We start from the raw sequence: 72,089 nt of genomic DNA, 5'->3' as shown, positions 1-72,089 counted from the left end.
TCATAACTCGTCTGCTGGACTTGCCATAAAAATCTTTAACTCACCGGCGAGACTTCCCGTATTCTCAGCAGGAGTCAATCTTTAATCTCTGCAGGGGCCAGAGGAGTAACTTATCTAACTCGCCATTTTCTTTCGATCTAACTCGCCCATTTTAACTTGCCATTAATTAGCTGTCCCTTACCCTGGTAAGCTACATGACTTTTGTATGTGCCAATTTTACAGACTGAATTATAATAATAAATAAATAATTAATAACCTAGTAGAGAGGGATGTGTTGTAGGTTATACATGTACATGTACATGTACCTGTATGTATTAAACAGTGGACAATAATTAGACAATGTTAATTTTTAGTGATCCTAGCATCCTCTTTTTATATCATTTTTAAGTAGATATCCACAAAAGCGGTTATTCCCAAAATTTCAGTTGATTCCAATTTTGCATTTGTGAGGTATGCATGATTTTATGTATTGCACTGATGCTTACTGCTTAGGCTATCTTAATTAAATTGTATTATTGAAGTTGTGAATTGTGAAATGAATGTTTCTTGAATTGAATTGAATATATTCGTGTTCAAATTTTGCGAAAAAATAAAAAACTTGAATACGAATTTTGAGTTTTATTTTCGCCTTTTTGTTAAAAAAAATAAAAAGAGATAAAAAAAATTAATTTCTTGATTTTCAAAGAGGACTACGCACACGATTTTACTAACGCGCGCGGTAACTTTGATACACCAGATTTAATTAAGATGGCCTTAGACATTATTTTGTTCTACAGCCTGTCTCAAAAAATCTCCTGTATCAATAAATTCAATTTATAGATGTATTTACTAGCATCTTTCAAAAATAAGGTAACTGAGTAATCTGAATACCAGTTATTTCATGTTAAAAGCAGTGTTTTTTTCTCTAATTTTTTATTGATTTTTATTTAAAATGCAAATTTTCTTAGTGTATTTTTCCAATTAAATTTTAAAATAAATTGATGCTTGTTTGAATCATATTGACCATATCAAGTTGTAATCCTTTTTTGTGTGTGCACCATGTCAGTCATGTGATAGAAAAATAAAATGAAAAGAAGTATCATGTACCAGTATCTGTGTGCTTGTTTTCTTTTTTTGGCGAGTCCTTTAGGACTTACTGGTATCAATATTGGGTGTATTTGTGGGTGATAATTTTTTCAGTTTAAGGGGGTACTACACCCTCTGCCCAATTTTGTGCCTATATTTTGCATTTTTCTCAACTAGCGCATTGGTGACAAGTAAGATATGTATATTATAGGGGCAAGGGCTACAACTACTGCACTGAAAATTTTATTTCAACACAGACAACAGTTGTGGAGTAACCGTCAAAAATGAGGGAAAACCAATATTTGATCAATAAGTCAATAACTACTTTCGTTGAGTACCTGAATTTTTAGTGCAGTAATTGTAGTCCTTGCCTCTATAATATACATATCTTGTCACCAATATGCGCAATAATTTGAAAAATGCAAAAATAGGCACAAAATTGGCCAGGGTGTAGACAGTATCCCTGAAGAGGGAATCAAACATGATTTAAAAAAACCCTATAAACTTGTAAATATAAGATTTTGTATAATTAAACGCGATTTTTCATCAAATGAATGTAAATATTTTGAGCCAAGCAACTGAATAAACGGTTTCCATCAAAATCAGGCATCTAGTCAAAATATTAATTCGTTTCTTTTGTGATGCGTTCACATTCACTGCTTGTACAAAAAAAAGGGCATACCAGCAATTAAACATTTGTTTGCTTGCTGGTGTGCCTTTTTTTTTTTTGTACAAAAATAATAATTTTCATATAAACAGTTTGGTTTTGGTTAAAAAACTGTTAAAAGGGAGGGTTCATAAATACTTTGGTGGGTGGGGGTGTTGGAAAAGTTGGAACCTCGGACATCAAAAAATGTTGATACCCCCTAAAAAAAGCGTGGATTTATTTATTTATTTTTTATATCCCTTTTTATGGTCTAAAATTTTTTTATGCCCCCATCCCCACCTTCATGTCCTAAAAAAGAACTCATTAGCCAAGAATTACCGTTAGTGTTTTACACCCAAAGTGTAAAGTGCGCAAACTTTCTTGATATTTTGATCCCTCTATTAAGAACTGAATTTTTGTTCCCCCTTTTTCGGACCCAAAATGTATTTGATCCCCTATATATTTTCCACCCCAAGGTATAGCTTCTATATTGATTATTGATTTTTGCTAGTGAGTGACTATAGTTGAAATACGCACTTCCTGTACACTGTGCACTAAATCAATATGGATGACTCATTGAACTTCTCTATGAACATGAACACCAACTTGGATGATATTTGGGAAATTTTCCAAAGGCAAGAATCTCACACCATCCAAGTGTATAATTTTAATGCATATCAGTTGATGGAATCGGAAATTAGACAAATGTATGGCCTAGCCCAAGATTTAGGAGGAAATGGAAGGATCTACAGAGGAACCATCAAACTTATGAGTGTAGTGATCACCTTCTTCTCAGAAGCCTCACTTTTAGTCAGAGTACAAGGCTCTGGTCATTGCAATTGGATGGATAATGTTCTCCCTGGTATAACTAGGACAGTGCTAGATGAAATAGCCATTCCACAAGCTCCCCACAGCTCCTCCTACAGTAGGCCTATGTCAACTCCTGCTTCTGTGAACAGATCTACATGTACTACCACTCCTATGTCAACTTCCCACGGACAATGTCGTCTTCAACATGAACTTATTACACAACTCATGATTGCCTCCAAGCTTAATGGAAAACATGAAGCAGAGATTCTCACACTTCAAACAAGACTTTTAGAAATGCAACACAAGAAGAATGAAATGGAGACCCAATTTTCTGCAGAAAGACAGGCGCTGCTCCAGCAAATTCAGGAACTTTCGTCAAAGTCGCATCAACAGGATACTAGTACTAGTACAGCAACTCCAATGGCCAAAACCCCCGCAAAGGCAACTAGTGTTAGAGACAGTTTGTTGAGTAATCATGAATGGCCACCCCTAACCCCTACCCCTCAACCCTGTCAGCAGAAACGTCAGCCTCAACTTGGGACAACTCGGACACCAAGACCCTCATCATACCAAGCCCAGACCAAAGCCCAAATCCCATTGTCAAATAGATTTACCATGCTATCTGATGATGCTGAGACTTTGCCCAGTGACATTGAATCTACTTCTTCTCCAATCCCCTTTGAAGCTCAGACCCCTATTTCTGTGTCGTCTGCAACTAGTAACAGGACAAGACAGCCATCGTCACCAAAATCCACAGCATCCACGCCCCGATCATCTTCAACTCAATCCTCGTCAACTGAACCACACGTTGTTATTCTTGGTGACTCTATCTCAAGACGCATTGATAATAAGCGTCTTCTGAAAAAAAGCGATTGTGACTAACTTGAGTAAGGGAGGACGACGTATTGAACAAGTGCGTGATGACGTCAACAACAATCGTCCTACTATTTCTAGTGCCACCAGCTTGATATGTCATGTTGGAACTAATAATCTGAAGCGTGACTCTACTGATGAGATCAAAACAAAGTTATTTAAACTCAGAGACACGATCAAGACACGCGCTTCCAGTGAATGTGAAATCGCATTCTCATCTCTCATTCATAGGAAAGATATGCAGGACTCGAAAGTGGACGCAGTTAATAAAATTGTATATGAAATCTGTGAGCAAAATAGATGGACATTTATTGATAATTCTGCTATTACGAAAGACAATTTAGCTGATGATGTACACCCCAACACAAGAGGGATGAGCTACTTGGCAAGAAATTTCCAGGATTTTTTAAGATGTGTACATCCAAATTTATTTCCAAGAACAATTTACCCAAAGTGGGTGACGTATTTAATGACTTGATTGACTGTAATAATACTCAAAGTGATGCTTATGCTATCACTAATGCTAAATATGATGTTAATGCTTCTGATTGTGATAGCAAATCTGATTGTTTTGTTTCTGATTATAATGTATGTGACCATGAAAATCTTGGTACTACCGATCATCATGGTTTAAATGATTCAATTTCCATGAACAGTAGATCAGTTGATCCTGATCCCATCACGATTAATGTGGATAATGATAATAATATTATGTGCAATGATACTTCTGTAAATAGTAGTAATCTTAGTTGTAGTAATTTTTCTGCTCGTGACAGTATTTCGGTTTTGTATTTTAATGCTCGCAGTGTTAAAAATAAGATTCCTGAAATTCAAACCCGTATTGTTCACGATGATTATGATGTTGTTGCCATTAGTGAATCCTGGCTTGATGATTCTCATTTAGATGGGGAAATTTTTCCTTCTTGTTATAGAGTGTTTCGTAATGATAGAAATTCTCATGGTGGTGGTGTTCTTTTAGCTATTAAGGAAGGTCTTTACCCAGTTGATAAGTGCGAGTTTGACACGGACGATCATGAGATCATTTGGGCTGAGTTCACAACTCGTAAGGGTAGGGTCTTAATTGGTGTTTTTATAGGCCTCCTGACTATCCGAAGAATTACATGGATTCTCTTGATGATTATCTCCTTAAGATTCATGCTTCCAAAAATAAATTTTCTTTCATTACACTTGTTGGTGATTTTAATATTCATATGGATTGGGTGGATGGTGAACCATATAACTTAAAAGGAGCCCTTCCTAATCTTCTTATTGATTGTATGAATTCTTGTGGGTTTTCTCAAGTGCTTAATGAGGCTTCTTATGTCACTCGTAATGGTAATGAGCACTTCCTTGATCTTGTGTTTGTATCTGATCCATTGTATGTTAAGTCATGTGTAACTTCTTTCAATGTAAATGATAAGTGTGATCATAAAGCTATTGTACTGAATCTTAATTTGCATACACTGAAAAGTAAGGCTGTTGATAAACCTGTTTTTTGTTTGAATAGGGCTAATTTTGGTGAAATGCGTGATATTATTTCAAGTAGCCCATGGAATGTTTGTAATATAATTGATGATATAAGTAACAAATGGGACTTCATTGAGCATAATATTAATGCTGCTGTTAATAAAACTGTTCCTAAGAAATGTGTTAAGAAGGGTAAGTCTGTCCCTTGGATGACAAAGGATATTAGGAAATTATGTACAAGAAAGAAACTTATGTATAAGAGATTTAAGAAGTCTGGTAGTCATGTTGCTGAGCAACAATTTAAAGAGTGTAGTAGGAATTTGAAAAGAGCTATTCGGACTAGTCATTGTAATTATTCTCTTGGTATTTCCAAACTAGCTAGGAGTAATCCTAAGAAATTTTGGAATTATGTAAGATCTAGTTCTAAGGACTCTTCCCAGCTTTCATTTACTACTGATAGTGGTGATTTGACTGACCCCGATGATATTGCTTGCGCTTTTAATAAGCATTTCTCAAGTAACTTTGGGACATCCTCTATCATTGATGTGAACTGCTTTCCTAACTCTCCCCCTTCTCATGGCGGAGCTTGTCTCTCCTTTGACATGTTTTCTGTTGATGAAGTTGTTGACATTCTTAATGAGCTTGATACCAACAAGTCTCCTGGTCCTGATAGTATTCTTCCTGTTTTCTTAAAATCATGTGCAAGTGAATTAGCTCCTGTTTTGTGTACCTTCTTTAATGATTGTATTTCAAAGGGTGAAATTCCATCTGCTTGGAAGTGTGCAAATGTTGTGCCTATTTACAAAGGCTCTGGTAAGCCTAAGAATGCTATTTCAAGTTACAGACCAGTTTCCTTAACAGCAATCCTCTGTAAGGTCCTGGAAAGATTGGTTTGCAAACGTCTTCTTGGTTATCTTGATGAGCATGACATTCTTTCAGATAATCAATTTGGTTTTCGACATGGTAGGAATTGTGAGCAGATGTTGGCTAAGTTTTATCATTTTCTCAGTGGTAACCTTGATAACAGCAAATATTGTAATTTGGTGGATGGAATTTTTCTTGACTTTAGTGCTGCTTTTGATAGAGTAGATCATACAATTTTGTTGCAAAAGCTTCATTGCTATGGTATCAGGAATAATGTGCTTAACTGGATTCAAAGTTTTCTTTCTGGTAGAAAGCAGAGAGTTATATTTGGCGGAGCTAAATCTGATTGGTCTTCAGTCACATCGGGAGTTCCTCAAGGTTCTGTTTTGGGGCCCATCTTGTTTCTGTTATTTGTAAATGACATTAATGAAAACCTGTCCTCTCCCTTATTTCAATTTGCTGATGACCATACACTTGTGCGCTCTATTAGAACTTTTGAGGATCAAGTTGCTCTGCAGAAAGATCTTGACAGAATTCACAGGTGGACCATTGAGAATAATCTCCCCCTTAATGCTTCTAAGTGTGCTGTTGTTCATTTTTCGAGGTCTAGGGCTTGTAGTCTTTTACATACAAGTTAGGTGGTATTCCAATTAAGGTTGTTGATGAGTATAAACTGCTTGGTGTTGTTTTCAATTCTTCCTTATCGTTCTCTTCACATGTTGATAATATCTGTAAAAGGTTTCTCGTCTAACTGGTTTTGTCATCAGAACTTCTCGCCATATGCACTTCAGTGCTCTTCTGCATCTATTTAAAGCATTGATACTCCCTCATCTTACATACTGTGCTGTTATTTGGAATCCTTGTCAGACTGGCCTACTTGATAGGTTAGATAAGAGTCAGAGAAAGATTTCTAAAGTTTTGATGTATAGGAAGAGGTGTCCTTCTGATCTTTCATATGAGTCTAGATTAGATGAATTTAGATTACTTAAAACGTGCGACTTATTTGATTTGTTGAGGTTGATCTTCTGCTTTAAATTGATTAATGGAATTGGTCCTTCTTCTTCTTTTTGCCAATTTTTCAAGCCTTCTAAGGTTAAGGAGTTTAGGTATCTCCACTGTAGTTCTCATACCAATGCCTTTTTCAACTCTGTTTTTGTTTCCTTTCCACGTTTGTGGAATGAACTTCCCGATGATATCCGCTCTGCGCCCTCCCTTTCCTTGTTTAAGGCCATGTGTAAAGAACATTTTATGATGTAATTATATTTTTCATATATGCATGTTTACTTATCTAATTTTTCCCCCTTCATTGCCATTTATGTTTTAAAATCTCTTGTGAGTAAACATTTTGGTTTAAATTTGGGAAATTTATTTTTATTTTTAAATTTGGAGCCCACTCTATGGCAATAACTTTGTTCACATAATTATGTGCATTTTTTGCTGCCTGTATCTTGTGTACTATTGATACATCCTGTGTGCATAAGTTATATGTCTTAGAGTGTTTCACTCTTTTTTCTGCAAATGTTTTTGCTTTAATGTGTATCTGGTATTTATTACTATTATCATTATATTATTATTATTATTATATGTACATTATAATCAGGAAAGAAGAACACATTGTGTTTGGACTGTTTAGTCTATTTCTTCTTTCCTGGATTGTCATTTAAATTGCTTTTAATGTTTTTACATGTTTGTAATTTATGACAATTGAAATAAATATTATTATTATTATAACACTTCCTAAGAACATTCAAAACGTCTGATTTAATATAGGCCTATAAACACTTTTTAAATGTCAAAATATTTTTTTGTAAATTATTGATTTTATTAAAACGTTCAATGCCCATTATAAACCGGACATTCTGTCTCACATTTAGCGGTTGCTTAAAGAAAAATCTTGTGTTGAAAGTAGGACAGCGTGATTTTTTGTTCTTGGTTTTTGGGGACTAATATGATACCCCATCAGTTAAAGTCGAGAGTCATGGCTTTTTGTGATTGAGTATTATTTTTAACCAAAAAGTTTAAGTTAAAAGTAAGAAAAATATCCCATATGTTTATAAATGAAAAACGTGTTTCTGTGCCAAAACATTAATAATAATAATAATGATACGAAGAAGAATATTAAAGAATAACTTGGAATAATAATGATTCTGGCAATGAAAGTGAATAAATAACGAAACCATTCAAACTCGGCTGTTGCTTTCCAAAAATCTATAAAGTAGGCCTAGCCTAGGCCTACTGTCTCAGTACCGCTACCCGCTGGCAGATAACATGATTGTCCAGACTTCGACAATATGCAAGTCATGACGTAAGCTCATTACTTATTCATGATATAGTCTCCTGAGCCGCCATGTAGTTTGGCGCCATGAGCGGAAAAAAACTGGCGGCGTTAGAGACTACGTCATATAAACAAGTGCATACTGCGCAAACTCAAGCCCAAAATCTGGGCTTGGAGCGCTCCTGTTTTTTTCGTGTTTGGAATTCAGGCCTCGAATAAGGCAACGTGAAGGATTGTGGGTAAAAAAAAGGCGCCGCCATTAGAGGCCAGATGGATTCAGGCTATGCAGTTAGTGTGTATACAAGGTTTCAGACCTCTCTCTCTTTTTGTAAAGAAGTCACAGACTCCCAAAGATGAAATTTATTTAAAGGGCAACTTTTGAGTCCAATTTTAGACCACTCTACTCCAACTTTAAATGGCTGCCACAGAAAATCCGTAAGAGCTACAGACCTCAGATTTGCAGGTTTTTAATATTTTAACAGGTACAACATATGACTAAAATATAAAGCAAATCTGAGGGAGTCAGGTGGGGGACCTCCTTGATTTCATATGGACTGACCCCATTATAAGTACAAAATTTAAAACTTGTATAAAAATGTACAATACACACATTCATGTACATCTTTGGATTCTTTATACATGTACACCAAAATCAATTTTTGTACAATATACAGTAGACCAAAAGCTTGGTGTATTTTTAAACGAGCACTTAAAACATTTATTTTTAATTTCAACATTTTACAAAATTTTAAAACTTGTATAAAAATGATAATCTTTATGATTTAAAAAAAATGTAAACACACACGATTTTTGTACCACATTTTGCCGTATTTTTTGAAAGTAGTAAGAGCCTAATCATTTATATTTCAACATTATAATCACAAAATTTAAAACGTGTATAAAGTTGTGTCTATTATTTGGGCAACAAAATCCACCCTGTTCCACGAACGGACAGGGTGTTTTTTTAGTAGAGGCTAAATAAGGCCAACATTGTTTCAATATTTGTTTTCAAAAACGGTAAACAAATCCACAAAACACAAAATCTGGGTCGGTCTGACCCATAGAACAGGAACTCAAAATGTTAGAAACATACTATTCTAATGATAGGCCTTAATGTAAGGTAGAAAACAAAACATAAAAAAGATGGATCACGCCCCGAGATCATGCCCTTTAATAATAGCCTTACAGCGAGTTTAAGTTTTATCGCAAAGCATGGCTTAATTCAAGGTGTGGATGGCTGTCAAGGAGATGGCAATTATGAGCTCTCCGAGATGTGCAAGCTGGTGATACGAGATTCTCCACAACAATACGATTTTCATGTTATTGGCGTACTGTAGCCTGAGTCAAGAATGGTTGCGGAGAGAAAACGATACCAGTGATTCCTTCAAACGATAGAGCTGGTGAGTCTTCTGGTTTAGTGAATTTGAACTGATGAAGGAGGTGTGTGAAGAAGATGAAGAGCTCCATCTTAGCAAGATGATCACCAATGCAAATCCGGCGACCTGTCATGGAAATAACACAATATATTAATGATTCATTAGGATGGGAGATCAACAGACCGTGCTATACATTCAGATTTATCTGATTATTCTATGCCCTCACCTCGACATAACTCTCAAAAATGCACCGTTGGACGAGGAAAGACGGGGAGTTTAATGAAAAGTTATGAACGTTAAGAAAACAATTGGTTGTTTTTCATTTAATGTGTTGAAACATCTGGGCATAACATAAAGGTGAAATGTCAAATTTGATCTTCAATAATTGGTTCTTCATCATCAGTGTAGCCAAGGCCAGGGGTTGAATGTACTATATGTATATAATAGTCATTGTTAGATTGGACATTCTGTGCAGAGAAGATGTAAATCTATTATATATCATCATCAATATCATAACAGAATACTCTACTTTGATTAGCTCGTAATCGTTGGACCTTATAACATTGCGGATTAATATCAAAATAATTTAGAATGAAAGTTCATCTGTGTTGGTAGTAAACATAATTTAGTGGTTTAAACCTTTGATCACAACACAAAAACTTGCGTACCTGGAATTTTTAGTCGACACTTCGACTTTCATGAGCAGATTGGCAACCCAATTTAGAGGTCAGTGACCTTTCGGACACTTGAGCTCCACCTCGTCTGATGTCTCCCAACACATTCACATTCCCGGCCATCACACATAGTCAAATTCTGGACAAGGAACCCAGATATTTTGAGGCTAGTGTGAAGGAGGCCATCTATATCAGAGTGAACCAGCCATCGCTGAACAGAGACGGGGGCCGATACAAGCTATCTAGAGTGTACGACTCGATTTTGGGGGTCAAGTGTCCGAAAGGTCGCTGAAGTCTAAATTGGGGTGTCAGTCTGCTGATGAAAGTCGAAGTGTCGACTGAAAATTCAAGGTACGCAAATGTTTGTGTTGTGATCAAAATTATTTATTTTGATAATTTTCTTGTGACATATCGACAGAAGCATCACGAATTATTAATTCAAGTCCTATACTTTGTCTACTATTTTTAACACACAAAATAAATACCCGACAGGTCAACTAATAGCACCCTTAACATGGGCCTACTTTCAGCGTAGTGGTATTTTTGTTTTACTCTTTATAATATATCGATTACTTCCAAAGACCGACCAGCTACTCCCTTTAAAAACACCATGGTCCTCGGACATTTAATGATCAAAAAGGGTTTTCCTTATGGAGCAAATATGGTGCGGGTGTTGACATGTCATGAAAAAGAAACGCCATTATTGTATACAGCATGTATGTAGATAAATCACGATGGCGCATCAATATCTATCACATCAGGACATCGACACCCACATCCACATTAATTTTGATATTTATCCTGGTAAATAGTTTTGTTTTAAAACTTACCTATAGAGAATGGAATCAACTCGACCCTTTCCTTCACAACACCTTGGTCGTCTACAAATCTCTCAGGGTTGAACTCGTCAAGGTTATCCCATAATTCAGAATCGTGATGAACGCTCCATAGATTGGAAACAACTATACTGCCTTTGGGGACTTTATATCCTGCTAGAGTGGTGTCTTCCTGGCTGCAATGCATAAACCCTAAAGGAGCGATGGATCCGGCACGCTGAATCTCAAGAAGAGTTGCACATGTGAAGGGTAGTTCAGTTTTATCTGCAAGCCTTGGTAGGCGGTTCCGGCCAACCACTGAATCTAACTCGCGTTGAATACGATCTTGTATATCAGGATAGGCCATCATGTATAGGATTGCCCAACGCAATGTACTGGCAGAGGTATCTGTCCCTGCCATGAAGAGGTCACTGACGGTTACTGCCAAATTGTTATTATCAATGACGAATTCTCGATTTTGTTTTTTGGCTTTTTGTTTCTCGTTAAGATATACGTCGATATAATCACGAAGGTTCTCCGTGTCAAACTCTTGCTGATGATTCTCGATTTCATTTCTAATAAAACCGACTATACTTTCCATATTGTGTTTCATACGTATGTGAATATATGGCTGAATGTATTTGGTGACAGGGAAAAACAATTGCAAGCCGCCAGCCCCGGCCGCCTGTAGGTATTTATCCATACAATCTAACAACATTTTGAAGCTAGAATCGTGATATTCAAAACGTTGGCCAAAAACAACACAACATATTACATTAGCTGTAGCGTTGGTTAATAGACTTTTGGGATCAAACGATTTCCCTTGCAGATGGGTCACCTCTTGTGATAGATATTTGACTTCTTCAATGATGTTTTCTTCGAAACTGTTTTTACCCACTCCAAAAGAACGCAAAGTGGTAATTGTAAAATATCGTATTTGCTTCCATAATTTCCCTGAAGCTTGACCTAACCCTATACCAAGTTAAAAAGAGAAGAAAAACAAATTAAGAGACGTTAATGTTTGGGCCACGCGTGTTTAACAAAATAACACTTGTAATAGTTGTATAGTGTCAGATCTTGACTTTTAAAAAGTGACTTTTTTCTTTACTTTTCCTCATAGAGATATAACCGTGTACTGGACCAGCGGAAAACTAAATTACATGTAATGCACAATTGCATACTGAGTACATGTCTCCCAGAAGTACACACTTCAATTATACAATATTTAATAATCTCATGCAATGATATAGGATTCGTAGTACGGGCTCTCTCTAATACAAATATGGAGTTGCGGGTTGTCTCTAGATAAAAATATGATTTGCTTTCTTGGTCTAATATCCTGATATCCCTTTTCATTAGAAATCAGACACTAACTACTCGTGAGCCTACCCGTGAAGGCTGGGTCGTAAATTTATGTTCCATTGTTGACATGTTAATAAGACGTCATTCATGAGCCGAAATGAAATGCCCGCCAAAATTCGCTTGCTCTTTAAAAATTCGCTTGCTCTTTAAAAATTCGCTTTCCCTTTAAAAACACCATGGTCCTCGGACATTTAATGATCAAAAAGGGTTTTCCTTATGGAGCAAATATGGTGCGGGTGTTGACATGTCATGAAAAAGAAACGCCATTATTGTATACAGCATGTATGTAGATAAATCACGATGGCGCATCAATATCTATCACATCAGGACATCGACACCCACATCCACATTAATTTTGATATTTATCCTGGTAAATAGTTTTGTTTTAAAACTTACCTATAGAGAATGGAATCAACTCGACCCTTTCCTTCACAACACCTTGGTCGTCTACAAATCTCTCAGGGTTGAACTCGTCAAGGTTATCCCATAATTCAGAATCGTGATGAACGCTCCATAGATTGGAAACAACTATACTGCCTTTGGGGACTTTATATCCTGCTAGAGTGGTGTCTTCCTGGCTGCAATGCATAAACCCTAAAGGAGCGATGGATCCGGCACGCTGAATCTCAAGAAGAGTTGCACATGTGAAGGGTAGTTCAGTTTTATCTGCAAGCCTTGGTAGGCGGTTCCGGCCAACCACTGAATCTAACTCGCGTTGAATACGATCTTGTATATCAGGATAGGCCATCATGTATAGGATTGCCCAACGCAATGTACTGGCAGAGGTATCTGTCCCTGCCATGAAGAGGGTCACTGACGGTTACTGCCAAATTGTTATTATCAATGACGAATTCTCGATTTTGTTTTTTGGCTTTTTGTTTCTCGTTAAGATATACGTCGATATAATCACGAAGGTTCTCCGTGTCAAACTCTTGCTGATGATTCTCGATTTCATTTCTAATAAAACCGACTATACTTTCCATATTGTGTTTCATACGTATGTGAATATATGGCTGAATGTATTTGGTGACAGGGAAAAACAATTGCAAGCCGCCAGCCCCGGCCGCCTGTAGGTATTTATCCATACAATCTAACAACATTTTGAAGCTAGAATCGTGATATTCAAAACGTTGGCCAAAAACAACACAACATATTACATTAGCTGTAGCGTTGGTTAATAGACTTTTGGGATCAAACGATTTCCCTTGCAGATGGGTCACCTCTTGTGATAGATATTTGACTTCTTCAATGATGTTTTCTTCGAAACTGTTTTTACCCACTCCAAAAGAACGCAAAGTGGTAATTGTAAAATATCGTATTTGCTTCCATAATTTCCTGAAGCTTGACCTAACCCTATACCAAGTTAAAAGAGAAGAAAAACAAATTAAGAGACGTTAATGTTTGGGCCACGCGTGTTTAACAAAATAACACTTGTAATAGTTGTATAGTGTCAGATCTTGACTTTTAAAAAAGTGACTTTTTTTCTTTACTTTTCCTCATAGAGATATAACCGTGTACTGGACCAGCGGAAAACTAAATTACATGTAATGCACAATTGCATACTGAGTACATGTCTCCCAGAAGTACACACTTCAATTATACAATATTTAATAATCTCATGCAATGATATAGGATTCGTAGTACGGGCTCTCTCTAATACAAATATGGAGTTGCGGGTTGTCTCTAGATAAAAATATGATTTGCTTTCTTGGTCTAATATCCTGATATCCTTTTTCATTAGAAATCAGACACTAACTACTCGTGAGCCTACCCGTGAAGGCTGGGTCGTAAATTTATGTTCCATTGTTGACATGTTAATAAGACGTCATTCATGAGCCGAAATGAAATGCCCGCCAAAATTCGCTTGCTCGGGGTTGCTCACTAAAAAATCTTGCCCCTCCCCCATTTTACCCTCCCACCAGGGCTCATAATTATTGTGCAGGCCGACAGACGTTTCACATAAGGGGGGTTGGTAGGGATTTCGGATTGCATAATTTTTAAAACGAGGAATGTCCTTCTGATCAAATAATTTCACATTTTAGCAGTACTCAAAGCAAATTGCATAAATCTAATGATATGTACTTAGAGTGTATGTAGATGGGGTAAAAACTGATAATCAATAGAAAATTTTGACCTTTCATATTGAAGATATATTTTTTTTTACAAATGCAATTTGATATGTCTGATGTGCTCTCATGTCTCACAAAACAAACAAACAAACAAACGTGGGAACGTCGCTTTCCTAGCCCTTAAAAACAAAAACTATCCAAAAAATCATAAAATCTGGGTTGGTCGGGCTCGTAAAACTGTGTTGTTTTTCTCGTCGCCATAAATATTTTTTGCATAATAAATAGATTTTCATTTTTTTTTCACATAAAAAGGTCACAAAAAAATGTCATATTGAACCCAACTAAGTGGGTTAAAACGAAGAGAATTATTAAATTCCATTTATATCATGCATTTCGTTAATTATTCCAATTAAGGATTGTCATACTGAACTCTCTCTCACCCAATGACCCCCTTTTTTGTTTTCCTGTCACCAAAAGACCCACTTAAAAAAAATTGGGAACATTTCTGACAATTTCTCACTGAATGACACTGTTTTTTCATTATTTTTCTTCAAATTTGTCAAATATTGATGGATACGATTGATCAAATTCGGATTGTCGCCCTTGGGTTAAATGCTGATAGTTTACTACAAGCGTTACTGAACTCGATTTGGTTGAAAGGGGAGGTGAAATATGATCAATTATGTTCAGGCAGTGGAACAAAGGCATATTCGTACACGTGCAACTACTGTATGTTCAATTATCTTAAATTCTTGTATTTTTAAGATATTTGAAAAAATATAAAAATTTGGTCAAAGTCATCAAAGAAAAGTTTTAGCACAGCCCTAGACCCAATGTGATTTTAACTTTTCGAATTCCAAAGTTCAATTTATAACCCCATTTCTTTTAAATTTTGCCTCATTTTAGGCAGTTACTTGAGTCCACCAAAAGGGTTCGCGACCTTTTCACAAATTGAGTGGGACGGTCCATTCTCAACTTAGGGCATAGACCCCTATCCAATTTAGCAAAACAATCTGCCCACCAATCTGTCCTGCCATATCAATTGTTATACCGTTCCGGTTATTGGATGGGGTATATAGGTGATGCCCGAGGGAAATGATGGTCCAGCGGTTTTGTTGCCCGAAATTATATGCGCGATTACATTTTATGCATAACATTATGCTGAGCATTTTTTTCCTAAACAATGACATTAGAATTATGGATTTTGTTCTTATTTCAACTGGTTTACAATGTAAATTGAGTTTTGTTTAATACCACCATTCCTTTCCCAAGAATATCAGCATTTGCTTGACATTTACAGATACAGTGACTTTACAAGAATTGTTTTCTGTGACCTCATTGTTTTAAAGAATATTTTCTTGTACAAAAGTTATTTTGTTTCCAAATGTCCTTCGCATAGTTTATATTCAACAAACCAAATGAAATAACAATAAAATAAAACGTAGTTTTATAATAGGCAGACCATTTACAAAATAAATAAATAAATAAATTAATAAATAAATAAATAAATAAATAAATAAATAAATAAATAAATAAATAAATAAATAAATAAATAAATATATCAATCAATCAATCAATCAATCAATCAATCAATCAATCAATCAATCAATCAATCAATAAATATAACAAGTTTACTTTACAAGTGACTAACTTTTGAATTAAGGTATATACCAGAGGTCTATTATACCAGAGGTCAATACTTTGAATTTGTAAATAGATAAATAAATAAATAAATCTATAAATATGCAAACAATGTATTTATATAAGCTGGGCATATTCTGGAAAACCATAGATCATCTTCACATTTTTATAATAACGTAATGTTTCAACGGTGGGGTTTCAACACAAATTATTTTTATATGCCTACTGGCAAATAATTATAGCTATTTAGCTGGACAATACTTCCTGATGCGGATGGTCGAATAAATACCATCTCAGCGCATCTAATTGTTATGACATTCTTCCCAATTGCACTAAATGGATTGCTTCATAAAAAGTTTATGGTACCCCAACGTTCTACGGCTTTTTATAAACATATCACGGGAAAAGACCAACATTGAAAATACAGGGTGAGTCAAAAAGAAGTGCAATAGTGAAAAGAATCAATTTTTATTTAAGAACCGAGTTGAACCTTTAAGGTTTTAAAACATTTTATACGTAACATTCCCATTAGAGATCATGTGTGAAAAAATCAAGGAATTAGCATTTACCGTTTTGTTTTTATGACACATTTTATAGCGATACCCAATTTTAATGTTTGTCCAAGAGATATCTAAAATTTAAATGTCAGCCCGCTCTGTGTAAGGTAGATTTGGAACAACTGTCATTTTCTTAACTGGCATTGCATTCAAATAAAATGGAGCCCCCAAAGTGTTATTGTCCAGGGTTTTGTTTGAGGAGAAGAAACATTATTTGTTGTTATTTTCATTTTCCCTTTACTTTAAAGATGTTTAATCTCTATCAAGAACATATAAATTTGTAAGCGGGTTTTTCAAATGTCGAAATGAAATGCGGGCAAATTGAATTGGAGTGAATTATAAAATATCCAGTAAGTTGGACATATTGGAGTTAAAAAACTGGAGTTGGAGTGAGGTATGAAGGACTTAAAGTAATGTTAGAAAGTTTGTTTGAACAGAATGAAACAATAAAGTAACGCAAAATCAACCTTATTTAAGATAAAGTTAGTTTCAGAGCTGGTGCTTTTTCGTGCATTGTGTGCTCCCATTCAAAATACATGGTACTTCGTGGACAAATAATGAAATTGGGTATCGCAGCAAAAGGACTCATAAAAATTAAACGGTAGTAGCGAGTCACCTCATCTTTTCACAGAAGGTAACTGTTGAGTGTGGCATTCATAAAATCTTTCAATAATGGAAAAGTTCAACTTGGTTCTTACATAAATATCGATTCTTTTGTCTATTGCACTTTTTTTTACTCACCTTGTATCTTAACTGTCACCAATGCGCTATAATTTTTGAGGAAAATGCAAAAATAGGCACAAAATTGGCCAGGGGTGTAGTACCCCCTTAACAGATTAATAAAGGTGCATATTACCCTGCAGGTAAATGGAGCTAACCCATGCACACACTGAAATATGATGGTGAGAAGTTTAAACTTTATGCGTCCTTTAACCGAAAGCCAATGAAGATCAGTAAGATGAGGAGTGATACCACAGTTGCAACTAAATACTTAAAATGTGTCAAAATGTCCGCCACATCGCGTTAAAAGACGCAGCGGTGGCAGTGAGTATGTGGTAACCACGCCAGAAGTGCATGTACTATATAATGGTGCATTGCTATACTTTTCATCTTCTCTGGTTATACCTGATTTTGTTGGTCATATCAAAACTGCTTGAGCAATGCAACTCAGAATTTGGAAACATAATGTTTTAATGATAGCCCTAATAGAAAACATAACATGAAAGGTTGGATCACGCCCTTTAATAATACCGTTACAAAGGTTCTTAAATGTTATCGCATCTTTCTATGCGTGGATGGCTGTTAAGGTGACAGTAAGTTTGAGCCCTCCGCGATGTGCGATACGAGGTGCCCTCCACCAATACGACTTTGATATTATTAGCGTACTGTAACCCGAGTCAGGAACGGTTGCGGAGAGAAAACGATACCAGTGATTCCTTCAAACGATAGAGCTGGTGAGTCTTCTGGTTTAGTGAATTTGAACTGATGAAGGAGGTGTGTGAAGAAGATGAAGAGCTCCATCTTAGCAAGATGATCACCAATGCAATTCCGTCGACCTGCCATGGAAATAACACAATATATTAATGATTTCGTCGGTCAAAACACATAGTGGCGTATGTGTAGGACAAATGCAAAATGTGTTTTCGAGGAAAAACTCGCTTAAAGGACCTGCTCCTTATAACAGAGTCAATACCCCTCCTCGATTATCTCTCAGTGGACTGATTAAATTAGAAATTTAAGTGTAAGGTTTCAACTAGTAAACTGTAACGTTATATTTAAATAGGATAATTATTATAGGGTATATCTAGCTCTAAACTTATACGTCACTATGTAAAACGGACGGTTTGGGGGTTTCCGCCCGTTTTAGAAGCTTAGGTCGCACATACCTTGCTATGTTAAACGGAGAATATCTGACTTTCGGTGTCTTTTTTTACCTTGCGCCACATCATCCAGCATTATTTGAAACAAAATGGTTGTGTTTTTGGCCTGTTCATTGACGGCAATGCTGAATTTTGCCAAATGTTGTCGCATCAGATTTTCACCGTATCACATATCGTGGATTTTGACATACGTCAGTATGTTAAACGGATGGTGTTGAATTCTTACGTAATTGTTGATATAGGTCAATTAATTAGATAATTAATGTCATTATTTAATAAGCATAGGTTTCTTACATGGTGTGGTCATATAATGAAGGGTAATGAATTATGTTTGGTATTCAAATAAGTGCATTATACTTAAACTCCCCTCGGCCAATCCTTGTGAATATGACGATTCAAAATGTTAGAGATACTTGACTTGGAGAACCTATATAAGGCCACCGCCGCGCCCCGCCTGGGCTATTTTAACGGACTAAAATATATTTAAAAAATTGTTGCAAAATCCCGAAGTTAACACATTGCAGCTGCCTTTAAATAAAGAACATAAATGCACTCTATATATTGTTGTTTAACAAATAATGTTATTATTAAAGGTATTATATCTTAGATAAAACAGGCATTTAAACGTACACTGTCAACCTTGCCTTGGTAAATATCCTTGACCCAAACTCCATATCAATGAAGTTTCAAGTTTGTTTTCACTTGGTCTTAATCCCCTCATTTTAATCCTCGCCTAAATTCACTTTTCAAACCAAAATATAATTAGGCCTATATTGACCAGATACTCATCCTTAAGGCATTTTACGGCCCTCTGACGTTTAAAGAACTAAATCGGTTTTACATTCGAAGCAAATATGGTGTGGACGTGGACATGCCATGAAAAACAAAGCGCTATAATTTATGGCGAAACTCAATGGTGCATTTAAAAATAATTTTGTTTTAAGTTTTACCTATAGAGAATGGAATCAACTCGTCCCTTTCCTTCACAGCACCTTGGTCATCCAGAAACCTCTCAAGGTTGAACTCGACAGGGTTCTCCCATAATTCAGAACCGTGATGAACGCTCCATAGATTAGAAACAACTATACTGCCTTTAGGAACGTTGTATCCTGCCAGAGTGGTGTCTTGTTTGTTGTAATGCATAAACCCTAAAGGAGCGATGGATCCGGCACGTTGAATCTCTAGAAGAGTTGCACATGCGAAAGGCAGTTCAGTTTTATCAGCAAGCCTTGGTAGACGGTTCCTGCCAACCACTGAATCTAACTCGCGTTGAATACGATCTTGTATTTCAGGATAGGCCATCATGTACAGGATTGCCCAACGCAATGTACTAGCAGTGGCATCTGTTCCTGCTAATAAGAGGTCACTAATGGTTGTTGCCAAGTTGTTATTATCAATGACGAGTTCTCGATTATGTTTGTGGCTATTTGTATCTCGTTAAGAAACACATCGATGTAATCACCAAGGTTCTCCGTGTCAAACTCTTGCTGATGATTCTCGATTTTATTTTTGATAAAACCGATTATACATTCCATGTTGTGTATCATACACTTATGATTATATGGCTGAACGTATCTGATGAGGGGGAAAATAATTGCAAGCCGCCAGACCCGGCCAACTGTACGTATTCCTCCATACAATCTAACAAAAATCTGAAGCTAGAATCGTGATACTCGAAACGTTGGCCAAAAACAACACAGCATATTTTATTAGCTGTTGCTTTGGTTAATAGACATTTTGGATCAAACGATTTTCCTTCCAGATGGACGACCTCTTGTGATAAGTATTTGACTTCTTCGATGATGTTCTTTTCGAAGCTGTTTTTACCGACTCCAAAAGAACGCAGAGTGGTGATGGAAAAATGTCGTAGTTGTTTCCATCATTTTCCCGAGGCTTCAGATAAACCTAGTAAGTTAAAAGGAGAAGAAAACAACGATAAGGATTCTTTAATTTTGCAGGCAACGCATGCAACAGAAACATAATCAAACAGTATAGGACTAGCATTAGAGAGAAGGGTGACGGAATTTTCTTCAACCACTCATGTTTCAGCACCAGAAACCATATGATGGTAGACAACAACATAACAGCGGGTGACTGGGATACCTTTTTGATTACCAAACTGCAAATGTATAATCCACTTACAAAACAACCCCTCTGCAACTTTAGCCAAAAAATGACGTAAAAGACAAACGCAATTTTCTCGCTAGAGGCTGATATTTATATACATTTTCCATCATTTTACCTTTTGCCTATAGCTCAAAAGCCATATGTCGGAGACAGGTCAATCTATACGTTTTCTGAATCCTTCTGAATGAGAGCAATACATTGACATTGTTTTAATATAGGCTAGTCTGTTGTTTATTGTACAACAGAAATGAGAAAGGGGAAGATAGGTGTAAAGGGAGAGATATTGTGGGGGAGGGGAAGACAGAGAGAGAGAGGGGGGATTGGGAGAGTGAAGGGGTTGGGAGAGTGGAGTGGAATGATGTGTAGGGGGAAGGAGAGTGTGAAGGAGAGAGAAGGAGACACGGGAGGAGTTAATTGTGTTTTCCAGGGACTAGAAACAAATTTTCAATAAAATCATCTCCATCATTATCTCACACAAAGAAAGAAACGCACAAAATGTTTTTATGACGCTTATTAACATGGTTCATGGGCTTGAACGAAAGATTGATATCCGTTCCATTTTATAATTGTCTACATTCAACATGAACACAAAAGATAGTATGATTAGCACAATCATTAAAATATGCTATTATTACTATGATGCGTATGGTACTATGCGTTAATATGAATCTTTCCTAGCGTTTGGTATTTGACACGGCGCTTTTCCCAACGCAACAAAAAGCGCCCTAGCTCATCGGCTAAAAACCAATCGCTACCGCTCAGCAATGTAGCTGGCAATGTAGTATAAATCAAGCTTTAGGTGTTATGATTGCAGACAAGGTCTGCTCAGTCCTCTTTTTATTCTCCTGATTTTTTGGGTCTGAATAAAAGAGAAACTAGGATGAAACATATGATGATGTATTTGCTATTGACATTCATACGTTCGGTCTTTAAATCCCTATATCTCGACCAGGATAGAAAACTATGAAAATAACCCGTGAATTAACCCGTGAATTTTGCATATTAAACCTATTGTACGCCTTACATTTGAATACGTGTGTTGGAAGAATACGGTAAGCCTCTGTTTGAACTTGAAAATCAAAGCATGTGCTTTAAATTTGATTAACTTTAAATTTAATTAACTAATTAATTAATTAATTAATTAATTAAATAACTAATTAAATAATTAAATAATTGATTAAATAATTAGATAAATAATTTATTTATTTATTAATTAATTTATTAATTAATTAATTAATTAATTAATTAATTAATTAATTAATTAATTAATTTATTTATTTATTTATTTATTTATTTATTTATTTATTTATTCATTTATTTATTTATTTATTTATTTATTTATTTATTTATTTATTTATTTATTTATTTATTTATTATTTATTAATAATAATAAATAAAATATTTATTTATTTATTTATTTATTATTTATTAATAATAATAAATAAATAAATAAATAAATAAATAAATAAATAAATAAATAAATAAATAAATAAATAAATAAATAAATACGCAAGGAATGCATTTATATAAGCCGGGCATTTTCTGGAAAACTTTAGTTCATCTTCACATTTTTATAATAACGTAATGTTTCAACATGGGGTTTCAACACAAATTAGGCCTACTGGCAATACAGCTATTTTGCTGAACAATACTTCCTGATCCGGATGGTCGAAAAAATACTCTCTCAGCGCATCTAATTATATGACATTCATCCCCATTGCACTAAATGGATTAATTCAAAAACATTTTATGGTACCCGGTGTTCTACGGCTTTTTATAAAAAATGTTGCCGGAAAAGACCAAAATTGAAAAGAAATGGGGTTTCAAATTGGAATTTGAAAAGTATATATCGCTGGGTCTGAGGCTGTGCTAACACTTTTCTTTGATGACTTTGAACACACTTTTTTATGTTTTCAAATATCTTAAAAATATAACTATCTAAGCTAATTGAACAGACAGTAGTCATTGTATCCCTGGTATAATAATAGGGTAGTAAGTATATACTAGTATGTTCGGTGGCTTAAGCTGTGTCCGTATTGCTAAACAAAAAAAATCGCTATTGCAGGAAGGAAAAATAATCATTTGCCACATGAACGTATTTTGTAGTCTCTTTGGTGGTTTGCAATTCTACAAATTTTGAACCAAAATCATAATGGACATGTTTATTAACAATGTTATAATTTACTACAGACTTGACATTTAATATGGAATATTTTTCGCAAAGTTCCAAGACTGGTCTGGACGGAGTCTGCATAGACCGCACTGGCTAAACATTGATTGGGGTGTGTCGGGGGATGGTGTAAAATAATTGTTTGATAGAAAATGTGCTTTCGATATGTTTACATTATGGTGCTCATAATGTAACGAATTTGCCTAAAATGGCGGATTTAGGGCGGCTGAATTTGAGCTTTCTGGGGGATACAATTTCGGACTTTATGCAATCGTGGTTCTGTTATTATCAAATTTATAGGGGTTTGAGCTGTTATTTCTGAAACTTCGTCAGCAACTGTCATTCATCACAGCTGAAATACACTGACAATGTACCAAGTTTTTGAACAGGGGAGGAGCTTAAAAATAGGGATCTTAACAGCTGTACGTATTCAGAAGGTTTGAATGCCCCCTTGGGTCAAATTTTATAAACTTACCGTACAAAAACAACTGTGCAGATTCCTGGTTGTCCAATGAACTCACACTGTTTCTTTGTGTGCAGTAAGTTTATAAAATTTGGCTTCAGGGGACCATTCAAATTTTCTGAGTGCATACCACTTTATTGAGCTATATTTTCTAAAGCTCCTCCCACTTTCAAAACTGGTAGATCACAGGTGCATGTCAGTTCTGACGAACACTTATTGGTATTTAGGTTCAATAAAATTCCTCAAACCTCACTAAATTTGATAATATCAGAATAATGTTGCTCAAATTCAGAAATTTTACCCCCACAAAATTCAAATTCAGTCTCCTTAAATCCGCCATTTTAGGCTAATTTACAACATTATGAGCACCATAATGTAAACTAATGGAAAGCACATTTTCTGTCAATGAAATATTTTACACCATCGTCCGACACACCCCAATTAATATTTAGCCCTTGCCATTTATGCAGACCTCTACCAGACCAGTCTCGGAATTTTGCGAAAAAGTATTCCATATTAAATGTCAAGTCTGTATCACTTAATAATTCCCTAGAATGGCAGCATTCTTATCTATATATCTATATGTTTTTAATTCCATGAAGACTTTCAAGGCTATTTTTTCAAAGTCAGGTAAAAATACATTTACAGAAGTGTTTAAGTGAATAAAACAGCCAAATATATCAAAGACGTCAAACTATGCGACCTTCACAAAATGTAAACATGTCTCCAAAACTTATCAATAACAGCTGAACCTGATATTATTCGATTCATATATTGTGTTAGCCAAATGCTGCGTTTTCTTTTAGGTTATTAGAATATCGGCAATCTATCTACTATTTTGACTTTGACAATCGTGCTGACAAAGTTAGGATTCATGGTGCGTAGCTTCAAATAAATCAATACAATTATTATCTATTGACAGTAGTATGTAGAGGTTCAAGCAGAAGTTAAAAAATAAATTGTGCTTGTGACGGCATAACATTGCTCAATTTACAATTCAAAGACCACATGATTTCATTTATGTTTTTTGCAAGCGGTGGCTTCTCTTTATTATACGAAGGTTATGCAATGTAAATAAATAGTTTGCGCTTTCTCTTTATTTCTCGCCGTAGGATTAAATCATTTATGCTGACTAGTGTTTTTTTTTTATATTGTCCATCGATGCCTTCGTTTCTACCCACGCTTTTGGAGATTCGATAACGGAATTAAGTTGATTGAGTTAAGTATTGATTTAATGTTATAAAAGGGCATTTTACCATGGAAAAACAATGTATCTGATCTGGAAGTGGCTGGATTCTATCACAACTCGACGGCTGAGTACAAGAAAGCCATGTTTACCATTTCAGTCGTTAGTTTTAGGCTGTTACCATATTAGTGTACATGTACATTGATAATCATTTACCCACGAGAAAGTGCGAACAACCACACACATATGGCGCCATAATGCAACGTCAGGTCAGTGACGTGTCAAGGTTTTTGTGACCAAATACAACTTTTATTTTCATATATACAAGTCATGCCTGTCACTCATTTCCAATGTCCATTCAATTTTGCTTCTCCCCATTATGGGTAGGTCACAGAGTAAGGCTTTGCATTCCCAGCCCCTTGACTTGAAATGAGTACCGCGGATTGGCTGTTCGGGTAGTATCCGGGGATTCTTGCCTATAGTAGCTAATTTGCATGGACCGTTGAGCATTTTTTGGGTGGGTGGATTGATTCCCTCATCCAATGTTTTAATCAAGTGCGCTTAATTATTCAATTAAGTAGGCCTCCTTTTAAGAGACACAAAACAGACTTATTTGCATTATTCAAATATATTTAAATATAATGTGCATGATCCAAACATATTCAAATATATTGTGCATAAAGTTGCGTAATATATTTAGTTTAGTTACTTTAGTAACTTTAGTTTAGTGTTGAAATCTACAAAAGGTCAGAGAATGTGGCCAGGCAGTGTTTCTAAATATGAACACGTATTTCTCTTGTTCAAAATTTATTAACCTGATCAAGATTATCTTGACCTGACCAACATTATCTTGACCTGACCAACATTATCTTGACATATCTAAGAGTTTTTAGCTAGTACCTGCCCATCAAGATGTACTATAATTGTAATCTATTTTTATAAGCGTTGTTTCACATGACTACACTCTTTGAAGGAAATACGATAAACTGGCGAAACCAACTTATCTTACCCTGCCATGATGTGCTTAACTAATACAACACTCAAGAAATATTGCTACATATACGTTGTTTCGCATGACTACACTTTTTGAAGGAAATACACAAAACTGCCGAAACCAACTTATCTTACCCTGCAATGACGTGCTTAACTAATACCACACTCAAGAAATATTGCTACATATACTCGTACTAAAATGGCATAAAAAAGGTAAGGGTAAAGGAGTTGATCCTGTATAAACAGTGATCGGAGTGCCCATCTCTCTTTCATTGGCGATTGGGCCAGACTCCTCCATGTAATGTTGCTATAGGGGATCGATACACCTCCTCTACAGCGAGTCTGTTACCTTTCCAGCATTTAAGAATGCCGGTACCCATTTAAACACCTGGGTGGAGAGTTGTAATCGAGATAAAGTGCCTTACTCAAGGGCACAACACGATGGCATCGCCGGGGCTCGAACCCGCAACCTTCCGATTATGAGTCAGTGCCCGTTCCACTAGGCCACCGTAAAATGGCATACGATTTCGTATATAGGCATTTTAGTAGAGTTCGTTATTGAAGTGGCTGAACTAGTTTTCATACATTGTAGGTAATTGGATATAACTGATTTAGTTTTAACCATTGCTAAATAAATACAGTAAAAATTATGCCGTTACGGATTTATTTAATTCTTCACTTTGAAACAGATTTTATGTTCAAGGTATAAAAGGATTTATGCAAGCATCAATCTGTGCTTGGTAATGCTATATATAACGCTTAAAGTTAAAACATGAATGTTGCTGTGCCAGCCACGCTATCAAATATAATATAAAAACTATGGATCGAGTAATCCTTTGATCCTGTTCATGGAGTCAAGGGATAATCTTTTACTTTTTCTTTTTCTTTTAAATCTTTATTTCCTTTATTGTAAGATGCAAAGTATGAAGCGATTTATCCTTTCATTCTTTTCATGGAGTAAGAAGATATTCACTTGTAGTCATCCTTTTTACATGAAAATGTTACTTACGTTTTGCAAGATGATCGGTATTTCAACAGGTTCGCTATGATCGAATATAATTATGTTTTATTTAATAAGTTTCAGCTGCAGATTCGACATTGTACGGAAGGTCGATTTCATATTCGTACTTTAGGTTATGTAACCTTCACGAGTCTCATTTCTGGTCGTTTGAATTTTTTCAATCAAAATCTTCTATATACTCTGCCACAAAAATGCATAAAAACTTTCAGGAAATTAATGTTGAAAATGGCACTCAATGTTTCTTTGAGTTGTAACTTTCCAAAAATAGAGGAATCTTATTTATTTTAGGTAAAACCTACGGGTCAGCTTGTCTGAGATGTCGAATGTATATACAACAAGGCTGGTGCTATTTACTGGATAGGTCTAGCTTCAGAGTTGTGTAGAAACGACAGTAAGTTTTTTTTATATTTAAAAATTAAACATCTCAGACAGACTAACCTGCAGGTTTAAGATGCAAACATGTACTTCTTGGGGGACTAATTGCTCTTGTTGTGCCCGAAAACCATATAATGACTTCCAGGTCATTTATTCCCGGGTAAGGTAGAGAGAGTGTCAGCTAAATTCTTCACTGCATACCTCTTCCGATTGCTCATTTGATCATTTGAATATTAATCTTAATGACAAGACATTATTATAATGTTCATTATAAACCTGAATAATAACAGCAGCTATCACACTATAATGAACTATAGGCTATAGATATATTTTGTAGCAATTTGTAACATAGATTGTTGTTCCTAAATTAAATTATTGATCTTCTTCTGCTTTATTGTGGTAATTCTAGTTCTATAACCTGTACATTTGTGTGCAAATTGAGGGCGTTAATTACATATATTTTTAATTTAAATTAGCCAAATGTTACCTTACTTTTCGTGATTTTTTAAAATTCCCTTGTCATTTGTTAGTCTGTTTGCTGATGTTCTAATACCATTTTACAAGTGCATACCCCTTGTAAAGATGCAAACAAGATTTTGGATAAATAGCGCCATCTTTGTTCAACTTCTGCCTTCAACCAACCGTGGAGTAACATGGTGTCCGGGCAACGTGATTTAAATTAGCTGATTCTCTATGTTTCATTTATGATGTCGTGCGTTCTGAACGAGCTTACTTTTTCTCATCAGCAATGCTCACTTCCGCTCGATGTTCAGAAGGTATGGTACCGAACATGCGCGCGTAAGGTGTCGTCAACATAGGAGAAATCACAGTTTATGCATCGATTTATTACATGATTATCCCTAGCCGCCTCTGAGCCTCGGACACAATGAGTCCTCGGCTATAGACTCAAAAACACGTCGGCGGGCCATTCTTAGACTTCGAACAAAGCCACTTAGATATTATTTTGACGCTAATAGCATCAATAAGTATAATATTATATTATATTTTGCTGTATTTTGTTCGTTTGTGTTTATTCTCTTTCTTTACACCTATAACTGCAATAAATTGGTTATGTTTTATATCGATTTGTGGGTAAAACATACGCGTAGCTATGTATTACTGTTTCGAAACACGCGCCATATGTGACCCGGCAGCACAAACGAGCCGTAAATTCCCTAAATTGTATTCTGAGTTACGGTGTAAAATGTGTACGAAGGTCATATTCATCGGTAACTTAAGCTGGCCCGACATCCGTCTCATTTCGATAGTCAAAAACTAATCAATAATCCTATTGTTGAAGTGGATAATAAGCTTCTACCTTAGATGGCTATAGAACTTTTAATAGCTCTGGTCTTTGTTTGCTTATATTGCTAAATCCTGTTCAAGTGGTGGGTTACCAGGCATTGCATTTTGTACAGGTATGCATAACCAACAATTAACAATGAGAGAACTTTCTTAAACCTCGTTGACTTGGGGATGATTTGAAATGACCGCCAATTATGACTGTTTGATATTTATTGCCAACAATGTGGAAAAAGAGACACATGTAAAACGTAAAAGCTATAATTTTGTTGAAGGAGCAAAGTTTAACAAACCATAACCCCGCTTCTGGATATCGTTTGAAGTCAAATGATATACCATTTTTAAGTTTATGATGTTTATTTTTTAAACCCGAAATAAAACAAAATTGACCGGGGAGGAATTTACGGCTCATTCGCCGTGGACGGTCACATATATCGAATATAAATTTTCCTTTATTAAAAGTAACCAATCTGCAATTCTCTACAGAGTCATATTACGATGTTTGCTGCGAATTGTGCAATCATAAAATACGTGTAAACAGCTTGGAGAAAAGTACACTATTGAAACAAAAAATCAGACTCCTACAAGTATGAAAACTATAAAAGGCAATTATAAGTCAAACTGATGACGATAAAACATTCAACAATAAGCAAATACCCTTTACATTACGTCGACGATCGGCTGTTTTGATGAATCAAGAACCTTGGTAATGCATACGCTCAAACAAGGGTGGTTCACCAACCACAAAGCTGTGGAGCCTCGGGTTTGAATCGGTTTTTGTGCCTTAAAATCAAGGGAGTTATTTTTGTTTATAACCTTATATAAATATATTAGAAGTAGAACTTTCGTTTTGTATGGTATTCTTCTAAAACAGCTCACTCTTTCATTTGATAAAAGTATCCGAGTTAGTCAAAAATGGACGCAACTAGAAAGCTACTTGTTGGTATTTGGTACTTTTGTATTCCATGACGGTGTAATTGCCTTTTCTTTGACAGTAATAGAAAGAATATGTTCTTCACACCAAAGCAGTATTCCCATCGTTTCCATGCATGTTTTGGCAGTATAGACGAATCCAACTATCCAAGTGATTTTCAGAATTCAGTCGGCCATAACTGGGTCCCGTCTGAACCAAACTGGTGTTGTTACTGACCAATTGGGTGGATTAAATCCGCTTAAAATTCGATGTCATATTGTATTGTGTAAATTTTCATCATTCTTTTGTCTATGTGGAACACGGGTGATGGAATGCAGTTTAAAATCCCCGCCATAGCCGTGTCATTTCACATTTTAGGTGGGATAGACCTAAGGGGGGTGTAGGAATGGGTGAAATTGTATTCGTCTATAGCGAGACACAATTTTCCAAGGAACACTAAAGAAAAGTAATCGCGACATTTAGTGGAAACTGAACAATTCCAAATATGTCTTGATCTTTCTAGATTTTGATCAAGATCAAGACCTTATCAAGGATATAGGCCTGAGTATCAATGCATAGCTATCGGTCTTTTCTATTCAGTGATACCAAACTAACTACCAACATTCCCAGCGTAAAAATATAGCTATGATGTCATAATCCGAACACGCCCATGGAAATTTGGGAAATTCTGGCTATGTACAAATAGGCAAATTCGATTTTCGGCTAAAAATTCTACGAAATGCGAAAGTTAGTACATGAAGCTCATGGAAAAGAGTAGAATAATGTAAAAGCAAATGGTAGTCAAGTTTGTGAACTATAACTACACATCCAACTTCTCATTGGTGGTACACCAGGTTATATCTAGGATATAACCTGGTGTACCACCGCTGCTAGGCACCGAATTGCCGGCAGCAAATCCGTGGGTAGCCCATTGCCGAGTACAACCTGGTGGCAACCGGATACAACCTGGTGTACCACCGCTTTGGTTGTCCACCAAAGCGGTGGTACACCAGGTTGTATCCTTGATTGCGAGCGCGGTGATTTTAGGATTTTATAACATCATCCTCAGTAGCCACGGTTATTTGTAATGATATTATATCGTATTGTTTGGAACTTAGTAAACAGAGACGTAATAAAAAGTTCACGTTGACAAATTGAATAGTTTATTCTGGTATTTTATTATATCATAAACAGTCATCGCAATTCATACAAAATAATCACATTTTTAAACATCGACTCGAGGTTTTTTGTTTCTAAATAATACACTAAAGTAATCAAACAATGACAATGTGTACACAATTTAAATATCTTATCAATATGATTTTTATCCGAGATCGACACTTTTCCAGAAATTGACCCAAATTCAAGATAGTGCATGAAAGTATAAAAACGAACTGGAAACTCGCTCGGATATTCAACAATCCGAAACCGAAATGGCGATGCCCAGTGCAGTGAGACAGTGTTGATGTTGGAAAACCCGGTTGGAAAACTTCTCAAGATATATAATGCTGCGAAACTGAGCCACACTTTCGTGTAATTTTGTAAAAAATACAACAGTTACTGTATTAATTGATAAAACGGGTAAATAGATATACGTAATTTTCGCCATCGCCATCCTGACCCGAGTCGGTCATACAGCTGAAACTTTTAGTAAAAGATCGTTTTATAGCAAACACGTCGAGCTCGAGATGAGTCTATAAAATGTAAAGTTTTCAACTTTTAATATGCATTTTTATGATGTGGGCAAGCTAATACTGTCAAAATTGTAACTATAATGAATTATGAGGAAATGGACTTATTTTTATACGATTTGTCATGTCCATAACGTACATTTATTAACCGAAATCGAAGGGTAAAGTACGACTACGAGTACGAGTTCGACATTATGGCAGTTGTTGAATTCGACAGGCCGATCATCATCAGGGGATGACAGTGCAGTGCAGTGCTGAGGGCCCGGGCTGAGGGGTGGTGCAATAATTATGTGTATCCTGAGGTGGTGAATTATGGGGAGGGGAGCATTTTTTGGCAGGTTGAAAAGGGTGGGGTCAAGCAATTTTTGCAGGTCGAAAGGGCGGGGGGAAAGCGATTTTTGGCACAGACGTTTTTGGCACCGTTTCTATATTACGCCCAAACAAGGTGTAGGAAAACATTACATGATTAGGAACAGATTCAAATATGCAAAATTTTGTGCCAGCTGCGCTCGTATTATTATAACAATTTTAAGGTTTTAAATTTGGGTTCCCCCAAATCTTGCATGTGTAAAAGGGGGAACCAAAGATTTTTGGCATGTCAAAGGGAGGGGGGCAAAAATTTTTTGTCACGTCAAAGGGGGGAAAGCAATTTTTGGTTGGCAGACCATTTTGAGAATTCACTACCCCGGAGTACACATAATGATTGCACAGCCCCTGATGCAGTAGTGTGTATGCAATTACAATGAATACATCATACAACGTTATATACCAACTTGCTGCCCACAGACCGCGCACTTCATGCACTTGAAATGTGCGAAGGGTTTCTGCAATATTTTGATGCACAAGGTTTTCAAAATCTTTTTACATATGGCGTGCACGCGTTTTAGAGGCGCAACGTTATTTTCATACTGATTTTAATGTTTCGATATGATGCCTGCAAATATTGATCTAGACTAAAAGTTGCTCGATCGATATAGCGGCCCAAAAAGGCAATTTTTGCCAGAGGGCAATTGCCCCCCCCCCCCCCGGCAGCTACACCACTGACTGCGGCTGATTTTTTGCAGGACTAAAATTACCATTGCAATGTGATTGTGCATAACGGTTTAATATAGCGGTGTAATATACTAAGAGTAGACCATAGACATCAAGAGCTCCCATTCTCAGGACCAATATTACCCGCACATCATATTACAATACCGCCAGATGACCCAAGCGTTATCCTGTACCCCCCCAACCTTGCTAAAGCTACCTCATTACATATGCCTTGAATAATAGGCAACGTAAGTAACAAAACCCTGTTCTACACAAGGGTCAAATTTCAGTTGTTCAAAATTGGTTTGAAAACATACGAAAGAATTCCTCTCATCCCAAGGATTAAAACAGGTAGAGTTTGACTTGCCTGTGACGTACCGTTCTGAAGTTATGAGCAAAAAGGCCAAGGTCACATTCTAAGGCCTACAGGGGACAAGAACTAAAAAATTCCCAGATTTCAGATATTTCCTAGGTTACGATGCATGTTGGATCAGTGTAAACTAATTTTACATGAAAAACAATTTTAGTCTTTTCTGTTATTTATCCTGTATGCCCAAAAAGTTGACCATTGCTTTCCATTTTGCTTTCGGTACGTCGTTTAGGTCAAAATATATAGTTTCAAATCCTTCAAATAACAGGAATACTTTTGTATTATTTTTAATCAAAAATAAACAACTTTAAGGACGGTTGGTCTTAAAAATGCTCAGAAAGATCTTTATATCTAGTTTTTTAAGGAATCATATTTTTGTTGCATACCGTAGTATTTTTGTGGGACATGAGTGCACATTGGACATATCGAATTACATTCTGATAAGAAATGTCCTGATATCAAGTAATTTTGATTTTTTTTTAAATTGGCAATATAAAACACATTTTTATTTATTAAAAAATTATATTTTTGTATTTTTCATATAACAGTCCTCAAAGTAAAATTTATAAATCTACTGATATGCACTTAAAGTGTATGTAGCTGGGAGGAAAAGCCGACGTTCATTTCAGAATTTTGACCTTTCGTATTGAAGATAGTCATTATCTTTTTGGGGGGGAAATGTATCTTTTATACGAAAAGTCAAAACTTTTAAATGATAACCAGCTTTTCCTCCCAGCTACATACACTTTACTGATATTAATAGCATTAGATTTATAAATTTTACATATGGCGTGCACGCGTTTTAGAGGCGCAACGTTATTTTCATACTGATATTAATGTTTCGATATGATGCCTGCAAATATTGATCTAGACTAAAAGTTGCTCGATCGATATAGCGGCCCCAAAAGGCAATTTTTGCCAGAGGGCAATTGCCCCCCCCCCCGTCGGCAGCTACACCACTGACTGCGGCTGATTTTTTGCAGGACTAAAATTACCATTGCAATGTGATTGTGCATAACGGTTTAATATAGCGGTGTAATATACTAAGAGTAGACCATAGACATCAAGAGCTCCCATTCTCAGGACCAATATTACCCGCACATCATATTACAATACCGCCAGATGACCCAAGCGTTATCCTGTACCCCCCCCCCAACCTTGCTAAAGCTACCTCATTACATATGCCTTGAATAATAGGCAACGTAAGTAACAAAACCCTGTTCTACACAAGGGTCAAATTTCAGTTGTTCAAAATTGGTTTGAAAACATACGAAAGAATTCCTCTCATCCCAAGGATTAAAACAGGTAGAGTTTGACTTGCCTGTGACATACCGTTCTGAAGTTATGAGCAAAAAGGCCAAGGTCACATTCTAAGGCCTACAGGGGACAAGAACTAAAAAATTCCCAGATTTCAGATATTTCCTAGGTTACGATGCATGTTGGATCAGTGTAAACTAATTTTACATGAAAAACAATTTTAGTCTTTTCTGTTATTTATCCTGTATGCCCAAAAAGTTGACCATTGCTTTCCATTTTGCTTTCGGTACGTCGTTTAGGTCAAAATATATAGTTTCAAATCCTTCAAATAACAGGAATACTTTTGTATTATTTTTAATCAAAAATAAACAACTTTAAGGACGGTTGGTCTTAAAATGCTCAGAAAAGATCTTTATATCTAGTTTTTAAGGAATCATATTTTTGTTGCATACCGTAGTATTTTTGTGGGACATGAGTGCACATTGGACATATCGAATTACATTCTGATAAGAAATGTCCTGATATCAAGTAATTTTGATTTTTTTTAAAATTGGCAATATAAAACACATTTTTTATTTATTAAAAAAATTATATTTTTGTATTTTTCATATAACAGTCCTCAAAGTAAAATGTATAAATCTACTGATGTGCACTTAAAGTGTATGTAGCTGGGAGGAAAAGCCGACGTTCATTTCAGAATTTTGACCTTTCGTATTGAAGATAGTCATTATCTTTTTTGGGGGAAAATGTATCTTTTATACGAAAAGTCAAAACTTTTAAATGATAACCAGCTTTTTCTCCCAGCTACATACACTTTACTGATATTAATAGCATTAGATTTATAAATTTTACTTTGAGGATTGTTAGTTTGAAAAATGCACATTTTTTTTTTGTGCCGTAACATTTGAATTATATCCTAAATTTCAAAAAATCAAAACAATTTGACACCAGAAAGACATTCTTCGTATTCAGAGTACAATTCCATATGTCTGACGTGCTCTCTGGGCCCCACAAAAAATACTGTGCGAAGGTGGGTGACCAACCCCTTAAAAAATTTTTTTTTAATTACTCAAAAATAGTTCAAAAACAAATTTAACAGATCAAAACTCATTAAATTTTTTGACACCACCCCAGCATGCTTTGCTGAAAATACTATACTTGAGTCGCTGGCACTAGTTTTGAAGTTCTGCGTTGGCTAATTAGTGTGGTTTTTACGCGTGTACATTACGGCAAATTGATGGATGGCACGCGTAAAAGTGTGTCACACACCAAGTGACACTGAGCTATAAACGTAAAATACGCTGAACTTCAAAGCTAGTGCCGGTGACTCGGCTTCACAATGAGAGTCTTTGGCTCAAAACCCAGTCATACACCAGTCAAACACACATGAAATACATTGTCTACTTGCATGTATGAAACACCATGTTGATGTCACTGATTTGCAGAGATATACTGAAATTCACTATGCCCCCCCCCCTGGTGCCGCCACTGTGTTTGACTGCCAGATCAGACCACACTCTAAAAAAGATCTAGTAAATTTTGACTAGAATCAAGTATAATAAGATGTCACAGAACAGTCTCAAGATTTTCTAGTCAAATTTGACACAAAACCTGGTCAATGTGATCAGAGTTTAGTCAAATTTGACTAGAAAATCATGTGAGATCTTGTTCTATTTCTAGTCACATTTTGACTGGATAATTTTAAGAATGCAGGAACAATGCCCAGCAACACATGAAGCAACAATGATAGATGATAGATCACACAAAAAATCATACACACACAGTGGTTTGTTGTGTTGTCAACAAATTTCAAGATCTAATACTTGTTAGGGGGGCATGATGCAAAAAGGGGCCTTAAAAGTTTTGACTCTCCTAAGGGGAACTGAAAAAAATGACCACAAATTTTCCTGGGAAAATCACTTTTTTATGGAGTTGACCGATAATTTTCTTGTAAAAAAGGGGGCCTGAAATTTTTGTGACGACAACCCAACAAATTTGGAGCTAAAGTGTGATCAACCAATGTGCACTGCAAGTGTTGAAGTTCAGAGCAGTGTGTACAAGTGGGTGAAATAGTTGACGTAGAAAATATGATAAAAACATATATTGCTTCTGCAGACGGTCATAGTGTCATTGCTTTAAATAAGTTCATTGTTGTTAAATGTTCCATGTACCAGCACTACCAGGAGTCCAGGATGATACTGGTGATTTCAAAGTTGTATTTAAATGTTGAAGTAGACAAGGTGAACCTGAAATGAACAATAAAAAACAAAACAATGTTTCAAGAATAGAACTGATTGTGTAAAACAGGAGGTGTTTGCAACATTAAAATTTTAAACAAGGCGGTTCTCGAACCACAAGTCTTGTCTGCTTTCGTGACCGCCTGATTTTGCGATTACTTTTGGTAGAGAGGTAAATGAATTTGGCGGTTATCGGCTGGGCACGATTATCTGGCTGATGGTAACTGTACCCACCAAGTTTCATGCCCATACGACAGTTTTTACTAATTTGACCTCAGATGACCCCTGGTGACTCTGAAATGACCTTCCAAAAATTTGGTCTTAAATGTTGACTGTACCCACCAAGTTTCATGCCCATCCGACAGTTTTTACTAATTTGACCTCAGATGACCCCTGGTGACCCCGAAATGACCTTCCAACTGTACCCACCAAGTTTCATGCCCATACAACAGTTTTTAATAACTTGACCTCAGATGACCCCTGGGTGACCTCAGATGACCCCGAAATGACCTTCCAAAAATTTGACTCTAAATTATGACTGAACCCACCAAGTTTCATGCCCATATGACAGTTTTTAGTAGTTTGACCTCAGATGACCCCTGGATGACCTCAGATGACCCCGAAATGACCTTCCAAAAATTTAACTCTAAATGTTGACTGAACCCACCCAGTTTCATGCCCATACAGCAGATTTTGCTAATTTGACCGCAGATGACCCCTGGATGACCTTGGGTGACCTTGACCCACTAACCAATACAAACTTGTTCAGTATGGGGTCAAGATGCACCCACCCACCAAGTTTGAGGAACGTGCGACCCCTAGTCTCTGAGAAAATGGTATTTTGCTTGTTACGCATAAATTATGCAAATTAGGTACTTAATTACCATATTTTGCGCTCAAAATCTAATCAGGTAGAGAACCTCTGGCCCAGCTACTCCCCACCAAGTTACGTCACTGTACCCCATGCAGATCTCCAGATAAGCTGTTCACAAGGTATTTTGCTTATTACGCATAAATTATGCAAATTAGGTATTTAATTACCATATTTTGCGCTCAAAATCTAATCAGGTCGACATCCTTTGGTCATGCTACCTCCTTTAAAATGCTATCATTATAGCATTTACGGTTCTCGGGTTCTCAAGATAACGCGTTCACAAGCTTTATCCGAACACACACACACGCACACCCCCCACACACACCCCCACACCCCTACCCGGTCACACACACCATAGTGATTACTAAGTCTCTCCCTGAACATGTTCAGGCGAGACAAAAATCAACAAATGAAATTGACTCTTTCAGATATATGTATGTTATAAAATGGTGGCTTGATCTACAAGTTATTTTTTTGATCAGGTAGAATTAGCTCAACATCAAGCCAATAAACTCGCTCATCCCGGTTCATTTCTTTCTGTTCATTCCAGTTCATGATGGTTCATCCTGTCACCATCATAATAAACTGTGAATGAGTCCGGGCCTGGATGGACCGTTAACAACCAGCAAAGTATTAAGTATGAACTGGGCTGAACCATGAAGAAATGAGGATATGAGCTGCGGTGAACTAATGAACTGGGAGCCTGCTAAGATGAACCAGAATAAACTAGAATGAACCAAGATGAGCCCGGGAGATGAGCTGGGGTTGATGAACCAGGAATCCAGGATGAACAGAAAATGCACTGAGATGGACTAAATCTGGGATTATATTATTGTAAAAGTAAAAATTTTTGCGAGGTTTTTATTTTCGCGAATTTCGTGAGTGGCCATAAAATCGCGAAAATAAAAACTTGCGAAAATAACGATTTGCATTAGGTTTCTATTGTATCAATATAAAAACCGCGAAATTTAATTCTCGCGCAATTGACAAAATCTTCAAAATTGCGAAAATATCTTCTCGCGAAAATATTGACTTTTACAGTAATAATAAAATAAACATTTCATATAAAGAATGCATGCACTTAATAATTTATTTTAATATTATAATAATAAACATAAACAAAATGGCTGATGATCATTTGCATGCATATTCAGTTGGTGAGATTTGCTGGTCATGTAAAAATAAACATAAAAAATGCATGCAAATATCTATTAAAAAAAAACATTAATAAAAGCTGATATATTAATCATTTGCATGCATTCAGTTGGTGTGATTTGCCAGCAGAGACACGCTTGGGTTCAGATGGGACCAGGTGCAAACAAAAAACTTACATGTACCTGTCTGGCTTTTTATCCTGGGCTGTTGGTGTTATTACTCTAGTTCCTTCAGACCATGTTACTTCACCATCCATTTCTCCACTATGTAGTGCCATTATAGACCAGAGTATATCTGAAAGAGATTGAGAGAAAATTGTTTGGATCATCATCATCATCATTTATTAAAATCAAGCTTGTATCTTATTTTTGCTTCAATTATCTCTTATTAAATGTTGATTAAAATAACATTTTAAAATACAATTCACTTACTTTTTACCAAAGGAGAATATATTGTCGAGTTGTTGTACAAAAGTGACAGATAACCATACTGATCGAGTTTGCACGCCAGGTAAAAAAATGGCCCAACAGATGTCAGCATTTGACCACTAGTTAAGATAATAAGGTGACCAAGATAATAACAAAAGAGTTGACCTCAGGGATGCACCTGTTTGATAAAAGAGATGATAGATAAAAATATTAATGATGATGTTATAATGATGCATAATTATACTAATATTTTTGTCCTATTCAGGTCTTAGGTCACAGTTAAAATTTTTATCAAAATCACTCTAATTTCATAAAGATGTTGAGGTATTTGGTAATTTGGAGGTAGTATATATATGAAATGACCTTCAAAAAATTTGGCTCTAAACGTTGACTGTACCCACCAAGTTTCATGTCCATACAAGTTTTCAGTAATTTGACCTCAGATGACCCCTGGGTGCCCATACAACAGGTTTTAGTAATTTGACCTCAGATGACCCCTGGGTGACTTCAGATGACCCCAAAATGACCTTTCAAAAATTTAGCTCTAAATGTTGACTGTACCCACCAAGTTTCATGCGGCCCATGCCCATGACAGTTTTTATTAATTTGATCTCAGATGACCTCTGGGTGACCTTGGATGACCCAAAATGACCTTCCAAAAATATGACTCTAAATGTTGACTGTACCCACCAAGTTTAGAGCCCTCAGCCCGTACAACAGTTTTTAGTAATTTAACCCCAGATGACCCCTGGGTAACCCCAGATGACCCCAAAATGAACTGAAAATTATCCATAAAAAGGTGTACTGGTTTGTTTTTCTTGATGAGGAATACGGTCAAATAGTTTTTGTTTCTCTAAAACTTGACAAAATATCTAAATAATGAAATATTTGGAAGTAATTAATTATTTGACTGGCAATTTTCCAGGACTAGGTTGGGTAATTGGAAACTTGGAGTTGACTTCCATAGGCTTAGCCTCCCCATTCCCCAATAGATAACTCTCCCAAAACAAATGAACAACTACCGGTACAGTCATGACTGAAAAATGCACTTCAAATCTAATCATGACTGAAAATGCACCCTGTATCTGCGGCAAATCCCCGTAACCTCATTTCCACTAAGAAGCCATCCAGCAGACTTTAAAATTTTACACATTTACACTTGACGATACTTAATACCAGTACCCCATAAGTTACTACTTACCCGAAAATCACAGCCTTACTAAACATGCTAAATGTATGAAACAAAGGTGGCCATGATGTGGAAACTTGTGTAAAAAGTATTTCTTTTTTTTTTTTTATTTTTGTTAAAAAATGTATGTTTATGGGTAGGCACTTCTGGTTTCGAATGTTTATGGGTATGAATTTGCGTTTGCAGTCACATGTTCGTTTAAGGGAACGCACACGCATGAGAAAGTGATGGGTAAGTACTTATGTTAGGCTAGCTCACATAATACACTTTAGGTGGCGCTATTCGTCCATAGGGAAGTGGAATGTGCATGTACGGTCCAAAAATGGCTTTACTGTGGGGCTCAATGGAGAAAATCACTAAAAATTAATTTTGACAACCAAAACCTAAGTGATGTTGACTTATGTTGGTATACTGGCATGATACTGGATTCATAAACTATCACATAGTGCAGTCCATGTTCCACCAAGTCGACACTCGATTTAGCTCAAAAGCAATTTGTGTGTAAATCAATACCATCCAAAACAGCTTTCTTACAGTAAAGAATAGGAGGTCATCTGGGGTCACATACAGTAGTGTGCATTGTACATGTGCCTGCTGTCACAATTTCACACACAAAATTTTGGGCACTTTGATGACACTATTTTTGTCTGTAACTTCAAAAGTATATGCAGTAGAAACATGATTGTCCCCTTATTGTTTAGGTAATTTAATTCTCTTTCAAATGAAAGAACTTTCAGCTAAAAATATTGAACTTCAAAATTTTATGAACATCCCTACTTATGTGTCTACACGTACCGAAACGCAAATTGCAGCCGTTCATTAGTCAGTGTTTATGGATATGCACTTTTGTTTTCGGTGTGCATGCATAAACGCTTTTGCCATGTTTGCGCAATTTTTTGCGCACCGGTTACAGGTACCGATAAAACACTTGCTTATGTGACATTTTTGTATGATGTGACAAAAATTGTTAAAAAACAAGAGAAATAAATTATGTTAAAAACAAGCATGAGTTGTGATGTTTGTCAATTTTATGATACAAAATACTATTTAATAATACCGAAATAAAGGTATATTACCAAGGCATGGACCCCCTACATGTATATCCCTCCAAACATCGTTATAGTCGGCCTATTATCGTGAGAATATTCCAATCAGAGCATATTGATCGGGATATTAAACACTTTATTGTGACATTAATATTATTATACATTTTAAGCTTTATTCATGACACGGATTTACAAATTTTACAACACGGATTTACAACACGGAAAATGGATTTTAGAAAACGGTAAACTTCGGATTCTAACTTAAAGCATCTTCGACATGTTTTGTGCACACCCATACACTTCCATCATTTCCATGTGTACCCATAAACACTTTTCCAGGCTTTAAATTAATGCAAATTTGATAGTATTGAAATCCTAGACTAAAGTTGTTTACTTCTTACAAATAAGTCATTTTTCACTTCAAAACAAAACAACACTACCCTATTGGGAACATCAGTTCACGACACATGGCCATACTTTTGAGGCAGCCCAGTGGTACTTGTTGACATCAATTTCATGCATACAAGAATTTGCAGTTATGACTTGCCCCTACTGACATTTAAATGCCGTATTTGGAAAGACTGGACATTATTTTCCTTTCAAAAAATATACACTTTTCTATGATAGGGTCTATAGTTTGTAAAATGTAAATTATGAGTGTTTCAATGCAAATGATGCGGGGGGGGGGGTGCGACCGCACATCCCCAAATTTGCAAAATTGCAGTATTTACAAGTCCCAAAATTTAAGTAAGAATCAGGTTTTAGGTAAAAAAGGTCCAAATATGGGGGAAAGTCCACTTCCCCCCTTTGGAAAAAAAATCCACTTTTTCAAAATCAGCACTCCCCCCAATAAAAAATCCTGCGTACGGGCCTGCGTGACACGTACCATAGAAGCTTTGTCAATTCAATTTTATTGATAAAATAATTATGTAAAAAAAATGTATTTTGTTTTTGTTTACGTTCATGACATGGTTCATGCGTTGGGATTTATGAGCATGATGAGCATGTGAGACATGAATGATTCTGAATCTGATGACAATCACGAGTCACGACAATACGATCTTTTATTTCCGTAGGTTTTAACAGACATTATAGTAAATAATGAACAATAAATTAACATTTTATTTACTAACAGAATTCCTATATTTCGTGGAATTTCTACAGTCATAAGTATGACAGTGCGTACTTCAACTTTGTGGATTGATGAAAGCTTAAAATATGAAAGCTTAAAACGTACCTCACACACACAATTCTGTAACACGCAAAATCCTCAATTGATTGTTGTGGTTTCTCGATTTCAACAATCTCTACCATTTAAAGAATAAAAAATTCACTTGAAAATATATCACAACTTACAATTTTCCGCTTAAATCGGGCTCTTTCCGCACGTTTCCGTGTGATAAACTTGAGACGCCGGACATTTTGATTCTGCTGAAATTTCCCATGGTAACGTCACGGCAAGTCCGCACACGAACACATTCTTCAGCTGCAGACAGTGAGATCACCGCAGTGGTGTACAACCATCGCACCGTTTTGGTTGTAAACCTGGTTGTACACCAGGTGTACAACCAGGTGGTACTCGGCAATGGTTACCACCAGGTTTTCCTTCATTTGGTGTACCACCTGGTGTACCACTGTTATGGGATACCCTAGGTGGCCCACCTGGTTGTACACCTGGTTGTACACCTGGTGTGCAACAAAGCGGTGGTACACCAGGTGTACCATTGCAACGGAGTGCTCATTGCAGTGGTACACCAGGTGGGCTACCAATGGTGGTACACCTGGTGTACCACCAACCTGGTTGTACACCTGGTTGTACACCTGGTATACAACCAGGTGGTAGTCGGCAATGGTTGTACACCATAATTGAGAAGTTGGCTGTGTAAATAAACAGCAAAGATTGTACTGAAAGCTAAAACGTGCTTTGGATACAATACTAAAAATTACTGTGCACCAATTTGATATCTAAATTAATAGTCAAACTATTTAAAAAAATTATTCTATTGCTCCTAAAGATAAACGTGACAGATCAACATAAGCACATTACCTTCTACTGTCAATAAAAACAACAAGTAGAACGTCAACAGGTGTCAATGGTAGACAATTCCAAGAAAATCTTACTTTTACCTTTAAAAGAGACGTTTGCATTTAGATTTAAAGTACTTTCAACATCGGTTTATGTTTACCTATACAGCAATATAGTTTATGTACATCCATCATGCTCATTGGACAGTCCAAGGACAGCCTTGAAGGATTCGATTAATATCATTGACATTGATGTTTTTTGCTGATCACGTTTTGATAACGACCAGTCATCAATGAACAAGGAAAAATAACAACTAATCAACAAACACCACGATTTGCAAGATAAACAGTAATTTACTTTAAACCGTGGACTACGAGGGTGACGGTGTAGCTGGTATAGTGGCCACATGAATGTATTTTGTAGTCTCTTTGGTTATTTGCAATTCTACAAATCTTGAACCAAAATCATAATTATGCATGAACATGTTTATTAACAATGTTATATTTTACTATCACTTTATAATTCTCTAGAATGGCATCATGATAATATATATATCTATATTTTTTAATTCCATGAAGACTTTCAAGGCTATTTTTTTAAATGTCAAAGTCAGGTAAAAATACATTTACAGAAGTGTTTAAGTGAATAAAACAGCCAAATATATCAAAGACGTCAAACTATGCGACCTTCACAAAATGTAAACATGTCTCCAAAACTTATCAATAACAGGTGAACCTGATATTATTCGATTCATATACTGAGTAAGCCAAATGCTACGTATTCGTAAGAATATCGGCAATCTATCTACTATCAAACACATTTTGACTTTGACAAACGTGCTGTCAAAGTTAGGATTCATGGTGCGTAGTTTCATGTAAAATCAATACAAATCTATCGACAGCAGTATAGTTCAAGCAGAAGTTAAAAATTAAATTGTGCTTCTGACCGCATAACATTGCTCAATTTACAATTCAAAGACCGCATGATTTCATTTATGTTTTTGCAAGCGGTGGCTTCTCTTTATATACATGGTATCGTTAGACAATAGAAAAAAACCCACTAGTCAGCGTGAATGATTTAATCCTACGGCGAGAAATAAAGAGGAAGCACAAACTATTTATTTACATTTCATAACCTTCGTTTCTACCCACGCTTTTAGAGATTCGATAACGGAATTAAGTTGATTGAGTTATTGTATTGATTTAATGTTATAAAAGGACATTTTGCCATGGAAAACAATGTATCTGATCTGGAAGTGGCAGGATTCTACCACAACTCGACGGCTGAGTACAAGAAAGCCATGTTTACCATTTCAGTCGTTAGTTTTAGGCTGTTACCATATTAGTGCAGAATGATAATCATTTACCCACGAGAAAGTACAAACAACCACACAAATATGACGCCATGATGCAACGTCAGGTTAGGTACGTGTCAAGGTTTTTGTGACCAACTACAACTTTTATTTTCATATATACAAGTCATGCCTGTCACTAATTTCCTTTGCATTATTGATATGAAATTCTGATTTCGACATTAATATAGGATAAAGTCATTCCCTTATCAAATTAGAAGACTTTCTTGAAAAAAAAAGTCACTGCTTCCTGATGGGATTATAGTAGTTGACCCTATTTCCGCCCGTCGTGACCGCGATTGAGGGCGTTTTTACTCTCTTCAATAGGTTCGATTCGCTAAACTTACAACACCTTTATGCGGTGAACTCAATCACATGGGCCGAATAAGAGTTGGTGTGAATTAGTCATAACCGATCGATAACGTGTCTGAATTTGTTGACATGAAGCCAACCAAATTTGCCATAGGTTTGCGGTGCCGGATAGTTAATGCTAACTTGGGTAATAAGGAACAGGCTTGGATCCTAGGAAGTCAGCTAGCGAAGTATCGTCTAACCGTCGTTTTATCTTTTCAGTTTCTGTTTCCGTATCCGTATCCGTTTTTGTAAGTCATTGTTATTCTGAAGTGGTAGTCTCCCAGGTGTGACCAATCTTTTATTCTAGCCTTTTGTTATTTACTGAAAATTTGAATCTCGTGAATTTCAGTTTTCGTTTTGGTAAGTTATATTGATTTTTGACATAAAACCTTGAGATGTGCGGTTGTGTGCTAATCTAGACAAAAGAAGAGTCTAAATTTTACGGTCCTAAATTCGCGGTAAATTGTACGGCTTCAATTGACTTGTGTTTGGTGTATATGCACTTACGCCTAGACGTAAGTAGCTCGTAAAAATAGTCTTGCATTGAAATATATACTAACCATGTTGCCAAGTTATAAGCAAGAGTCTTTCATATTGGCGATGAAACGAGCGTCTAAAATAGTCAAACATCTCGCAATGAGGCGCGTACAAGTGGTGATTTGGTAACAATGTTTTATATTGAAATGCAATACAAAAGAATTGCATTGGAGCAAAGATAATGTATTCTATTCATTCGTACCAATGGCAAGCTAATCCAAATTTCATTTGTAAATTAATTGCAACATTCTGTTGGGAAAGGTAAGATGAAGATTCTACCCCGAAAACAAGAGAACATACCCTGCAAATTGAGGTGATGAATTCGGAATTTTTTTCATGGAATACAGTGTATTTTAAGCTTCTATTTTTTTTTTTTTTTTTTGATTCGCGAAATTAAATTGCCGCGAAAATGTGGCTTATTGGCGATTCGCGAAATTAAGTTGCCGCGAAATTAAAGTGTTTTACGGTTTTGAAACGGTTTTTATCTCGTGGATTATTAAAAGTAAACAATCTGGCTATAGAGTCATATTATGATGTGTGCTGCGAATTGTTCAATCATAAAATACATGTAAACAGCTTGGAGAAAAGTACGCGTACAATATTGAAACAAAAAATCAGACTCCAACAAGTATGAAAACTATAAAAGGCAATTTTAAGTCTAACCGGGGACGATAAAACATTCAACAATAAGCAAATACCCTTTACATTACGTCGACGATCGGCTGTTTTGATGAATCAAGTACCTTGGTAATACAAACGTTCAAACAAGGGTAGTTCACAAACCACAAAGTTGTGGAGCCTCGGGTTTAAATCGGGTTTTGTGCCTTTAATATCAAGGGAGTTATTTTTGTGTATAACCTTAAATGTATTAGAAGTAGAACGTTCGTTTTTTATGGTATTCTTCTAAAACAGCTCACTCTTTCATTTGATAATAGTATCCGAGTTAGTCAAAAATGGACGCAACTAGAAAGCTACTTGTTGGTATTTGGTACTCTTGTATTCCATGACGGTGTAATTACCTTTTCTTTGACAGTAATAGAAAGAATATGTTCTTCACACCAAAGCAGTATTACCATCGTTTCCATGCATGTTTTGGCGGTATAGACGAATCCAACTATCCAAGTGATGGTCAGAATTCAGTCGGCCATAACTGGGTCCCGTCTGAACCAAACTGGTGTTGTTACTGCCCAATTGGGTGGATTAAATCCGCTTAAAAATCGATGTCATATTGTATTGTGTTGTAAATTTTAATCATTCTCTTCAGTTTCAGTTTCAGTTTATTTCACCTTTAAATAATTATTACAGAGTAAAGCAAAATCATATGGTAGGAAACCAAACAGAGCAGAGCTCGACAATTTTTGGCCACCCTCTACAATATTTAGTTAAACATTCAGGACGAAACACAATCAAAGACGTATGAGGACATAATTATGTGCAGACAAAGACCGGACAGGACACGTGAGACAGACAATGTTGGCTATTGTTTAAGATTACCTATTATACATAATAGTAATAATAATTTTAAAATTACATGATGAAACATTACACAAACTAACGAGATTATTTATAACGAGATAATAACTCAGATTTGTACTTATTTTTGAAGCTTGTCAGAGTAAGTGAATTTTTGGTATTTAAACTAATATTGTTCCATAGTATAGGCCCTTGTCGTCTAACAGTGTTACGGGCTAAATCATTTTTAAAATGATGAGCTCTATACATTTCCGATGACCTAGTATTATATGCATGAATTGTACTAGCTTTAATAAAATAATTTGAAAAAATATCTGGTAAAAGATCATTATAAAATTTATACATGAAAATTGCTTTCTGCAGTTTGTGGATATCATAAACTGTGAGACTATTGAATGAAGTAAAAGGGGGCGGAGTGTGGGCAAGAAAGTGAGAATTTGAAAACAATCGAATTATTCGCCTTTGCTTAATGTGAATTTTGTTTAAGTTACAGTTATTTTGATCAGCCCAAATAATATTACAATAATTAATGTGTGGCAAAACCAAACTTATATATAATGTAAACAATGTTTTTAAAGATAGGACATGTTTGAGCCGAAATAAAATACCAGAATATTTGGAAACAATATTAGCTATATATGTTGTGTGGTGGTTCCAAGTAAGGGATTCATCCAGTGTGATTCCAAGGAATTTAATAGAAGAAACCTTTGAAATTGATACATTGTCAACATGGCTGAGTTGTGATATCTTCGATTGCTAAATCTGTTTTTAAAAATAAGGTATTTTGTTTTATTTATGTTGAGTGATAATTTATTTGCCTTAAGCCAGTTGGAAATGTTACATAATTCTTGATTTATTGTGTTGATAAGATAGGTAAAGTCTTTATGGGAAGCCAAGAGATTAGTGTCATCTGCAAAAATTATCAATTTGAAAAACTTTGAGGCCTAAACAATATCGTTCAAATATAAGATGAAAAGTAAAGGACCTAAAATTGAGCCTTGAGGAACGCCGCAAGTTGAATGAATTAATGATGATTTAACGTTATTAAATGAAACATACTGTGGCCTATTCATGAGGTAGTTCCTGAACCACTCGAAGGCAACGCCGCGTACACCGTAATGAGTTAGTTTGGATAGAAGAATGTCATGGTTTAGCGTGTCAGATGCCTTCGAGAGGTCCAGGAAGATACCAACACTGTGCTGATTGTTATCTAAGTCAGTGACAATTTTGTTGTATGCATCCATAATAGCCATAAAAGAAGAATGTTTTGGGCGAAAACCAAATTGAGATTGATGCAAAATATTTAAACTTGAAATAAAACCATATAATCTATTGTGCACAACTCGTTCAAGAATTTTCGAAAAAACAGGGAGGACGGAAATTGGCCTATAATTGCAAAATTTGTGCCGGTCATCGTTCTTGAAAATAGGAATGACTTTGGCCATTTTAAACTGATTTGGGACAATGCCGGTGGTTAATGACAAATTAATTATATGAGAAAGAGGAGAAGATATGATTGAGCGTACGTATTTAACAATATCGGGTTGTATTTCATCAAAGCCACTACTTTTACCCGATTTGAATGAACGGCAGATATCTATTATTTCCTCTGGGTCAGTTGGAGTAAAAAACAGAGAATTATTTGGGGAATTAATATTGTGCAGAAAAGTATGAAAATTTGAACCACGAGTCTGGATTTTGCGAGCTAGGCTAGGACCAACATTAGCAAAATAAGAATTGAATTTATTTGCTATTATGTTTTGATCTATTATTTGCTCCTGGTGAGCATTATCATCATAGAAAAATGACGGTAGGGGGTGTTTATTATTGCGACCGAGAATATCATTTAGGGTATTCCAAATAAGTTTAGTGTTATGTTTGCAATTTTCGAGTTTGTTCGCATAATGATTCTTTTTTGCGGCTCGTATAAGGGTAGTAAGTTTGTTGCGGTAAGAAATATAAGCATTTTTATTGCTTGGTGAAGGATGACCAATATATTTTCTATACAGCTTTTCTTTCCTATGAATTGATTTGAGAATTAAAGAAGTGATCCACGGTTTACGTGGAATATGCCGGTTACGTGAATTTCTAGTACCACGTGCCTTAACGGGAAAATAAGTGTTATAAATACGAAGGAATTTACTAACAAATGCTTCGTACGACCCATCAGCAGATGTCATATCAGTGACAAACTTCCAATCAATCAATTTCAAATGATTATAAAAATGTTCAATTGAACTTTGGTTATAAGTGCGAGTAGTGCCGATGTGTGGTTGAATAAAACGAAGTGCCATTGATTTTGTACATTGGAAGATTGGAAAATGGTCAGTTAGACCCACTACACACACACCAGATTTGATTTGATGGGTAAGAACATTCGTAAAAATATTATCAATCAAAGTTGCAGTAGTAGGTGTCACTCTGGTGGGTCTATCAATTAATGGATACATACTATTATTATGAAATGTTTCCAGAAAATTATTAATAATATCATTTTCACTGTGTTGTAAAATATCTAAATTGAAATGACCGGAAATATAACAATTTTTGTTTTCAGCAGAAATAGTGTTGAGGCTATTATCAAGATCGGTAATAAATAAATTAACATCAGTTCTGTGTGCACGATAAATTGAACCAATAATTGTATTCTTGGTGGTGGGACTCAGGATTTCGTATACCAAGTTTCATGCCCGTACAACAGTTTTTACTAATTTGACCTCAGATGACCCCTGGTGACCTCGAAATGACCTTCCAAAAATGTGGCTTTAAATGTTGACTGTACCCACCAAGTTTCATGCCCATACAACAGTTTTTACTAATTTGACCTCAGATGACCTCAGTGACCTTGACCCACTAACCAATACAAACCGGTTCTGTCTTGGGTCAAGATGCACCCACCCACCAAGTTTCAGGAACGTGCGACTCCTAGTCTGCGAGAAAATAGGCGGAAAGCAAACTTTAACCAAAACTTTACCCAAATTTGTCACATACACACACACACACACACCCACATACATACGGAAAAGTGATTATATAGTCTCCTGCCTTATCAGGCGAGACAACAAGTCCGAAAACCGCCCTAACTATCCCAGCAAACACAAAAACGTTTAAAAAACGTTTTAAATTAGTTATATTTTGGCTTTTGGTTTAGGTAAAAACGTTTTAATAACATTAAAATGTCAGGTTATATAAAGGTCAAGATAACGTTTTAAAACGTTTTGTATGAAAACACACTACAACAATATTTTTGTAATGTTTTCACAAAATGTTATTGTAAACTATTTTGCAAACATTTTTGCCAAATATTTTGTCAATACTTAAATAACATTATGTTAAAATATTTGAACCCAGCAAACACAGAAATGTTCTTAGAATGTTTTTTTCAAAACATTTTCCGCTCATTCCATGTCAAATCACCCAAATAAAATGTAATTTTAAACCTGACCTCCTTCAAATTTGTTCTTATTTGGTATACAAGGTGATATTGGCTGACAAAGCTGAAATTTCAAGTTTGAGCTTAATCGGACTTACGGTTCTCCCGCTACGGGCGGCCCATTTTTTGCGATTTCTGCGAAAAATGGCGCGGTGGCAGATTTTTCAACGACCATATCTCCGCAACCGTATGACCAAATGAGCTGAAATTGGTGTCATTGGAAAGCTAATGTCATAAAGAATCCAAATCTGTCAGTATTTTTAAATACGAGCAAGTTAAAATTGTAAAACCTTTTGCCCTTGAATTTGACCTTGAATTTGACCGTGTGGATCACGTGACACGGAAACGAAAGTGTGTTCAAATTACGCCCCCATATGTTTTCTACAAAATATAAACAAATTAGATATATAATATTTTCAGTTTTCCTCCAAGCTTCTCTCAAAGTTATGCAAAACTGTGATTTCCTATTGAAACACACAGTGAACTACAATACTGAACTTTGCATACTGACTATTCAGTGCTAAGTTCAGTATTGTGGTTTACTGTGTGCTTCAATGGAAAATCACATTTTTGCCTAACTTTGAGAGAAGCTTGTATGAAAACAAAACATATTATACCTCTAATTTTTATATATTTTGTAGAAAACATATAGGGGTGTAATTTGAGCACACTTTTGTTTCGGAGTCGCGTGATACACAAGGTCAAATTCAAGGTCAAAGTAAAGGGCAAAATGTTATACAATTTTAACTTGCACATATTTATTAAATAATGACAGATTTGGATTTTTTTATGACATTAGCTTTCCAATGACACCAATTTCAGCTCATTTGGACAAACGGTTACGGAGATATGGTCATTGGAAACTCTGCTGCCGCGCCATTTTTCGCAGAAATCGCAACAATTGGGCCGGCCGTAGTGGGAGAACCATAAGTCCGATTAAGCTCAAACTTGAAATATCAGCTTTGGCAGCCAAAATCAACTTGTATACCAAATTAGAACAAATTTGAAGGAGGTCAGGTTTAACTCATTGGGTGAATTGACATGGATTGACCCTTTAATAACATTTAAATGTCGGGTTATATAAAGGTCATGAAAACGTTTTTAAAACGTTATTGCAAATATTTTGGGCAAACATTTTTCGCAAAATATTTTTCAACTCCAAAATAACATTCTGTTTAGAATGTTTTGTATCAAGTGTTCAAGAATGTTTTTGGAATGTTATTAAAACGTTTTTATACCCTTTATATATCCCGACATTTAAACGTTTTCTGTAAAACATTTTTGTTTGCTGAGCAGTAGATTATCAAACAATGTTTTTAAGGTTATGAAAACGTTTTATACTCTTAATATACCCTTTATATAACCCGACATTTAAACGTGTTCTGACAACCTTTTATAACCTTTTGCGAATGATGTCGAAAACCTTTTGTGTTTGCTGGGATGGTAACAGTCCGAAAACCGCCCTAACTACGGTAACACTCAACTTCTCGGGGCTCCCCTAATTTCAATAACGCTAATACACCTTCATTCATTTTGTCATTATGCTTAGGCTTGGTTAGGGGAAGGCCAATACACAAAATTTCCCGGTTGATTTAGCCCTTATTCCCGCTAATAGCGTAATCATCGTCGTCATCATCATCATCATTATCATCATCGTCGTCGTCAGAATCATCATCATCATTATCATCATCATCATATTCATTATTATCGGAGTCATCATCATCTAGGCATCATATCGGAGTCATCATCATCCTAGGCATCATCATTATATTCAATTCATCATCTGAGTCATACTAAATTTGAGGCATCGGCATCTTGTCATCCTCATCAATCTTCATCATCCTAGGCATCATACGGCAAGTCCCGCCGGCGAGTTAAGAATTTTACAACAAGTCAACTCGCTTTTGAAACAGTGGACTTTTTTGCAAGGGGGGGTAATTGCATAAATTGCACAAATTGCTGACGGCTAGAATGGACTTGGTGATCAATGTCATAATTGCTCATATAGTCGGCACCTTAAAGCCCTTTCCACCAATTGCACAAATACCGATCATTGGAAGCAACTAGGATATGAGAAAAATAATCTAAGTTCAAAATTGCATAAATTGCACAAATTGCTGACGGCTAGAAGGGAATTGGCGATCAATGTCATAATTGCTTATATAGTCGGCACCTTAAAGCCCTTTCCACCAATTACACAAATTGCACAAATAGCGATCATTGGAAGCAACTAGGATATGAGAAAAATAATCTAAGTTCAAAATTGCATAAATTGCACAAATTGCTGACGGCTAGAAGGGAATTGGCGATCAATGTCATAATTGCTTATATAGTCGGCACCTTAAAGCCCTTTCCACCAACTGCACAAATAGCGATCATTGGAAGCAACTAGGATATGAGAAAAATAATCTAAGTTCAAAATTGCATAAATTGCACAAATTGCTGACGGCTAGAAGGGAATTGGCGATCAATGTCATAATTGCTATAATATAGTCGGCACCTTAAAGCCCTTTCCACCAATTGCACAAATTGCACAAAATAATGGCGATCATTGGAAGCAGCATGCGCAGTTGCAATTTTCCGAAATTGCAAAAGGGCTTATTGTAGGTATCCCAGGCAAACCTTAGTTAACACATTTGCTAGTCAGCGAAATTCGCCGAGACTGGGACCCAAACACAATGCATATTTACATAGAAATTTGAATTTTTTTCGAGAATAGGTCGGTGAAGGAAACCTACATAAATATGTTTTCTATACTTCACTTGACCCAAATATATGATTTTTTATGGTGATAATCAAGTCGCACATGGAATTTTAGAGGGATTTTGACAGCAGTTCCATTAAAAAAAGCTGCTATCGCCATGAGACTAAGATCTACATGTAGAAACACCCCTAAATGCCGTTTTGGGGAATTTTGCTATCTGAATCTTTTTGATGAAAGTCAATCTTTGACAAGATGAATCTTTGTTACGGAAAGTGCTATGACAAAAATGTTTTCAGTTTTGGCTTTCTTTACTCAAGGGTTTTAATTTGATATGTAAAATGGTGCAGTTTGATGGCAAATTTGAATTCACCTAGCATACCTACTTATTGCACAAATAGCGATCATTACATTGGAAGCAACTAGAATATAAGAAAAATAATCTAAGTCCAAAATTGCTTATGGCCAGTACGTTAAAGCCCTTTGAACCCTTGTCTTTTGCATTTACTTCTAGCTATTTGTGCTATTTGTACAATGTGGCGAAATGTAAAATTTCCCTATAGTAACCTTAAGTATAGGAAATTTACTATAAACAACCAATCCTGCGCCTTTCTCCAAATAGGGCGAATTTGACAGTTTGCTCATAGATTTAAGTTAGAACATGTGTAAGTATTACAAATATGCCAAACAATCGGGTTTGAAAAAAATAAATGTAAATTTTTAAAAAAGATCGTACATTTTTATTAAACATGTATATCAGTATATTAAAAGCTTAAGCTTGCAGCTTACCGATCACGCATGCACGTCCACGCACTATTACTTCAGTCGTTGGTTTTACTAAGGCAGCAAGATCCCCGGCAATGGTTCGTGAAATCTCAATTTATTGATGTAAAGAACTACAGAATATTTTGTGTCGTGAATATTTTATTGCTTGTATTTTTAAGATTGATTTAAGTTGATAAAGACCAGGTTGATTGCGAACGAATTGCAAACGTGCCGCTAAAATGAATATGAACCGAGTAGTGAATGTGTGTGGGCAAACCGATACATTTTGCTATAAGAAACCTGTATTCCTCGATACGGGACATATTGGAGAGTAACATTATCACCCAACACTAATATCGGATGTATTCGCCCATACCTAATGTATTATGCCACATGCGAGATGACAAAGCCGAGTTGCCCAAACACGTGTTTCTTGACCAGTCACGGGAGTCTTGGTCGTAATTTTTGAGCGAGTTTTGATGTGTCAGAAGTTTTGGTGTTTTCTTGCATTCTTGACCGCATGCAAATTTGTTTTGAATATTTTCCGCAATGGCATTCCATAATTTCGACAAAAACCGATTCTGAATGTGGCAAATCAATGTCAGTTGTACAAAGTTTTAAATCATCTCTGATACGGTAAGAAAGTGAGCTGTGGACATAAATAGCCGCTCCACCACTTTTCCTCTCCTTTCTTGGGGCACTTAAAAGAATATAATTAAATATCAATTACATTAGAGTTATCTTCATAAAACCAAGTTTCAGATAAAGTTATTACACTGAATGTATGATTGAAACTAGCGATAAAATTATGTATACTATCAAATTTTTTGTTAAAGCTGCGAGTGTTAAGATGTAGAAAAGAAAAGTCATCATTACATAATCCAGTCATATCATTGTTATCAAGTACATATCTACATGAAGTTGTGACATTATAATCATTTAGATGTCTAGAATCATGAGTTGAATGGAGATTTTCTTCGAACAAAAATGGATTCAATCTCATACCCATCAAACGATTATAATCGATGGAATTACCATGATAATATAATGAGAACCTAAATTCATCATCGTCAACATAATGGTTAAATGGAAATAAATCACCTGTACAATTGAAACATAACCAATCATCATTATCCCTTATTTCTGTGTAAACGCATCTAGTGTGGTAACATGAATTACATAGGCAACAGAAAATATTAGACTGATGGGGTAGGATGTTTCTGTGACAGGAGTTGCAGTTATTTAACATAATGAACTTTAACCTGAGACAACACATTATTCATTGTAATAAACATACAGTGTATACAATAGAGGAGCAGGAGTGTATCATTACATAAACAATATATATCATTATATACATACATCATCATCATAGCAAACAATAAAGTAAATCCATTTGCCAACATACAACATGAAATAACACAGAAAACTATAACATTTAAACAAAAATGGATGTGGGCCAATTTGGCGCACCACTGTACATGGCGAGACAAATGCATGGACTAGGTCGGACCGGGCCGGTTTATAAACTCGAATGAATTGAAGAAAAAATGAGATTGGAAGTGAGAAATGAAACATGGTTTAAAATTTGGAGATATTAAACGAATCGGGTAAGAGCAATTTTACAAAACAAAACAAGGGTTGAAATAGAAAAGAATATATCAAACTCGATGGACGGACCGTTCCTCGTGCTTATCATGGACCTGAGCAGCCCATGGTATGTCGTCGTGAATGGGGAGCAAATACGTACCACCAACCGAAGCAAACACATGCTACAGAAGACGATCGAATCAATATATAAAAAAAAAACTATACCAAAGCATAATAACGGTCCATCAATCGAGCAGCAAAGAATAAATATTTCTGTAAATAGTTCAAAGTTCGGGGCAGAAACGTTTTGAAGGCAAGTTAACATTAAACAAGATTACTTCACCACGATTATATTTGTAGTGGCTGTATGAATCAAGGAGTACACTTAATAGTAAACTTGATAGTATAGTAACGCAAAAGTCATTTAGTGGAATCAAATGGTGGAAATATAGGATCATAGATCCTGCCATTTATGAAGAGTTGAACTAATGTCCCCTTTGTCTTGATGACAGCCTTCTTTCCTGCTGCGATGGCTTGTTTCTTGACGGGAAGGAGGTTTTGACGTTGGAGCTGCATTTCTTTCGGCAGATGGGGTGAAATGCCAAACTTCTTTTACAATAATCGGCTTCGGTTTCCCATTTGTAGCTCGTGTTGGGAGGCGATGAGTGTTGGCAAAAAGTATGGTATCAGCTTGCTCATGGCGAAGCTCCTTCTTCAAAAAGTTGCGTATTGTGCTCTCACAATCCTCTCCATGTGTTTCTTCAATGCCATAAAACAGCAAGTTTGATTTTTTGCTGTATAGTTCATCCTCCACGCTCTGATCTTTCAATGTCTTAATTTCTTTCATAAGATCTTTGCGAAGGGTAGGAATGGTTTCATCCCGTATTGTTACGACCTCGTTATCGACATGCTCCAGGCTAAGTTTTAGATCAGCAACGTCGGTTCTGATCTCGGACAGTTCGGACTTCACGTCATTAATTTGTTGGGACAAGCTTAGATGGTTTTGCTTCATATCTGCCCTAATTAAATTCAAAGTCTTAGCCATTTCATCCATATTGAACACGTACACCTAAATGTTAGTCTCAAATCAGCCGAAGAGCGTTCTACGTTCAACTGGGCGTATCGTGTGCAGCTGCGACGTGACAGACGTGCAAGCAATAATAGTCCTTAATCAACCGAAGAGCACTACGCAAACAAAAGCAATGGAGACGAATTATCTACACGAGCGGTAACTGAAGAATTGAATGTGGCGGGCAACACAAGCAGTCTATAACAGAATATTACAGGAAAATTATAGCATAAACCAACATACCGATGACATATAAATAATCCAAGTCACTTCCGTTGAGTTATAAATGTCAATTTAGTGCTTCAGTAAATCGTTGAATTGTTATAAAACGGCTCGGATTGTACGCCGGTACGAGCTAGCTTGTTACACTGTCCGCCATGTTGATCTCTTGTCCAAGGTGATGGAACGAAGTTTAATATTCCCGCCAAGGCCACATCATTTCACATTTTAGGTGGGATAGACCTAAGGGGGACCCAGCTATGGCTGTGTTTGAGGTGTAGGATTGCGTGAAATTGTATTCGTCTATAGCGAGACACAATTTTGCAAGGAACACCAAAGAAAAGTAATCGCGGCATTTAACAATAATCATAACCATACACACTTATCGTCTCAGAATTGTTTTCCTTCGTTCACGCTATGAAAACGCCATGTCTACTTTCCAAAAGGCGACCTGTAAACCCCATTGTTTATGTTTTATGTTTATGTTAATATAAAAAACTTTATAAGGACGATGTATTTTAAGCATCTGAGTTTCTAGGTAAGAAGGACAAAAACAGGAAGTCGGCGTCGAATCTTGTTTTTAAATCAGGCAGCCTCTTGGCCTTTTAATGGAGGCAGTTGCCAAGTAAGGTATTTTCCCCGAGTTAATGTCACGCTTTGTTTTCTGAGATCATATGCCGTGATCAAATCTCGAGGCACGGTAATTATTGTTGTTTTTTCTGCTATAACTGCTTCCACAATCCCATTACTGTTATGAACAAACACAGCCATTCTTTTGGGAGTACCGGCTCTTGGAGTATTTCGACCAAATCTTTATTATAGAATCGAATTTTAATTTCATATATCTGTAGGCTGTAGGGAAACCTTTTAAACCACCTGTAACTGAAGTCTTGATAAAAATAACCACGTTATAGTCAAGTGTAAATCATTTAGTGAAAACTGAGCAATTCCAAATATATATGTCTTGATCTTTCTAGAATTTGATCAAGATCAAGACCTTATCAAGGATATAGACCTAAGTATCAATGCATAGCTATCGGTCTTTTCTATCCAGTGATACCAAAATGACTACAAACATTCCCAACGTAACAATATAGCTACGATGTCATAATCTGAAGGGTGCACACCAGTAAATAGCCTACATTGACTTTCTGTACAAACAGGGTCCGGGAAAACGTCATTTTTTTGACTTCAGAGCGACTCAGCTCTTCAAAACTTACTCTTTCTGCAAGTTGAAGGTCAGCTGAAGACATCTAGTCCAGAGAAATCATACGGAGTCCAGCGTTTTTTTTCCAGGAAATTGCCCACTAGATCACCCTATATAAAATACAGCTTACGGCGACTCACAAATAGCTTAACAAATTTTTTTTTCATATTAGACTTTAAAAAATCTATTTTTTTTTCAATTGAGCACAATCTGGCAGTTGATGTTGTTGTTGCAAACTGTGCGCGCAGTAATAAAACAATAATTTGTTTTAAATATTTGGTTTTTCTGATGACTTGCAGTTAATGTAAGATTTCTATTTGTGTGGCTATAGTGTAAATGATGATGATGACGACGACGATGATGATGATGATGATGATGATGGTGATGATGATGATGGTGTAGATGATGATGATGATTATGATGATGGTGTTGTTGTTGTTGTTGTTGTTGATGATGATGATGGTGGTGATGTTGTTGTTGATGTTGATGATGATGATGATGATGATGATGATGATTATATGATGATGATGATGGTGATGGTGATATTTTGGTTGTTGTTGTTGTTGATGATGATGATGATGATGATGATGATGATGATGATGATGATGATGATGATGATGATGATGATGAGAGTCGTGATGGTGACGATGATGGTGGTGATGAAGGATTTAATTTAGTAATAATTTTTCAACCCCCCCTGCACCCACCCAGTCAATGTTGTTTTGATACTGAGACAGGAACGGACAAGTGGTCTAGTATTGGCTCCAACATTGCTTTGGGGAGGGGGGGGGATTGTGCAATATGAAACATTAATGTTTGCCACTCATGTTACTTGTAATGTTTAAACAAAGAGAACGTTTCTATGGTATCACTCACAGTAACCTGCTTACTTCTCATGTATGTTTTTGCTTAACACGTGTGCTATGAGCCATCATCTCCAAATACACAGTTCAGTGACCTCGAGGCCTCCATTCAACAAGAAATTAAACCTGCTGTTATAGAGGATGAGGCCCACGTGCCAAGGCCAAATCGACTTTTACAATGTTTATTGAAGAGATAAAATATGCATAATCTTAGTTTGCGAGAAGATAAGAGGTCAAATTTTTCCATGTTAAAAATAGAATTACATGCTAGGCATGTTTGTTCCTCTTTGTAATTAACATCATCATCATCATCATCATCATCATCATCATCATCATCATCGTCATCATTATCATCATCATCGTCGTCGTCGTCGTCGTCGTCGTCATCATCATCATCATATCATCATCATCATCATCGCCTTCATCATTACCTGACTACTAGCCACAAACCCATACCAAGGAAAATAAAATATCAATTTTGCTGCAAGCCCTCAGAGAAAATTAATATACAAATATTTAAAATCATGTTTTATTACAACGTATCTAATAGTAATAGTAATTTACACACAACCATGACAACTGCTAAATTAAGCTGAAATGAAAAAAATATAGACTATAAAAAAGTCTATAATGAAAATAAATGTTGTTGCTTGGTGTTTCTGAAATGTAACACATTTTGAAAGCTTAGCCAAATCTTCATAAAAGGTCGGATCCTGCTCATTTTTCACAGACAATATATTTCCCAGGCCTAAATTAGGATTTAATATGAATCAGGGCCTAATGGTTAGTTTTTAAGCCTTTCCTAATCTATTCTATTCAGTCTTCTTGCACCATCCTCGTTTTAAACACGTAACTTTTCAAAAAGGACATAGGAGATTCCTATTTACTGGTGTGCACTCTGAACACGCCCAGGGACATTTGGGAAATTCTGGCTATGTTCAAATAGGCAAAATCGATTTTGGCTAAAAATTCTAAGAAATGCGATTTTTACCTAATCTTCTACAAAATATAAAAGGATGTGATTATTTTAACTAAGTAAGAAGTTAGTAGCTCATGGAAAAGAGTAGAATAATGTAAAAGCACATGGTGGGCAAGTCTGTGAACTATAACTAAATAAACAGCGAAGAGTGTACTGAAAAGCAAAAACGTGCTTTGGATACAATACTGAAAATAACTGTGCATCTAAAATTTTAGTCAAACTTTTTTTAAAAAGTCATTCTTTTGCTCTTAAAGATAAAAGCAAATTACCTTCTACTGACAATTAAAAAATGACAAGTAGAACGTTGTAAATATCAACAGGTGTCAATGACAGACAATTCCAAGAAAATCTTACTTTTACCTTTAAAAGAGACGGTTGCAGTTATATTTAAAGTACTTTCAAAACCGGTGTATGTTTATATATACAGCAATATAGTTGAAGTAGACCCGTACATCCATCATGCTCGTTGGACAGTCCAAGGGCAGTCTTGAAGGATTCGATTAATACTGACTAAGATCGAGTTGACATTTATGTTGGTTGCTGATCACGTTTTGATAACGACGAGTCATCAATGAACAATGAAAAATAACAACTAATCAACGAATACCAAGATTTGCAAGATAAATACGCTAGCAGTAATCGCACTATTAAACCTTGGACTACGAGGGTGACGGTGGAGCTGGTAATAATAGTGGTACTCAAATAAATCAAAACTATTAAAAATTATTTTTTAGCATTTTCAACAACAAAAAAACATACAACAACAGCAATGTTACATAAATCAGATGAGTATAATACAATTCAGTGTCCATGCGAACGAGAAAGGATGATGACAGTCGGGATTATATATGTCTGATCCTTTGAATAATTTGAGTAGTGCATGGCGCTCTTCGTGATATCCTATTTATAACGAACCTTTAAATCCTTCTTACAAATATAGGCAAAATAACAAACCAGAGACAGTAACGCCATGGCTGTCGAAAAAGAGAAAAAAGTATAATCAAAATTGATTTTCGACTAAAAATTCTACTGAAATATGATTTTCATCCAATTTTCTCCTTAATACAAAATGAAAAAAAAGGAATTTCAACCTAACTATTAAGTATAAAGTCAGCTCTGCTCTTGGAAAAGAATGCAATACTGTAAACACCAATGATGTGCAAATAAATGATATAAACTTTAACTATAAATGTAATAAACAGTGAAGAGTGTACCGAAAAAAAGATAAAACGTGCTTATCAGAGCCCTTTAAGATAAACGTGACAGATCAACATAAGCACATTACCTTCTACCGATGACATTAGATAACAAGTACAACGTTGTAAACGTCAATGGTAGACAATTCCATGAAAAAACCTACTTTTACCATTAAAAGAGACGGTTGCATTTATATTTAAAGTACTTTCAAATCCGGTTTATGTTTACCTATACATCAATATAGTTAAAGTAGATATCCATCAATCTCATTGGACAGTCCAAGGACAGCCTTGAAGGATTCGATTAATATCATTGACATTGATGTTGGTTGCTGATCACGTTTTGATACCGTCGAGTCATCAATGAACAATAAAAAAGAGTAACAATTATATCACTCATACATACATTCTAGACAGTTCATTGGTTGATTACCATTTGCCATTTTTACCATCACCCTCTCCGTGTGATTAAAAACCTCGCGTCGAGGTTTTGCCAAGTTTAAAAAAATAACGGTTACTTAATGAAATAACGGTTAGTTCATGAAAAAGAAGAAGTGAAATTTAGCAAAACGCGACGAGGTTTATTTACCCGTAAGAGAGCTCTATTGTTCCGTTATTGTATCCGCTATTGTATCCACTATTGTATTCTATTCATAAAAGCTACTGCAAGAATCGCGGCAATCCCTGATCTTGCAGGTGTCTACCGCCGGCGTTTCGCATTTATTAACATTCAAAATGATCCCATACTCTTACATTTATAGACTTATTCCCGCTTTTTATATAATATTCAGAAATTGCAATTATGAAAACTACAAACTTTGAAAGTGAAAATATATTACCATCGAAAATATATCATACTTAAATTCTATAGAATCTATAGAGGCATTGCATGTGACGTATCATCCCGTAAATATGGCAGACTACTCAAATGCATTCAACAAAAGCATGATTGCAATCTACCGTGACAGTTCGTCTCACACATAACCCTGCACTACGATCAAATAGGTTGATGACAACATTTGATTGAATGGACTGTACTCCGCCATAACTACGGTGAAGGACACCGGTTCAAATTCTTTGTTTGGAGCCAATCAATAATTTCATGCAGGGCCTCTATAGATACCCAACCCAGAAGTGCCCATTTATTTTCTAATTTTTTGTAATCGCGCCCAAATATCCCCGCAAATATCTTATACACGGTTTTATTGATTCATTTTGGGCATTTCAAAAGTTAGAAATCGTCAAAAATGGCAACATCCATTGATAGCAATGGTTGAGTAAACATTGTCTAAACACTAGATAAAAAGACAGCTTTGTACTAGAGAGAAGATGTGAGGAAAAAAATATGTGTGCTGCCGCTCATTCAAAAGTAATCACGCTATTCAGGTTTAACAATAAAATACAATAAAGGGGTTCGAACCCATGGTGGGTGTGATACACAACTTGCTGCTTAATAGTTTTAGGGAAAGGTCAGTGTCTGTATATCATCATACTATGCATACCATGCATGCAGACCCTAACATCCAGTTATATTTCAAATGAAAATATGACCGAAGTTCCATGGCAAATTATAATTTCTGACGCTTGTTGACTCTTTCAACCTCTACGATTTATGATACAGACTATTTTCAATTATCAAAATATCTTTATTAGGTTTGCAGGAAATGACAGGAAAATACATACAACAATAAAATAAACATGATCAACAATCATCCCTTTTCTAACAAAATCCTAAAACACTCTCCCTAAATAATTATAATTCGAAATAATAACACCTATTCATTTATTCATTATAAACCTCTCGCAAACTGGAATGTGTATGTGGTGAATTGTAATTTTAATAACCGATATGGAAACAAACAGGTACTATAATATTATTCAAAATCAAGAATAATATTAAACAAATCCTCCTACTCGAACAGTACACTTAATTTAGGCCCGGGATTTAGGCCTGCATTATGATTTTAGACCTAAGGTAAAATACTTGAAGAGATAACAAGAAACCTTTCGTGCTTGGCCACTGTAGTGCTTGGCTGATCCTTGCTGGATGAAGGTCAATATTGATATATTATGTGAGTGAAATCAAACACCGTGTCCTCGTTGCTACTCCCATGTAATCGAAGGTCGTAAACATTAATCCGATAACAATAGAGGGTATTCATTACTACATCATTGATGTGGTTGCTCAATGCTCATGCATAAAATTCTTCCATGGGCTGTTTAGCTTAATCATGTTAATCGGGAAGTGACCTCTTGAAATGATATCATCACAAAGTGAACGATGTTATAACTTGGAGGGCTAACAAACCAACACCGCCAAATTCGACTGACGTGTGTACAACGTGAGAAGCTATGAGGAAATGGAACACTCGTTGTCTGATAATACATGTGTTTATGGTTAGGATATCGGTTACTTAGCAGCTCTCGTTCCGCGTGGGTTTATTGAATACACTCTATATATAGTCATCAATATGTCGTTTCCAGTCCCTGGCTGAACTATAGGGTTCAGCTATTATTTTTTTAAATAATTCTTTTACCCCATGCAGCTGATTGGGGTGGTTACAGATCGTTTAAAAACCACTAACCGCGCAATGAGGATATCGAACATAGGCCCCAGCAGGGCTACAAAAAACTGCTAACCGGGAAATATGGATATCCAACTAGTTTGCCCCCTCGAAGCTGTAAAAAACCACTCACCGCGAAATATGGATATCCAACTAGTGTGCCCCGCAGGGCTACAAAGAACCACAAACCGCAAAATATGGATATCCAACAAGTTTGCCCCGCAGGGCTACAAAGAACTGCTAACCGCGAAATATGGATATCCAACTAGTTTGCCCTTCGAAGCTTCAAAAAACCACTCATCGCGAAATATGGATATCCAACTAGTTTGCCCGCAGGGCTACAAAAGAACCATTAACGCGAAATATGGATATCCAACTACTTCGCCTCGCATGGCTACAAAGAACCACTTACCGCGCAATATCTTTTTACCCCCCAAAAAGAATTAATATCTACCAAAACACGTTTCAAAACGTAAAAAGGGGCCAAGTTTAAAAAATCTTTCCTGTGTGGCTTTTCACCCTTTTTTAAACTTGGTCCCATTTATGAAAGTTTCTTAAGACCCATACGAAGTCATCTTTAGGCTACTTGTTTGTTTTCTTAGTTGTCAGTGTTCATTTTGTAGAGTAAATTAATTAATGTTCGTGCTTGATTGAAGTTTTTCCATAAAGACGTTATAATGTATTTTGATTTAAGCAAACGTAGCAAATACTCACTTTGTTAAATTCTTCATCGTCTTGTGCGATCCTGCGCCTTGTGTACAGATGTAGGGCCTATAATATGTAACAGGTTGACAGACAGTCAATTTGCTAAGTATATATAATACTCTACTACTCTTTATGAACACGCAATATAATGAAACATAAACCTTCAAATGTTTTTGATAATACATAGCCTACGTCATATTGCACCGCTTTCGAACAGTCTTAAACCTAATTGTTGCATGTAGAAATTAGGACTCATTCTTCATGTTATTACGGTACCACTTTACTGAATGGGACCAAGTTTAAAAAAGGGTGAAAAGCCACACAGGAAAGATTTTTTAAACTTTGCCCCTTTTACGTTTTGAAACGTGTTTTGGTAGATAGTCTTTACTATCATAGTGCTCTGCCGTAGTGCGCCTGCGCCAAGCCGTGCGCTGACTCTTGGACTCGCCGATTTAGTTATGGGTTGGGCCCCAAAATGTGAAGTATATCACGGCAAAACATGGTGTTATGTTGATGAAAAAATGTATTTCCCACCTTAAATAGTATTTAATAATAGAATTTATGCATGAGTGATATAAAACAAATATTAACTGTCTTAAATAACTCGGTGAAAGATGTATTGTTCCATTCCACTCGCCGTTCCGGCTCGTGCGCTGACTCTTGGACTCGCCGATTTAGTTATGGGTTGGGCCCCAAAATGTGAAGTATATCACGGCAAAACATGGTGTTATGTTGATGAAAAAATGTATTTCCCACCTTAAATAGTATTTTAATAATAGAATTTATGCATGAGTGATATAAAACAAATATTAACTGTCTTAAATAACTCGGTGAAAGATGTATTGTTCCATTCCACTCGCCGTTCCGGCTCGTGGAATGGTACAATACATCTTTCACCTCGTGATTATATTTCGACCATAGACAGTTAATATTTGTATACTAATCAACGGACACCAATATTTTCAAGATAATTGCACTCGCAGTAATCTACTTTCAAACTTGGACAACGAGGGTGACGGTGGAGCTGGTGTAGTGGTACTCAAATAAATCAAATATTATTTAGCATAAATACAACAACAGCAATGTTAAAAATATCAGATGAGTATAATGCCATCCAATGTCCATGCGAACAAGAAAGGAAAAATGACATTCAGGTTTATATATTTCTGATCCTTTGAACAGTTTGAGTAGTGCGTGGCGCTCTTCGTGATATTTCATATCGGCCTATAACGTACCTTTGTATCCTTCTTGAAAGTATTCTTTGGACGATGCCAATCAAGTATTCCTGTACTTTTCGAGTATTGTTGCACTGTATATGAGGACGCTTATGACATGCGTACTGAAGATTCTTGTGCGAGTTTACTTGTCAAGTGGCTTGCTAAGATATGTTTATATTGTGTAAAGACTGCGCGGCCCTAACTTGGTAAAATGATCTAACTTATTAAAGATAAACCTTTTTTTCCTGATTAAGACTGTGCTGCAAATATATTTTTAGGGCTCCTATTGAGATATTTAAATGACAATGGTTAAACTGTAAACAAAATGCTTTTTTGAACGGCAGAAGCCGGTTAAGGCCCCGTGATTCAGCTTTATGTTTTGAGAACCACCATTGGTAAGTCAAAATGCCTAAACCCGCCGTGCCTACGCACCCTACCCCACACAGTGTCAATACAATATTATAAATATTATTTCCATACAGCTCCATACTCCGTTGCTGAGCGACGGGCGATTAGTATTTCACCGAACGCAAGAAAAGGAGTCCTATCTGATTGGCTAGAAATCGATCGCTACATCGCTCAGTGGTAAAGTACAAACTCAAAATGTATTCAATTCTATTGAAATCAATATTCTACTATTGACACAGTTAAAGAAAGTTTACATATGCATTGTGTTATAGACTTGTGATTGAATATTCTATACAAGCACCTGGATCTTAGGTGAATGGGCTAAATATGTTCCTTTATATAATTGTAATTCTCAACATTAAATATGTCAAAATCAAAACCTGCATCTTACCTGAAAACAAATCGAATTTTCTTGTAATAGCAACATCATATGGGGTACTAGAGCATGCGCAAATCGTAATAATGTGTAGAATAGAAACTTGGTGGTATCTCATATGATAGTCGTATGGTGTAAATGGTATGCTTAGCCTGAGTCGCTCGGCCTATCTCGAACAAAATCGTCATGCGTAGCTATTGAAAAACGAGAGGATTCGCCGTACTATCAGGGCAATTTTTGACACGAAGATATAGGGATGATGACGTTGCGCCCCATGCCGTACTGGAAGCAATTGACATGGTCGAAAAAGCGAATGAAGATTTCACACCACCATATGGTATTATATAGTTGTGCGCCCTGAATGCATTTCTCAGAAAAACTCATAGATGTCCTAAAGTAAGCATTAAAATGAGCATAACTTTGGCTACATTTTGATTGGTCATGATTTGCAATATCAAATCCTGCAAGTGTACCACATATGGGAGAGATCGAGTATTTGTTAATGATTTTAAGCAAACCTTTCCATACAAACACTGGCACGATTTTGCATGTACATTAGGTAATTCCCAGACATCATAGACTTCGAGGGTGAGTCGTAAAAATAATGACGGTCGTCAGCCTATATTTTTCAAGTCAGAGGGACCAGGCTAGGGCTAATTTCAACCATCATAGCTATTGCTAAGAACTGAGTCGTTCCTGCGAAGAAAAAATGACGTTTTCTTGAGGCAAATTTTTCGTGAGACCTACAATGGGATATGCGCCTCATTCAACACATTATGCGTAAGAAGTGTTAAAACCCCGGGACGTTAGGGATGGATGCGATTTAGACCCACTGGTTTTCTTGGGTGGACGAGCACAGCTAGACGAGCACTTGATCGTCCCGCGTTCTATACTTCATCGTCCTCTGGAATCACTGAAGAATGCAAAGGTCAATTCATAAACCAGATAATTGAGATGAGTATCATGACCGCCCGTTGTGAGAATCGATCTTGTAAATTGCCGGTACTCGATGCTATTGTTATAATTGACAATAACTTCTCAAAACCACTTATGACAACACAAAGGGAAACTGACCGCATGAAATTGCATTTTGCAGTCAAAAGTATAAATATAAAAGAAAACATTTGAAATATTTGAAATTGTTTCACCTTGTGAAACTAATTAACAACAAATCATGATAAAATATTAATATCGAAAGAAAGTAAACGTGTTTTTCACATTATAGTTATATCTTTTGAAATTGAATTTAAATAGTAGGCCTAGTATAGCTTTATTTGATCATGTTGAAAAAAACTAATACCACTTTATCTCTTTATTAAAAAAATCCAACATCATGAATATTCCCACCTTATTTTTAGGTTCTAAAAAGTATTTTAATTAGAAATATTTCATATCTATAAAGATTCCACTCAAAGTTCCAAACTACTCTTCAACTCGACCAATTAAACATTTCACTGTCCTTTATATAAACATTGTCTGCATTAGCATACTTTAGGTAGGCCTATAGGCCTATACTGCTGATGCTTTAATTGTTTTATCATTTAATTAGCTATTTTAATAAAATTTCAAGAAATAATTTCAGACGGTAAAATTAGGAATCATTTCTGTGAATAAATAAAAATGATATATGTAGACTAGTCCAGTAACGATCGATGTAATCGGTGAACAAACTAATTGACCACTTGAGGAAAGCACTTGAAATTCGCCACCGCAAATTGCTGTTTCAATACACGATCGATCGCGAGGTCATGCTTCTTCAATTTTCGTTCGTCCAGGTCTTTGAATTTCATCGGGTAGCTCACCTCGTCTAGTACAGGCTCGTCTCGGGCAGCTCTCATGGGTCTAAAACGCAACTGTCCCTTAATGATATAGTTCTTGTTCCCCTCTTTCGGTATGTCAGAATTGCTTATACCCACCTCTCGACCTGCCATCCTTAACAGGTTTACATACCACGGCTGGTTTCTCCTGGACAGTGGCCAGTTTGAGTCAATGAGCTGATTTCTAAAAGTATTAGCTAGGAACTTAAAAGGACTTACATTCGAACATATCAGCCATTATGTTTGCAGAAACAATGCCCAAATATTGGATGTTGATAAGAAGTCTTACTGCATTTCGTACTTATATTGCATTTCCTTAGCGATACTTTTATTTACTCAGTATTTGATGGACGTTAGCTTGACCACAAACTAGGTCATTTTACAACAACAAGCGGATCATATATTCAGCTACAAGTGGGTCAGAGGATTTTCCTTCAATTCAAAAAGATTATTTCACAATAATACCGGTTGTTCAAGGCTCCAGAGATGGAATTATAAGTCGGATAATAACAAAAGTCTAAGACATTCCAGGAGTCGGCACTCCCAGCAGAATTGCCTTGCCTCATATGATTGAATGCAATTATACGTTGATCTAACGGAATTATGGAAAAATGTTATAGCAGAAAAATAAAAATTGCGCCTCGAGACTTGATCGAATACGACAGAGGTTATTATAAAAGATGAAATATTTTGAGCTGTGCAATGTCATCCGCAAAGCACAATGTGTCTCTTCTTATTCTAGGTATAGTTTGTCCATTAAAATGGGACAGGCCAAGAGGCAGAACGAATTTACAGAGCTTAGAGGATATAACACAAGTTTCCTCCTTTTGTCATCTTTTACTTTTTCTTTTAGAGTTTGGCTCTGTTCCCGGTTCACTTACCGTTGGAGGAAAGTATAACAAGATACCGCTGCCTCCATTACTTGCATTGTGGGTCAGATGGATGCAGTAAATGACAAATACATTCTAGCCAGTTCCGATCAGGATGACGCCTTATGCTGGTTTCATACTTTCTGCCGTTTGCCACTAAGTGGCGTGACGCTTCATCATGCCGCTTGTATTTTGCTGTAACCTGAGCGGCACACCGCCGAGCGGCAGCGAAATGAACGAAAATTTAACGGAAATTGTGTTATTTTTGGCACTTTTTAAAGCGCAGGGTAAATGTTATCCATCCGCATATCTCTATATTACATCGTATTATCGAATTAAGTGTGAATTATTTCACGAGCTTGCTTCTTGACGTGCAACGATATTTTATGTGAGCTGCTTAGTATATATCTCAGCAAACATTATATGTTCAACTCCTCAATAAGTCAGTAAACTAAGATATTACATCATATCAGATTTGCGGAAGTGTTGTTTTAACTTTTATAAATCAGAAATCTACGATACAGATTTACCGAAAGTTCATTGACACCTTACCCGATCATACGGAAGTAAATCTTAATATTATATTGTCTGGGGCAAATTGAATTGCTTTCAATACAATTGCGTACGCTCGTATTTCTCGGCCGGCTCTGGTCGACAAACAACAATGCTCGAATGATGAAGGAACCTTTGTGCCTGTGAATGTGTGTAATCACTTATATGTCTTATTAATGTCAAAACACGTATTGGCAATGTGATAAGGAGGCTTTTTATATTAAAGGCACATTCGATTAATCGCTGTCAAAATAGCGGAGGAAAAGACAATTACCCAGTAATTGTTTACATTGCAAATATCAAAAATTTATCATGACAGCTAGGTATAGAGAATTCAGCTTATAATCTAAATAAAAAAATTATATGTTAATATTCGCTCTTTAGTTAAGAATGTACCATATAATAGTGACTTGGAAAATATTATAATACTATATTCTACATAAAACATTTTAAGACATACATCATTCTGTCAAGCAATGATGCAATGAAGCAATTCAGCCAAGCAAACACCTTTATTCGGTCAGTTCCGCTCGGTATTAGTTGTAAGAAAAAGCATGTTATTGCCACTTTTTAGGTGGCAGTGTCATCTTCATTCCAATATTCAAATACAAATATATAAAATTGATTGTTAAGCCTTAGGAAAAGGTAGATTCAGTATGCTCTCGAAATGGTCTGAATATTTTGTTTGTAATGTATTTGGCACATTTTCATACCTCCTTAAATTTATAGTGACGGAATTTGAGCACAATTGAGCGACAAATTGAATGAATACATATTATAATAACAAAACAGATAAATCCATCTATTATTGCTCCTTCATTTGAACGGGGCTCAGTTCAGCGTGGTAGTTTTAAGATGCATCTTGTTTGAAGGAAAATAAAAAAGCAAATTATGTTAATTTTGGCATATTAAAGTCACTTGCCACGTGCAGTGGCGTAGATTTCTTTTTGACATGGGGGGGGGTAATGTTGGAAAAAAATATTGAGGTATATGGAAGCCATTACCTTTTGGCGACAAAATAAGTTGCCATATTGAAATTAAACTGTTTAAATATGGTGCAAAAGTGTAATAAATGTGTGCGAAGTGCGCAAAAATTGGCACCGTTGTAGCTGAAATGGCCAAATATGGGGGGGGTGATTGTATGGACCACCCTCCCCCCCCCCTGGAAAAAATATTGGTGAATGTGTGCGATCACGAGCAAACATGGGTTTGAAATGTGATATTAAAGGAGATAGATATCGGCACACATATATAGAAGTACATTATATGTATCACCGAATGGAGGGGGAAGGCAATTACTTTTTTACTAATTTTTCTGCTATAACATTTTTTCGATGTAGCGATCGATTTCTAGCCAATCAGATAGGACTCCTTTTCTTGCGTTCGGTGAAATACTAATCGCCCGTCGCTCAGCAACGGAGTATGGAGCTGTATGGAAATAATATTTATAATATTGTATTGACACTGTGTGGGGTAGGGTGCGTAGGCACGGCGGGTTTAGGCATTTTGACTTACCAATGGTGGTTCTCAAAACATAAAGCTGAATCACGGGGCCTTAACCGGCTTCTGCCGTTCAAAAAAGCATTTTGTTTACAGTTTAACCATTGTCATTTAAATATCTCAATAGGAGCCCTAAAAATATATTTGCAGCACAGTCTTAATCAGGAAAAAAAGGTTTATCTTTAATAAGTTAGATCATTTTACCAAGTTAGGGCCGCGCAGTCTTTACACAATATAAACATATCTTAGCAAGCCACTTGACAAGTAAACTCGCACAAGAATCTTCAGTACGCATGTCATAAGCGTCCTCATATACAGTGCAACAATACTCGAAAAGTACAGGAATACTTGATTGGCATCGTCCAAAGAATACTTTCAAGAAGGATACAAAGGTACGTTATAGGCCGATATGAAATATCACGAAGAGCGCCACGCACTACTCAAACTGTTCAAAGGATCAGAAATATATAAACCTGAATGTCATTTTTCCTTTCTTGTTCGCATGGACATTGGATGGCATTATACTCATCTGATATTTTTAACATTGCTGTTGTTGTATTTATGCTAAATAATATTTGATTTATTTGAGTACCACTACACCAGCTCCACCGTCACCCTCGTTGTCCAAGTTTGAAAGTAGATTACTGCGAGTGCAATTATCTTGAAAATATTGGTGTCCGTTGATTAGTATACAAATATTAACTGTCTATGGTCGAAATATAATCACGAGGTGAAAGATGTATTGTACCATTCCACGAGCCGGAACGGCGAGTGGAATGGAACAATACATCTTTCACCGAGTTATTTAAGACAGTTAATATTTGTTTTATATCACTCATGCATAAATTCTATTATTAAATACTATTTGACGTGCAACGATATTTTATGTGAGCTGCTTAGTATATATCTCAGCAAACATTATATGTTCAACTCCTCAATAAGTCAGTAAACTAAGATATTACATCATATCAGATTTGCGGAAGTGTTGTTTTAACTTTTATAAATCAGAAATCTACGATACAGATTTACCGAAAGTTCATTGACACCTTACCCGATCATACGGAAGTAAATCTTAATATTATATTGTCTGGGGCAAATTGAATTGCTTTCAATACAATTGCGTACGCTCGTATTTCTCGGCCGGCTCTGGTCGACAAACAACAATGCTCGAATGATGAAGGAACCTTTGTGCCTGTGAATGTGTGTAATCACTTATATGTCTTATTAATGTCAAAACACGTATTGGCAATGTGATAAGGAGGCTTTTTATATTAAAGGCACATTCGATTAATCGCTGTCAAAATAGCGGAGGAAAAGACAATTACCCAGTAATTGTTTACATTGCAAATATCAAACATTTATCATGACAGCTAGGTATATAGAATTCAGCTTATAATCTAAATAAAAAAATTATATGTTAATATTCGCTCTTTAGTTAAGAATGTTACCATATAATAGTGACTTGGAAAATATTATAATACTATATTCTACATAAAACATTTTAAGACATACATCATTCTGTCAAGCAATGATGCAATGAAGCAATTCAGCCAAGCAAACACCTTTATTCGGTCAGTTCCGCTCGGTATTAGTTGTAAGAAAAAGCATGTTATTGCCACTTTTTAGGTGGCAGTGTCATCTTCATTCCAATATTCAAATACAAATATATAAAATCAACCGCATCAAAAACAAAATGCCAATTTTTGATTTTCAGTAAATGTATGGAACATCTATACTGTCAATTGATTGTTAAGCCTTAGGAAAAGGTAGATTCAGTATGCTCTCGAAATGGTCTGAATATTTTGTTTGTAATGTATTTGGCACATTTTCATACCTCCTTAAATTTATAGTGACGGAATTTGAGCACAATTGAGCGACAAATTGAATGAATACATATTATAATAAAAAAAAAGATAAATCCATCTATTATTGCTCCTTCATTTGAACGGGGCTCAGTTCAGCGTGGTAGTTTTAAGATGCATCTTGTTTGAAGGAAAATAAAAAGCAAATTATGTTAATTTTGGCATATTAAAAGTCACTTGCCACGTGCAGTGGCGTAGATTTCTTTTTGACATGGGGGGGGGAAATAATGTTGGAAAAAAATATTGAGGTATA

At 36.0% G+C, this 72,089-nt stretch overlaps 3 protein-coding genes, 1 long non-coding RNA gene and 1 pseudogene across 5 annotated transcripts; all 5 read right to left on the bottom strand.

Moving 5' to 3' along the window:
• Positions 1–8,564: 8,564 nt before the first annotated feature.
• Positions 8,565–11,833, bottom strand: LOC140156324 (cytochrome P450 2U1-like). Its single transcript, XM_072179303.1, has 2 exons — positions 10,881–11,833; positions 8,565–9,502 (listed from the first exon to the last, which is right to left on the bottom strand). Exons 1-2 carry the CDS (start codon positions 11,581–11,583, stop codon positions 9,321–9,323), a joined length of 885 nt encoding a protein of 294 aa, XP_072035404.1. The 5' UTR covers positions 11,584–11,833; the 3' UTR covers positions 8,565–9,320.
• A 779-nt stretch (positions 11,834–12,612) lies between these two features.
• Positions 12,613–13,029, bottom strand: LOC140157747 (cytochrome P450 2U1 pseudogene; annotated as a pseudogene).
• Positions 13,030–17,871: 4,842 nt separating this feature from the next.
• Positions 17,872–19,676, bottom strand: LOC140157746 (cytochrome P450 2U1-like). Its single transcript, XM_072180994.1, has 2 exons — positions 19,325–19,676; positions 17,872–18,050 (listed from the first exon to the last, which is right to left on the bottom strand). The coding sequence occupies exons 1-2, from the start codon at positions 19,674–19,676 to the stop codon at positions 17,872–17,874; spliced, it is 531 nt and encodes a 176-aa protein (XP_072037095.1).
• A 13,363-nt stretch (positions 19,677–33,039) lies between these two features.
• LOC140156956 (uncharacterized) lies at positions 33,040–42,017 on the bottom strand. 2 transcript variants are annotated; one of them, XR_011859614.1, is made up of 4 exons: positions 41,560–42,017; positions 37,972–38,146; positions 37,717–37,834; positions 33,040–35,520 (listed from the first exon to the last, which is right to left on the bottom strand). It is a non-coding gene; the product is annotated as an uncharacterized lncRNA (long non-coding RNA). The 2 variants fall into 2 exon arrangements; XR_011859613.1 differs by having other exon boundaries at positions 33,041–35,520; positions 37,723–37,834; positions 41,560–42,013.
• Positions 42,018–46,700: 4,683 nt separating this feature from the next.
• On the bottom strand, positions 46,701–48,438 carry LOC140157745 (uncharacterized). Its single transcript, XM_072180992.1, has 2 exons — positions 47,321–48,438; positions 46,701–46,706 (listed from the first exon to the last, which is right to left on the bottom strand). The coding sequence occupies exons 1-2, from the start codon at positions 48,392–48,394 to the stop codon at positions 46,701–46,703; spliced, it is 1,080 nt and encodes a 359-aa protein (XP_072037093.1). The 5' UTR covers positions 48,395–48,438.
• Positions 48,439–72,089: the final 23,651 nt, after the last annotated feature.

This window comes from Amphiura filiformis, chromosome 7, assembly GCF_039555335.1.
Source record: "Amphiura filiformis chromosome 7, Afil_fr2py, whole genome shotgun sequence".
Classification (NCBI taxonomy): Eukaryota; Metazoa; Echinodermata; class Ophiuroidea; order Amphilepidida; family Amphiuridae; genus Amphiura; species Amphiura filiformis.
Note: the sequence above shows the minus strand (reverse complement) of the source record. Positions and strands in the feature narration are given on the sequence as shown.

Coding starts and splice junctions, on each gene's coding strand:
- LOC140156324 (XM_072179303.1), bottom strand. CDS start 11,583: ATGTTGTTAGATTGTATGGATAAATACCTACAGGCGGCCGGGGCTGGC. Junction 9,503..10,880: donor GTTGATTCCATTCTCTATAG/GTAAGTTTTAAA, acceptor TTTCCATGACAG/GTCGCCGGATTTGCATTGGT.
- LOC140157745 (XM_072180992.1), bottom strand. CDS start 48,394: ATGTATCCATTAATTGATAGACCCACCAGAGTGACACCTACTACTGCA.
- LOC140157746 (XM_072180994.1), bottom strand. CDS start 19,676: ATGGCCTATCCTGAAATACAAGATCGTATTCAACGCGAGTTAGATTCA. Junction 18,051..19,324: donor GTTGATTCCATTCTCTATAG/GTAAAACTTAAA, acceptor TTTCCATGGCAG/GTCGACGGAATTGCATTGGT.